We start from the raw sequence: 72089 nt of genomic DNA on the forward strand, positions 1-72089 counted from the left end.
AAGTAGCTGAACCAATACCGCAACATGACCTCCCAACTCCGTTACACAATTAACTGAGCAATAAAGACAAAAATGACAAACGCTTTCTTCACTATCCTATCGAAATGTTAGTCTACATTCAACGATCTATGAAGCTGCACTCCAGGTCTATTTGTTCAGCAACATCCCTAGTACCTTGTCCATTCAGTGTAAATGTCCTGCTCTCTTTTGCCTTTCCAAAATGCAGCACCTCACATTTATCTAAATTAATCTCCATCTGCCACTCCTCAGCCCATTGGCCCATCTGATCAAGATCCTGTTGCACTCTGAGGTAACCATCTTCACTATCCTCCACACCTCCAATTTTACTGTCATTTGCAAACTTACTATCCATTCGTCCTATGGACACATCTAAATCATTTATATAAATGACAAAACAACAGTGGACCCAGCACCGATCCTTGTGGCACACCGCTGGTCACAGGCCTCCAGTCTGAAAAGCAACCCTCCCCCACCACCCTCTGCCTTCTACCTTTGAGCCAGTTCTCTACCCAAAGGGTAATTCTACTGCCCCAACATACAACTTTAAAATTATGACACCAGTTTCAAAAGTACAACAAGAACCTATTCCTGATTGGGGAATCGGGGCCAGGGAATCAATAAAAAGAAATGTTGCAAGGGTCGGTAAATTAGAGATTCAGTTCAGTGCATCACTAAATGAAAACAATTCACCAGGTCAGCCGTACGTGGAAGAAGTGATTCAGGGAACAATTCAATGGAAGGAATTGAGGCAGGGCAACAGGAATTGGAGATTTTATGCAGCGGCCTTTAAATTGGGCAGGATAACACTCAAAGGGAGAGTTGGTGCAGTTTCAGGATTTGTGCAGGATTGGTAAATGGGAGAAATGGTGCAGAGCAGCTGAGTCATAAACAGAGTCATACAATCATAGAGATGTACAACATGGAAACAGACACTTCAGTCCAACTTGTCTATGACACAATTTTAGAATTCTGGCAGTGCTTCACAAAATTGGAGAATCATTCCAAAGAACTACTAAATGGAAGGATTGGGCAAGGGCTTATCGAAATCAGAGAATTTGGAACGGGGCATCTGATATTGTCAAATTAGTGCAGTTAGAACCAAATGGGAGAGTTTCAGTTTTGCAGTAAATGGGACAATTGGGACATGACAAGACTTGATGCGGGAATGAGAGTAGGGCACCCCTAAATTGGGCGAGGGCATCAGGAAGTATGAGGATTGGCGTAAGGCAAAACTGAATGGAGATCTTGTTCAGGACGTCAGTAATTGAGGGAAATGGTGCTCAGCAACAAAGAATTGGAGAATTGATGCGGGACATCAGTAAATGAGAGACCTGGTGCACAGTGGAGCTAAATTAGAGAATTGGTGCATTGCAACAGTAAATGGGAGAATTAGTGTAGCGCACTCTTAAATGGTAGAATCGGGCTCAGGCATCAGTAAATGGAAGGATTAGTCCAGCGATATGAGTAAATGGGAGATTTGGTGGGAAACAATAAATGGGAGATTGGTGCACAGTGCCGTTGCATTAGAAAATTGATGGGAGTGCCAATATATTGGAAAATTGGAGCAGAAAATGTCTAAATTGGGGAATAGGGGTCAGGGAATCAATAATAAGAAGAAATGTTGCAAGCATCGGGAAATTGGAGATTCAGTTCAGTGCATCACTAAATGAAAAAAAAGCAAGACATCCGTACGTGGAAGATGTGTATCAGGAAACAACTAAATGGAAGGAATTGATACAGGGCAACATTGTTTGGAGAATTCATGCAGGGGTGCCATTAAATTCGAAGTGTGAGTACTGGGGCAGGATAACCCCAATGGGTGAGTTGGTGAAATTCCCAAATTAGTGCAGGATTGGTAAATGGGAGAATTGGTGCAGGGAAGCGGAGCACTAATTACAGCCTTAGAGATGTACAGCACGGAAACAGACCCTTCGATCCAACTTCTCCACGCCCAAATGTAAGAATTCTCGCAGCCCTCCACGAAATTGGAGAATCATTGCAAGAAACTACTGAATGGAAAAGTTGGGAAAGAGCTTATCGAAATGTGAGAATTTTCAAACAGGGCGTCAGATAATGGGTGAATAAGTGCAGTTCACCACTAAATGGGTACGTTGTGCTGTGTTGCACTAAATGGGAGAATTTAGAGTAGCGCACCCCTAAATTGGGCGAGAGCATCAGTCAGTATGAGGATTGGGGTAAGGCAAAACTGAATGAAGAACTTGTTCAGGACATCAGTAATTGGGGGCAATGGTGTTAAGCAACACTGAATTGGAGAATTGGTGTGGGGTATCAGTAAATGAGAGACCTGGTCAGGGTGCTGATAACTTTGAGAATTGGAGCAAATGGGAGACCCCGGGCAGCGAATTAGAAAATAGGACAAATGTTGCAAAGGGTCAGTGGTCCAGATTCAATACAGTGCACCACGATATGGGGGAGTTGGTGCAGTTCAGCACGAAAGGGGGGATATTTGCAGTTTGTGGAATTTGGAGGTATGATGCAGGGATTGCCAAGATTAGAGAATTCTGTCAGCGGTCGACTAAATGGGAGAATTGTTGCAGGGAAATACTGAATGGAAGACCTGGTGCACAGTGGAGCTCAATTAGCGAATGGGTGTATGGCACCAGGAAATGGGAGAATTAGGGTAGCGCACCCTTAAATGGTAGAATCGGGCTCGGGCATCAGTAAGGAGAAGCGGTCGGACAGGAGTATGAGTCAATTCGAGATTTGGTGGGTTTCAATAAATGGGAGATCTGGTGCACAGTGCCATTACATTGGAAAATTGGTGGGAGTGTCTGTATATCAGAAAATTGGAGCGGAGCATGTCTAAATTGGGGAATAGGGGCCAGGGAATCAATCAAAAGAAATGTTGCAAGCATCGAGTAAATTGGAGAGTCAGGTCAGTGCATCACAAAATGAACAAATATAATCAGCAGGGAATCCGGACGTTGAAAATGTGTATCAAGGAACAACTAAATGGAAGAAATTGATGCAGAGCAACAATAATTGGGGAATTCATGCAGGTGCCGTTAAATTCGAAGTGTGAGGACTGGGGCAGGGTAACCTCAGTGGGTGAGTTGGTGAAATTCCCGAATTAGTGCAGGATTGGTAAATGGGAGAATTGGTGCAGGGAAGCGGAGCACTCATTACAGCCGAAGAGATGTACAGCACGGAAACAGATCCCTCCGTCCAACCTGTCCACGTTCAAATGTAAGGATTCTCTAAGCTCTACACTAAATTGGAGAATCATTGCAATAAAATACTAAATGGATCAATTTCGAAAGTGGTTATCGAAATGTGAGAATTTTCAACAGGATATCAAGTAATGGGTGAATTAGTGAGTTCAGTGCTAATTGGGTGAGTTATGCTGTGTTGCAACTACATGGGAGAATTGGGGCAGGACAATACCTTTTGGGAGATTTAGAGTAGCGCACCCCTAAATTGGGCGAGGGCATCAGTCAGTATGTGTATTGGTTTAAGGCAACACTGAGTGGAGAACTTATTCAGGACTTCAGTAATTGGGGGAAATGGTGCTAAGCAACACTAAATTGGACAATTGGTGTGGGGTATCAGTAAATGAAAGACATGGTGCAGGATGCGAATAACTTTGAGAATTGGAGAAACTGGGAGACCCCGGGCAGTGAATCAGTAAATAGGACAAATGTTGCAAAGGACGAGTGGTCCACATTCAATAGAGTGCACTACGAAATGGGTTCACCACGAAAGGGAAGATATGTGTAGGATCGGTAATTTAGAGATTTGATGCAGGGATCTCCAAGATTAGAGAATTTTGGCAGGAGACTACAAAATGGGAGAATTGTGGCAGGATAATGCTGAATGGAAGACCTGGTGCACAGTGGAGCTCAATGAGAGAATGGGTGCTTGGCACCAGGAAATGGGAGAATTAGAGTAGGGCACATTTAAATGGGAGAATCAGGTTCGGGCATCAGGAAATGGAGGAATTAATACAGGGATATGAGTAAAAGGGAGATTTGACAGAAACACTAAATGGGAGAATCAGTGCAGATTGCCATTCCATCACAACATTGGAGAGAGTGCCAACATATTTTCTATAATGGAGGTGGAAGTACAGACGCTGCTCCAGCTCCTTTATTTTCTATAATACAGGAGTAAGCAGTGACGCTACTCCAGCTCCTTTATTTTCTATAATACAGGAGGAAGCAGTGACGCTGCGCCAGCTCCTTTATTTTCTATAATACAGGAGGAAGCAGTGACGCTGCTCCAGCTCCTTTATTTTCTATAATACAGGAGGAAGCAGTGAAGCTGCTCCAGCTCCATTATTTTCTGTAACACAGGAGGAAGCAGTGACTGCTCCAGCTCCTTTATTTTCTATAATACATGAGGAAGCAGTGAAGCTGCTCCAGCTCCTTTATTTTCTATAATACATGAGGAAGCAGTGAAGCTGCTCCAGCTCCTTTATTTTCTATAATACAGGAGGAAGCAGTGACGCTGCTCCGGCTCCTTTATTTTCTATAATACAGGAGGAACCAGTGACGCTGCTCCAGCTCCTTTATTTTCTATAATACAGGAGGAAGCAGAGACGCTGCTCCAGCTCATTTATTTTCTATAATACAGGAGGAAGCAGAGACACTGCTCCAGCTCCTTTATTTTCTATAATACAGGAGGACGTCGTGACGCTGCTCCAGCTCCTTTATTTTCTATAATACAGGAGGAAGCAGAGACACTGCTCCAGCTCCTTTATTTTCTATAATACAGGAGGAAGTCGTGACGCTGCTCCAGCTCCTTTATTTTCTAAAAAGCAGGACGAAGCAGTGACGCTGCTCCAGCTCCTTTATTTTCAATATTGCAGGAGGAAGCAGTGACGCTGCTCCAGCTCCTTTATTTTCTATAATACAGGAGGAAGCAGAGACACTGCTCTTGCTCCTTTATTTTCTATACTACAGGAGGAAGCAGAGACGCTGCTCCAGCTCCTTTATTTTCTATAATACAGGAGGAAGCAGTGACGCTGCTCCAGCTCCTTTATTTTCTTTAATACAGGAGGAAGCAGTGACGCTGATCCAGCTCCTTTATCTTCTATAACACCAGAGGAAGCCGTGACGCTGCTCCAGCTCCTTTACTTTCTATAATACACGAGGAAGCAGTGACGCTGCTCCAGCTCCTTTATTTTCTATAATACAGGAGGAAGCCTTGACGCTGCTCCAGCTCCTTTATTTTCTATAATACTGGAGGAAGCCTTGACGCTGCTCCAGCTCCTTTATTTTCTATAATACAGGAGGAAGCAGAGACGCTGCTCCAGCTCCTTTATTTTCTTTAATACAGGAGGAAGCAGTGACGCTGATCCAGCTCCTTTATCTTCTATAACACCAGAGGAAGCCGTGACGCTGCTCCAGCTCCTTTACTTTCTATAATACACGAGGAAGCAGTGACGCTGCTCCAGCTCCTTTATTTTCTATAATACAGGAGGAAGCCTTGACGCTGCTCCAGCTCCTTTATTTTCTATAATACTGGAGGAAGCCTTGACGCTGCTCCAGCTCCTTTATTTTCTATAATACAGGAGGAAGCAGAGACGCTGCTCCAGCTCCTTTATTTTCTATAATACAGGAGGAAGCAGTGACGCTGCTCCAGCTCCTTTATTTTCTATAATACAGGAGGAAGCAGTGATGCTGCTCCAACTCCTTAACTTTCTATAATACGGGAGGAAGCAGTGACGCTGCTCCAGCTCCTTTATTTTCTATAATACAGGAGGAAGTCGTGACGCTGCTCCAGCTCCTTTATTTTCTATAATACAGGAGGAAGCAATAGACAATAGACAATAGACAATAGATGCAGGAGTAGGCCATTCTGCCCTTCGAGCCTGCACCGCCATTCAATATGATCATGGCTGATCATTCCTAATCAGTATCCTGTTCCAGCCTTATCTCCATTCCCCTTGACTCCACTATCTTTAAGAGCTCTATCCAATTCTTTCTTAAAAGAATCCAGAGACTGGGCCTCCACTGCCCTCTGGGGCAGAGCATTCCACACAGCCACCACTCTCTGGGTGAAGTAGTTTCTCCTCATCTCTGTCCTAAATGGTCTACCCCGTATTTTTAAGTTGTGTCCTCTGGTTCGGCACTCCCCCATCAACGGAAATATGTTCCCTCCTGCCAGAGTGTCCAGTCCTTTCATAAGCCTATACGTTTCAATCAGATCCCCTCTCAGTCTTCTAAACTCAAGGGTATACAAGCCCAGTCGCTTCAGTCTTTCCGTGTAAGGCAATCCTGCCATTCCAGGAATTGACCTCGTGAACCTACGCTGCACTCCCTCAATAGCCAGAATGTCTTTCCTCAAATTTGGAGACCAGAACTGTACACAGTACTCCAGGTGTGGTCTCACCAGGGCCCTGTACAGCTGCAGAAGCACCTCTTTGCTTCTATACTCAATCCCTCTTGTTATGAAGGCCAGCATGCTATTAGCCTTCTTCACGACCTGCTGTACCTGCATGCTTGCCTTCATTGACTGGTGGACAAGAACACCCAGATCTCTCTGAACAGCCCCTTTACCTAATTTGATACCATTGAGGTAGTAATCTGCCTTCCTGTTCTTGCCACCAAAGTGGATAACCAGACATTTATCCACATTAAACTGCATCTGCCATGCATCTGCCCACTCACCTAACTTGTCCAGGTCACCCTGTAATCCCCTAACATCCTCATCACATTTCACCCTACCACCTAGCTTTGTGTCATCAGCAAATTTGCTAATGTTATTGCTGATACCATCTTCTATATCATTTACATATATTGTAAAAAGCTGCGGTCCCAGCACGGATCCCTGCGGTACCCCACTGGTCACTGCCTGCCATTTCGAAATGGAGCCGTTAATCACTACCCTTTGTTTCCTATTAGCCAACCAATTCTCTATCCAATCTAGTACTTTGCCCCCAATCCCGTGCGCCCTAATTTTACTCACTAACCTCTTGTGTGGGACTTTATCAAAAGCTTTCTGAAAGTCCAGGTACACTACATCCACTGGATCTCCCTCGTCCATCTTCCGAGTTACATCCTCAAAAAATTCAAGAAGATTAGTCAAGCATGATTTCCCCTTCATAAATCCATGCTGACTCTGTCCTATCCTGTTACTATTATCCAGATGTGCCGTAATTTCATCCTTTATAATAGACTCCAGCATCTTTCCCACCACTGAGGTCAGACTAACTGGTCTATAATTTCCTGCTTTCTCCCGCCCACCCTTCTTAAAAAGTGGCACAACATTAGCCGCCCTCCAATCCTCAGGAACCAATCCCGATTCTATTGAACTCTGGAAAATAATCACCAGCGCATCCACGATTTCCCGAGCCACCTCCTTCAGTACCCTGGGATGCAGGCCATCAGGTCCCGGAGACTTATCAACCTTCAGACCTAACAGTCTCTCCAACACCAAATCCTGGCAAATAGAAATTCCCTTAAGTTCAGGTCCTTCAGCCACTGTTACCTCAGGGAGATTGCTTGTGTCTTCCCCAGTGAACACAGATCTGAAGTACCCATTTAATTCCTCTGCCATTTCTTCGTTCCCAGTAATATATTCCCCTGCTTCTGTCTTCAAGGGCCCAATTTTTGTCCTAACCATTTTTTTGCCTTGGACATACCTAAAAAAGCTTTTACTATCCTCCTTTATATTCTTGGCCAGTTTACCTTCGTACCTCATTTTTTCTCTGCGTATTTCCTTCTTACTAATCCTCTGTTGTTCTTTAAAAGCTTCCCAGTCCTCCGTTTTCCCGCTTATCTTCGCTAAGTTATACTTTTTCTCTTTTAACCTTATATGTTTCTTTACTTCCCTTGTCAGCCACGGCCGCCCATGTCTCCTCCTGGGATCTTTCTTCCTTTTCGGAATGAACTGATCCTGCATCTTCTGCATTATACACAGAAATATCCGCCATTGTTCCTCCACGGTCTTCCCTGTTAAGGTATTAAACCATTGAACTTTGGCCAGTTGCTCCCTCATAGCTCCATATTTCCCTTTATTCAACTGAAATATTGTCACTTCAGATTGTACCCACTCCCTCTCAAATTGCAGATTGAAGCTTATTGTATTATGGTCACTACTTCCCAATGGCTCCTTCACTTCGAGGTCACTGACCAATTCTGGTTCGTTACACAATACCAGATCCAGAATTGCCTTATCCCAGGTCGGCTCCAGCACCAGCTGCTCTAAAAATCCATCTCTGAGGCACTCCACAAAGTCTCTTTCTTGAGGCCCGATACCATCCTGATTCACCCAGTCTACCTGCATGTTAAAATCCCCCATAACAACTGTAGTAACATCTTTGCGACAAGCCAATTTCAGCTCCTGATTCAACTTACCTCCAACATCCAGACTACTGTTTGGGGGCCTGTAGATGACTCCCATGAGGGTCTTTTTACCCTTAGTGTTTCGAAGCTCTATCCACACTGACTCTACATCCCCTGACTCTAGGTCCGCCCGCGCAAGGGACTGAATATCCTCCCTTACCAACAAGGCCACCCCACCCCCTCTGCCCGTCAGTCTATCCTTACGATAACACGTGTAGCCATGAATATTCATTTCCCAGGCCCTGTCCCCATGAAGCCACGTGTCAGTTATCCCCACAATATCGTATCTGCCAATTTCCAAAAGAGCCTCAAGCTCATCCACCTTGTGTCTAATGCTTCGTGCATTCATATATAGAATTTTTAATTTGTTACTGCTCTCACCCTTCCCCTCAACCCTTATTTCACTCAACTTTACAGCATGATGCCTTTTCCAGTTTTCTGCCTCCTTGATACAGTTGTCTTTCTTGACTTCTCTTGTTCTAACTACCCCTTCAATTTCCTTTTTAAACATCCAGCTTGTCCCCTCCCCCCCGCTACTTAGTTTAAATGTAGCGGTGTTGCAGCAGAAAACCTGCCTGCCAGAATGCCGATCCCTGTTGTATTAAGGTGCAAGCCGTCTCTCTTGTAGAATTTATGGTTACCATAAAATATACCCCAGTGATCCAAGAACTTGAAACCTTGCTTCCTGCACCAGTTCCCCAACCACACGTTCAAGTCCATTATCTCCCGGTTTCTGGCCACACTAGCCCGAGGAACTGGAAGCAAACTGGAGATAACCACCTTGGACGTCCTGCTTTTTAGCCTTCTTCCTAGTTCTGCGAAGTCTCGCTGTAGTATGTTCCTCCTCTTCTTCCCGACATCATTTGTGCCGACGTGTACCACCACCTCGGGCTCTTCACCCTCGTCCTTGAGGATGTCCTGCACTCTGTCCGCGATGTCTTTCACTCTAGCACCAGGAAAGCAACACACCATCCTTAAATCCCGTCTGCTGCCACAAAAACCCCGGTCAGTTCCTCTCACGATGGAGTCCCCTATTACCACGGCTCGATGTGATGTCCGACTCTTCCGCTCTGCTTCTGCGGCAAGTTTTGATTGACAAACATGGCCGCCTTGCGAACTGGTAGTGTCATCAGACTCTACTGTTTCCAAAAGCTTCAACTTGTTCCTGACAGGTACTTCTCCCGTGACGCTGCTGCAGCTCCTTTATTTTCTATAATACAGGAGGAAGTCGTGACGCTGCTCCAGCTCCTTTATTTTCTAAAAAGCAGGACGAAGCAGTGACGCTGCTCCAGCTCCTTTATTTTCAATATTGCAGGAGGAAGCAGTGACGCTGCTCCAGCTCCTTTTTTTTCTATAATACAGGAGGAAGCAGAGACACTGCTCTAGCTCCTTTATTTTCTATAATACAGGAGGATGCAGTGACGCTGCTGCAGCTCCATTATTTTCTATAATACAGGAGGAAGCAGAGACGCTGCTCCAGCTCCTTTATTTTCAATATTGCAGGAGGAAGCAGTGACGCTGCTCCAGCTCCTTTTTTTTCTATAATACAGGAGGAAGCAGAGACACTGCTCTAGCTCCTTTATTTTCTATAATACAGGAGGATGCAGTGACGCTGCTGCAGCTCCATTATTTTCTATAATACAGGAGGAAGCAGAGACGCTGCTCCAGCTCCTTTATTTTCTATAATACAGGAGGAAGCAGTGACGCTGCTCCAGCTCCTTTATTTTCTTTAATACAGGAGGAAGCAGTGACGCTGATCCAGCTCCTTTATCTTCTATAATACAAGAGGAAGCAGAGACGCTGCTCCAGCTCCTTTATTTTCTATAATACTGGAGGAAGCCTTGACGCTGCTCCAGCTGCTTTACTTTCTATAATACAGGAGGAAGCAGAGACGCTGCTCCAGCTCCTTTATTTTCTATAATACAGGAGGAAGCAGTGACGCTGCTCCAGCTCCTTTATTTTCTATAATACAGGAGGAAGCAGTGACTCTGCTCCAGCTCCTTTATTTTCTATAATACAGGAGGAAGCAGAGACGCTGCTCCAGCTCCTTTATTTTCTATAATACAGGAGGAAGCAGTGACGCTGCTCCAGCTCCTTTATTTTCTATAATACAGGAGGAAGCAGTGACGCTGCTCCAACTCCTTAACTTGCTATAATACGGGAGGAAGCAGTGACGCTGCTCCAGCTGCTTTATTTTCTATAATGCGGGAGGAAGCAGTGTCGCTGCTCCAACTCCTTAACTTTCTATAATACGGGAGGAAGCAGAGACGCTGCTCCAGCTCCTTTAAATACGATAGTACAAGTGGCAGCAGTGACGCTGCTCCAGCTCCTTTATTTTCTATAATACAGGAGGAAGCAGAGACGCTGCTCCAGCTCCTTTAAATTCTATAATACAGGAGGAAGCAGTGACGCTGCTCCAGCTCCTTTATTTTCTATAATACAGGAGGAAGCAGAGACGCTGCTCCAGCTCCTTTATTTTCTATAATACCTGAGGAAGCAGTGACGCTGCTCCAGCTCCTTTATTTTCTATAATACAGGAGGAAGCAGAGACGCTGCTCCAGCTCCTTTATTTTCTATAATACCTGAGGAAGCAGTGACGCTGCTCCAGCTCCTTTATTTTCTATAATACAGGAGGAAGCAGAGACGCTGCTCCAGCTCCTTTATTTTCCTTAATACAGGAGGAAGCACGCTGCTCCAGCTCCTTTATTTTCTATAATACAGGAGGAAGCGCTGACGCTGCTCCAGCTCCTTTATTTTCTATAATACAGGATGAAGCAGTGACGCTGCTCCAGCTCCTCTATTTTCTCTAATACAGGAGGATGCAGTGACGCTGATCCAGCTCCTTTATTTTCTATAATACAAGAGGAAGCAGAGACGCTGCTCCAGCTCCTTTATTTTCTATAATACACGAGGAAGCAGTGACGCTGCTCCAGATCCTTCATTTTCCATAATACAGGAGGATGCAGTGACGCTGCTCCAGCTCCTTTATTTTCGATAAGACAGGAGGAAGCCTTGACGCTGCTCCAGCTCCTTAATTTTCTATAATACAGGAGGAAGCAGAGACGCTGCTCCAGCTCCTTTATTTTCTATAACACCAGAGGAAGCCGTGACGCTGCTCCAGCTCCTTTATTTTCTATAATACACGAGGAAGCAGTGACGCTGCTCCAGCTCCTTTATTTTCTATAATACAGGAGGAAGCCTTGACGCTGCTCCAGCTCATTTATTTTCTATAATACAGGAGGATGCAGTGACGCTGCTCCAGCTCCTTTATTTTCTATAATACAGGAGGAAGCAGTGACGCTGCTCCAGCTCCTTTATTTTCGAAAATACAGGAGGAAGCAGAGACGCTACTCCAGCTCCTTTATTTTCTATAATACAGGAGGAAGCGGTGATGCTGCGCCAGCTCCTTTATTTTCTAAAATACTGGAGTAAGCAGTGACACTGCTCCAGCTCCTTTATTTTCTATAATACAGGAGGAAGTAGAGACACTGCTCCAGCTCCTTTATTTTCTATAATACAGGAGGAAGTAGAGACGCTGCTCCAGCTCCTTTATTTTCTATAATACAGGAGGAAGCAGTGACGCTGCTCCAGCTCCTTTACTTTCGATAATACCTGAGGAAGCAGTGACGCTGCTCCAGCTCCTTTATTTTCGATAATACCTGAGGAAGCAGTGACGCTGCTCCAGCTCCTTTATTTTCTATAATACAGGAGGAAGCAGTGACGCTGCTCCAGCTCCTTTATTTTCTATAATACAGGAGGAAGCGCTGACGCTGCTCCAGCTCCTTTATTTTCTATAATACAGGATGAAGCAGTGACGCTGCTCCAGCTCTCTATTGTCTCTAATACAGGAGGATGCAGTGACGCTGATCCAGCTCCTTTATTTTCTATAATACAAGAGGAAGCAGAGACGCTGCTCCAGCTCCTTTATTTTCCTTAATACAGGAGGAAGCAGTGACGCTGCTCCAGCTCCTTTATTTTCTATAATACAGGAGGAAGCGCTGACGCTGCTCCAGCTCCTTTATTTTCTATAATACAGGATGAAGCAGTGACGCTGCTCCAGCTCTCTATTGTCTCTAATACAGGAGGATGCAGTGACGCTGATCCAGCTCCTTTATTTTCTATAATACAAGAGGAAGCAGAGACGCTGCTCCAGCTCCTTTATTTTCTATAATACAGGAGGAAGCAGTGACGCTGCTCCAGCTCCTTTATTTTCCATAATACAGGAGGATGCCGTGACGCTGCTCCAGCTCCTTTATTTTCTATAATACAGGAGGAAGCAGTGACGCTGCTCCAGCTCCTTTATTTTCTATAATACAGGAGGAAGCAGTGACGCTGCTCCAGCTCCTTTATTTTCCATAATACAGGAGGATGCCGTGACGCTGCTCCAGCTCCTTTATTTTCTATAATACAGGAGGAAGCAGTTACGCTGCTCCAGCTCCTTTATTTTCTATAATACAGGAGGAAGCAGTGACGCTGCTCCAGCTCCTTTATTTTCTATAATACAGGAGGAAGCAGTGACGCTGCTCCAGCTCCTTTATTTTCTATAATACAGTAGGAAGCGGTGACGCTGCTCCAGCTCCTTTATTTTCTATAATACAGGAGGAAGCAGTGACGCTGCTCCAGCTCCTTTATTTTCTATAATTCAGGAGGAAGCGGTGACGCTGCTCCAGCTCCTTTATTTTCTCTAATACAGGAGGAGGCAGTGACGCTGCTCCAACTCCTTAATTTTCTATAATACAGGATGAAGCAGTGACGCTGCTCCATCTCCTCTATTTTCTCTAATACAGGAGGATGCAGTGACGCTGATCCAGCTCCTTTATTTTCTGTAATACAAGAGGAAGCAGAGACGCTGCTCCAGCTCCTTTATTTTCTATAATACACGAGGAAGCAGTGACGCTGCTCCAGCTCCTTCATTTTCCATAATACAGCAGGATGCAGTGACGCTGCTCCAGCTCCTTTATTTTCGATAGTACAAGAGGAAACAGAGACGCTGCTCCAGCTCCTTTACTTTCGATAAGACAGGAGGAAGCCTTGACGCTGCTCCAGCTCCTTAATTTTCTATAATATAGGAGGAAGCAGAGACGCTGCTCCAGCTCCTTTATTTTCTATAACACCAGAGGAAGCCGTGACGCTGCTCCAGCTCCTTTATTTTCTATGATACACGAGGAAGCAGTGACGCTGCTCCAGCTCCTTTATTTTCTATAATACAGGAGGAAGCCTTGACGCTGCTCCAGCACATTTATTTTCTATAATACAGGAGGATGCAGTGACGCTGCTCCAGCTCCTTTATTTTCTATAATACAGGAGGAAGCAGTGACGCTGCTCCAGCTCCTTTATTTTCGAAAATACAGGAGGAAGCAGAGACGCTACTCCAGCTCCTTTATTTTCTATAATACAGGAGGAAGCGGTGATGCTGCGCCAGCTCCTTTATTTTCTAAAATACTGGAGTAAGCAGTGACACTGCTCCAGCTCCTTTATTTTCTATAATACAGGAGGAAGTAGAGACGCTGCTCCAGCTCCTTTATTTTCTATAATACTGGTGGAAGCGCTGACGCTGCTCCAGCTCCTTTATTTTCGATAATACCTGAGGAAGCAGTGACGCTGCTCCAGCTCCTTTACTTTCGATAATACCTGAGGAAGCAGTGACGCTGCTCCAGCTCCTTTATTTTCCTTAATACAGGAGGAAGCAGTGACGCTGCTCCAGCTCCTTTATTTTCCTTAATACAGGAGGAAGCAGTGACGCTGCTCCAGCTCCTTTATTTTCTATAATACAGGAGGAAGCGCTGACGCTGCTCCAGCTCCTTTATTTTCTATAATACAGGATGAAGCAGTGACGCTGCTCCAGCTCTCTATTGTCTCTAATACAGGAGGATGCAGTGACGCTGATCCAGCTCCTTTATTTTCCTTAATACAGGAGGAAGCAGAGACGCTGCTCCAGCTCCTTTATTTTCCTTAATACAGGAGGAAGCAGTGACGCTGCTCCAGCTCCTTTATTTTCTATAATACAGGAGGAAGCGCTGACGCTGCTCCAGCTCCTTTATTTTCTATAATACAGGATGAAGCAGTGACGCTGCTCCAGCTCTCTATTGTCTCTAATACAGGAGGATGCAGTGACGCTGATCCAGCTCCTTTATTTTCCTTAATACAGGAGGAAGCAGTGACGCTGCTCCAGCTCCTTTATTTTCTATAATACAGGAGGAAGCAGTGACGCTGCTCCAGCTCCTTTATTTTCTATAATACAGGAGGAAGCAGTGACGCTGCTCCAGCTCCTTTATTTTCTATAATACACTAGGAAGCGGTGACGCTGCTCCAGCTCCTTTATTTTCTATAATACAGGAGGAAGCGGTGACGCTGCTCCAGCTCCTTTATTTTCTATAATACAGGAGGGAGCAGTGACGCTGCTCCAGCTCCTTTATTTTCTCTAATACAGGAGGAGGCAGTGACGCTGCTCCAACTCCTTAATTTTCTATAATACAGGAGGAAGCAGTGACGCTGCTCCAGCTCTTTTATTTTCCTTAATACAGGAGGAAGCAGTGACGCTGCTCCAGCTCCTTTATTTTCTATAATTCAGGAGGAAGCGGTGACGCTGCTCCAGCTCCTTTATTTTCTATAATACAGGAGGGAGCAGTGACGCTGCTCCAGCTCCTTTATTTTCTCTAATACAGGAGGAGGCAGTGACGCTGCTCCAACTCCTTAATTTTCTATAATACAGGAGGAAGCAGTGACGCTGCTCCAGCTCTTTTATTTTCCTTAATACAGGAGGAAGCAGTGACGCTGGTCCAGCTCCGTTATTTTCTATAATACGGGAGGAAGCAGAGGCGCTGCTCCAGCTCCTTTATTTTCGATAGTACAAGAGGAAACAGAGACGCTGTTCCAGCTCCTTTATTTTCTATAATGCAGGAGGAAGCAGTGACGCTGCTCCAGCTCCTTTATTTTCTATAATACAGGAGGAAGCAGTGACTCTGCTCCAGCTCCTTTATTTTCTATAATGCAGGAGGAAGCAGTGACGCTGCTCCAGCTCTTTAATTTTTTATAATACAGGAGGAAGCAGTGACGCTGCTCCAGCTCCTTTATTTTCTATAATACAGGAGGAAGCAGAGACGCTGCTCCAGCTCCTTTATTTTCCTTAATACAGGAGGAAGCACGCTGCTCCAGCTCCTTTATTTTCTATAATACAGGAGGAAGCGCTGACGCTGCTCCAGCTCCTTTATTTTCTATAATACAGGATGAAGCAGTGACGCTGCTCCATCTCCTCTATTTTCTCTAATACAGGAGGATGCAGTGACGCTGATCCAGCTCCTTTATTTTCTATAATACAAGAGGAAGCAGAGACGCTGCTCCAGCTCCTTTATTTTCTATAATACACGAGGAAGCAGTGACGCTGCTCCAGCTCCTTCATTTTCCAAAATACAGGAGGATGCAGTGACGCTGCTCCAGCTCCTTTATTTTCGATAGTACAAGAGGAAACAGAGACGCTGCTCCAGCTCCTTTACTTTCGATAAGACAGGAGGAAGCCTTGACGCTGCTCCAGCTCCTTAATTTTCTATAATATAGGAGGAAGCAGAGACGCTGCTCCAGCTCCTTTATTTTCTATAACACCAGAGGAAGCCGTGACGCTGCTCCAGCTCCTTTATTTTCTATAATACACGAGGAAGCAGTGACGCTGCTCCAGCTCCTTTATTTTCTATAATACAGGAGGAAGCCTTGACGCTGCTCCAGCTCATTTATTTTCTATAATACAGGAGGATGCAGTGACGCTGCTCCAGCTCCTTTATTTTCTATAATACAGGAGGAAGCAGTGACGCTGCTCCAGCTCCTTTATTTTCGAAAATACAGGAGGAAGCAGAGACGCTACTCCAGCTCCTTTATTTTCTATAATACAGGAGGAAGCGGTGATGCTGCGCCAGCTCCTTTATTTTCTAAAATACTGGAGTAAGCAGTGACACTGCTCCAGCTCCTTTATTTTCTATAATACAGGAGGAAGTAGAGACGCTGCTCCAGCTCCTTTATTTTCTATAATACTGGAGGAAACGCTGACGCTGCTCCAGCTCCTTTATTTTCGAGAATACAGGAGGAAGCAGTGACTCTGCTCCAGCTCCTTTACTTTCGATAATACCTGAGGAAGCAGTGACGCTGCTCCAGCTCCTTTATTTTCCTTAATACAGGAGGAAGCAGTGACGCTGCTCCAGCTCCTTTATTTTCCTTAATACAGGAGGAAGCAGTGACGCTGCTCCAGCTCCTTTATTTTCTATAATACAGGAGGAAGCGCTGACGCTGCTCCAGCTCCTTTATTTTCTATAATACAGGATGAAGCAGTGACGCTGCTCCAGCTCTCTATTGTCTCTAATACAGGAGGATGCAGTGACGCTGATCCAGCTCCTTTATTTTCCTTAATACAGGAGGAAGCAGAGACGCTGCTCCAGCTCCTTTATTTTCCTTAATACAGGAGGAAGCAGTGACGCTGCTCCAGCTCCTTTATTTTCTATAATACAGGAGGAAGCGCTGACGCTGCTCCAGCTCCTTTATTTTCTATAATACAGGATGAAGCAGTGACGCTGCTCCAGCTCTCTATTGTCTCTAATACAGGAGGATGCAGTGACGCTGATCCAGCTCCTTTATTTTCTATAATACAAGAGGAAGCAGAGACGCTGCTCCAGCTCCTTTATTTTCCATAATACAGGAGGAAGCAGTGACGCTGCTCCAGCTCCTTTATTTTCCATAATACAGGAGGATGCCGTGACGCTGCTCCAGCTCCTTTATTTTCTATAATTCAGGAGGAAGCAGTTACGCTGCTCCAGCTCCTGTATTTTCTATAATACAGGAGGAAGCGGTGACGCTGCTCCAGCTCCTTTATTTTCTATAATACAGGAGGAAGCAGTGACGCTGCTCCAGCTCCTTTATTTTCTATAATACAGGAGGAAGCGGTGACGCTGCTCCAGCTCCTTTATTTTCTATAATACAGCAGGAAGCAGTGACGCTGCTCCAGCTCCTTTATTTTCTCTAATACAGGAGGAGGCAGTGACGCTGCTCCAACTCCTTAATTTTCTATAATACAGGAGGAAGCAGTGACGCTGCTCCAGCTCTTTTATTTTCCTTAATACAGGAGGAAGCAGTGACGCTGGTCCAGCTCCGTTATTTTCTATAATACGGGAGGAAGCAGAGGCGCTGCTCCAGCTCCTTTATTTTCGATAGTACAAGAGGAAACAGAGACGCTGTTCCAGCTCCTTTATTTTCTATAATGCAGGAGGAAGCAGTGACTCTGCTCCAGCTCCTTTATTTTCTATAATACAGGAGGAAGCAGTGACTCTGCTCCAGCTCCTTTATTTTCTATAATGCAGGAGGAAGCAGTGACGCTGCTCCAGCTCTTTAATTTTTTATAATACAGGAGGAAGCAGTGACGCTGCTCCAGCTCCTTTATTTTCTATAACACCAGAGGAAGCCGTGACCCAGCTCCTTTATTTTCTATAATACAGGAGGAAGCAGTGACCCTGCTCCAGCTCCTTTATTTTCCTTAATACAGGAGGAAGCACGCTGCTCCAGCTCCTTTATTTTCTATAATACAGGAGGAAGCGCTGACGCTGCTCCAGCTCCTTTATTTTCTATAATACAGGAGGATGCAGTGACGCTGCTCCAGCTCCTTTATTTTCTATAATACAGGATGAAGCAGTGACGCTGCTCCAGCTCCTTTATTTTCTCTAATACAGGAGGAGGCAGTGACGCTGCTCCAACTCCTTAATTTTCTATAATACAGGAGGAAGCAGTGACGCTGCTCCAGCTCGTTTATTTTCTATAATGCAGGAGGAAGCAGTGACGCTGCTCCAGCTCCTTTATTTTCTATAATACAGGAGGAAGCAGTGCCGCTGCTCCAGCTCCTTTATTTTCGAAAATACAGGAGGAAGCAGTGACGCTGCTCCAATTCCTTTATTTTTGAAAATACAGGAGGAAGCAGTGACGCTGCTCCAGCTCCTTTATTTTCCAAAATACAGGAGGAAGCAGTGACGCTGCTCCAGCTCCTTTATTTTCTATAATGCAGGAGGAAGCAGAGACGCTGCTGCAGCTCCTTTATTTTCGAAAATACAGGAGGAAGCAGTGACGCTACTCCAGCTCCTTTTTTTTCTCTAATACAGGAGGAAGCAGAGATGCTTCTCCAGCTCCTTTATTTTCTATAACACCAGAGGAAGCAGTGACGCTGCTCCAGCTCCTTTATTTTCTATAATACAGGAGGAAGCCTTGACGCTGCTCCAGCTCCTTTATTTTCTATAATACAGGAGGAAGCAGAGACGCTGCTCCAACTCCATTATTCTCCTGAATACCGGAGGAGCAGTGACACTTCTCCAGCTCCTTTATTTTCTATAATACAGGAGGAAGCAGTGACTCTGCTCCAGCTCCTTTATTTTCCTGAATACAGGAGGAAGCAGTGACACTTCTCCAGCTCCTTTATTTTCTATAATACAGGATGAAGCAGTGACGCTGCTCCAGGTCCTTTATTTTCGAGAATACAGGAGGAAGCAGTGACGCTGCTCCAACTCCTTTATTTTCTATAATACAGGAGGAAGCGGTGACGCTGCTCCAGCTCCAATATTTTCCTTAATACAGGAGGAAGCGGTGACGCTGCTCCAACTCCTTTATTTTCTGTAATACAGGAGGAAGAATTGACGCTGCTCCAGCTCCTTTATTTTCTTTCATACAGGAGGAATCAGAGACGCTGCTCCAGCTCCTTTATTTTCTATAATACAGGATGAATCAGTGACGCTGCTCCAGGTCCGTTATTTTCGATAATACAGGAGGAAGCAGTGACGCTGCTCCAACTCCTTTATTTTCTATAATGCAGGAGGAAGCAGTGACGCTGCTCCAGCTCCTTTATTTTCTATAATACAGGAGGAAGTAGTGACTCTGCTCCAGCTCCTTTATTTTCTATAATACAGGAGGAAGCAGTGACGATGCTCCAGCTCCTTTATTTTCGAAAATACAGTAGGAAGCAGTGACGCTGCTCCAGCTCCTTTATTTTCGAAAATACAGGAGGAAGCAGGGACGCTGCTCCAGCTCCTTTATTTTCGAAAATACAGGAGGAAGCAGAGACGCTGCTCCAGCTCCTTTATTTTCTATAATACAGGAGGAAGCAGTGACGCTGCTCCAGCTCCTTTATTTTCTATAATACAGGAGGAAGCAGGGACGATGCTCCAGCTCCTTTATTTTCTATAATACAGGAGGAAGCAGTGACTCTGCTCCAGCTCCTTTATTTTCTATAACACAGGAGGAAGCAGAGACGCTGATCCAGCTCCTTTATTTTATTAAATACAGGAGGAAACAGTGACACTGCTCCAGCTCCTTTATTTTCTATATTAGAGGAGGAAGCAGAGACGCTGATCCAGCTCCTTTATTTTATTAAATACAGGAGGAAACAGTGACACTGCTCCAGCTCCTTTATTTTCTATAATACAGGAGGAAGCAGTGACGCTTCTCCAGCTCCTTTATTTTATTAAATACAGGAGGAAGCAGTGACGCTGCTCCAGCTCCTTTATTTTATTAAATACAGGGGGAAGCAGTGAAGCTGCTCCAGGTCCTTTATTTTCTATAATACAGCAGGAAGCAGTGACGATGCTCCAGCTCGTTTATTTTCTATATTAGAGGAGGAAGCAGAGACGCTGCTCCAGCTCCTTTATTTTCTATAATACAGGAGGAAGCAGTGACGCTGCTCCAGCTCCTTTATTTTCTATAATACAGGAGGAAGCAGAGACGCTGCACCAGCTCCTTTATTTTCTATAATACAGGAGGAAGCAGTGACGCTGCTCCAGCTCCTTTATTTTCTATAATACAGGAGGAAGCGGTGACGCTGCTCCAGCTCCTTTATTATCTATAATACAGGAGGAAGCAGTGACGCTGCTCCAACTCCTTAATTTTCTATAATACAGGAGGAAGCAGTGACGCTGCTCCAGCTCTTTTATTTTCCTTAATACAGGAGGAAGCAGTGACGCTGGTCCAAGTCCTTTATTTTCGAGAATACAGGAGGAGGCAGTGACGCTGCTCCAACTCCTTACTTTTGTATAATACAGGAGGAAGCAGTGACACTGCTCCAGCTCCGTTATTTTCTATAATACGGGAGGAAGCAGAGGCGCTGCTCCAGCTCCTTTATTTTCGATAGTACAAGAGGAAACAGAGACGCTGTTCCAGCTCCTTTATTTTCTATAATGCAGGAGGAAGCAGTGACTCTGCTCCAGCTCCTTTATTTTCTATAATACAGGAGGAAGCAGTGACTCTGCTCCAGCTCCTTTATTTTCTATAATGCAGGAGGAAGCAGTGACGCTGCTCCAGCTCCTTTATTTTCTATAATACAGGAGGAAGCAGTGCCGCTGCTCCAGCTCCTTTATTTTCGAAGATACAGGAGGAAGCAGTGACGCTGCTCCAACTCCTTTATTTTTGAAAATACAGGAGGAAGCAGTGACGCTGCTCCAGCTCCTTTATTTTCCAAAATACAGGAGGAAGCATTGACGCTGCTCCAGCTCCTTTATTTTCGAAAATACAGGAGGAAGCAGTGACGCTGCTCCAGCTCCTTTATTTTCTATAATGCAGGAGGAAGCAGAGACGCTGCTACAGCTCCTTTATTTTCTATAATACAGGAGGAAGCAGTGACGCTACTCCAGCTCCTTTTTTTTCTCTAATACAGGAGGAAGCAGAGATGCTTCTCCAGCTCCTTTATTTTCTATAACACCAGAGGAAGCAGTGACGCTGCTCCAGCTCCTTTATTTTCTATAATACAGGAGGAAGCCTTGACGCTGCTCCAGCTCCTTTATTTTCTATAATACAGGAGGAAGCAGAGACGCTGCTCCAACTCCTTTATTCTCCTGAATACAGGAGGAAGCAGTGACACTTCTCCAGCTCCTTTATTTTCTATAATACAGGAGGAAGCAGTGACTCTGCTCCAGCTCCTTTATTTTCCTGAATACAGGAGGAAGCAGTGACACTTCTCCAGCTCCTTTATTTTCTATAATACAGGATGAAGCAGTGACGCTGCTCCAGGTCCTTTATTTTCGAGAATACAGGAGGAAGCAGTGACGCTGCTCCAACTCCTTTATTTTCTATAATACGTGAGGAAGCAGTGACGCTGCTCCAGCTCCTTTATTTTCTATAATACAGGAGGAAGCCTTGACGCTGCTCCAGCTCCTTTATTTTCTATAATACAGGATGAAGCAGTGACGCTGATCCAGCTCCTTTATTTTCTATAATACAAGAGGAAGCAGAGACGCTGCTCCAGCTCCTTTATTTTCTATAATACACGAGGAAGCAGTGACGCTGCTCCAGCTCCTTCATTTTCCATAATACAGGAGGATGCAGTGACGCTGCTCCAGCTCCTTGATTTTCCATAATACAGGAGGATGCAGTGACGCTGCTCCAGCTCCTTTATTTTCTCTAATACAGGAGGAGTCAGTGACGCTGCTCCAACTCCTTAATTTTCTATAATACAGGAGGAAGCAGTGACGCTGCTCCAGCTCTTTTATTTTCCTTAATACAGGAGGAAGCAGTGACGCTGGTCCAGGTCCTTTATTTTCGAGAATACAGGAGGAAGCAGTGACTCTGCTCCAGCTCCTTTATTTTCTATAATACAGGAGGAAGCAGTGACTCTGCTCCAGCTCCTTTATTTTCTATAATGCAGGAGGAAGCAGTGACGCTGCTCCAGCTCCTTTATTTTCTATAATACAGGAGGAAGCAGTGCCGCTGCTCCAGCTCCTTTATTTTTGAAAATACAGGAGGAAGCAGTGACGCTGGTCCAGGTCCTTTATTTTCGAGAATACAGGAGGAAGCAGTGACTCTGCTCCAGCTCCTTTATTTTCTATAATGCAGGAGGAAGCAGTGACGCTGCTCCAGCTCCTTTATTTTCTATAATACAGGAGGAAGCAGTGACGCTGCTCCAGCTCCTTTATTTTCTATAATACAGGAGGAAGCAGTGCCGCTGCTCCAGCTCCTTTATTTTTGAAAATACAGGAGGAAGCAGTAACGCTGCTCCAGCTCCTTTATTTTCCAAAATACAGGAGGAAGCAGTGACGCTGCTCCAGCTCCTTTATTTTCTATAATCCAGGAGGAAGCAGAGACGCTGCTGCAGCTCCTTTATTTTCTATAATACTGGAGGAAGCCTTGACGCTGCTCCAGCTCCTTTATTTTCTATAATACAGGAGGAAGCAGAGACGCTGCTCCAACTCCATTATTCTCCTGAATACCGGAGGAAGCAGTGACACTTCTCCAGCTCCTTTATTTTCTATAATACAGGAGGAAGCAGTGACTCTGCTCCAGCTACTTTATTTTCCTGAATACAGGAGGAAGCAGTGACACTTCTCCAGCTCCTTTATTTTCTATAATACAGGATGAAGCAGTGACGCTGCTCCAGCTCCTTTATTTTCGAGAATACAGGAGGAAGCAGTGACGCTGCTCCAACTCCTTTATTTTCTATAATACAGGAGGAAGCGGTGACGCTGCTCCAGCTCCTTTATTTTCTGTAATACAGGAGGAAGAATTGACGCTGCTCCAGCTCCTTTATTTTCTTTCATACAGGAGGAAGCAGAGACGCTGCTCCAGCTCCTTTATTTTCTATAATACAGGATGAATCAGTGACGCTGCTCCAGGTCCGTTATTTTCGATAATACAGGAGGAAGCAGTGACGCTGCTCCAACTCCTTTATTTTCCTTAATACGGGAGGAAGCAGAGATGCTTCTCCAGCTCCTTTATTTTCTATAATACAGGAGGAAACAGTGACTCTGCTCCAGCTCCTTTATTTTCTATAATACAGGAGGAAGCAGTGACGCTGCTCCAGCTCCTTTATTTTCTATAATACAGGAGGAAGTAGTGACTCTGCTCCAGCTCCTTTATTTTCTATAATACAGGAGGAAGCAGTGACGCTGCTCCAGCTCCTTTATTTTGGAAAATACAGGAGGAAGCAGTGACGCTGCTCCAGCTCCTTTATTTTCGAAAATACAGGAGGAAGCAGTGACAATGCTCCAGATCCTTTATTTTCTATAATACAGGAGGAAGCAGTGACTCTGCTCCAGCTCCTTTATTTTCTATAACACAGGAGGAAGCAGAGACGCTGATCCAGCTCCTTTATTTTATTAAATACAGGAGGAAACAGTGACACTGCTCCAGCTCCTTTATTTTCTATAATACAGGAGGAAGCAGAGACGCTGATCCAGCTCCTTTATTTTATTAAATACAGGAGGAATCAGTGACACTGCTCCAGCTCCTTTATTTTCTATATTAGAGGAGGAAGCAGAGACGCTGATCCAGCTCCTTTATTTTATTAAATACAGGAGGAAACAGTGACACTGCTCCAGCTCCTTTATTTTCTATAATACAGGAGGAGGCAGTGACGCTTCTCCAGCTCCTTTATTTTCGATAATACAGGAGGAAGCAGTGACGCTTCTCCAGCTCCTTTATTTTCGATAATACAGGAGGAAACAGTGACACTGCTCCAGCTCCTTTATTTTCTATAATACAGGAGGAAACAGTGACACTGCTCCAGCTCCTTTATTTTCTATAATACAGGAGGAAGCAGTGACGCTTCTCCAGCTCCTTTATTTTCGATAATACAGGAGGAAACAGTGACACTGCTCCAGCTCCTTTATTTTCTATAATACAGGAGGAAGCAGTGACACTGCTCCAGCTCCTTTATTTTATTAAATACAGGAGGAAGCAGTGACGCTGCTCCAGCTCCTTTATTTTCTATAATACTGGAGGAAGCAGTGACGCTGCTCCAGCTCCTTTATTTTATTAAATACAGGAGGAAGCAGTGACGCTGCTCCAGCTCCTTTATTTTATTAAATACAGGGGGAAGCAGTGAAGCTGCTCCAGGTCCTTTATTTTCTATAATACAGCAGGAAGCAGTGACGATGCTCCAGCTCGTTTATTTTCTATATTAGAGGAGGAAGCAGAGACGCTGCTCCAGCTCCTTTATTTTCCTTAATACGGGAGGAAGCAGAGATGCTTCTCCAGCTCCTTTATTTTCTATAATACAGGAGGAAACAGTGACGCTGCTCCAGCTCCTTTATTTTCTATAATACAGGAGGAAACAGTGACGCTGCTCCAGCTCCTTTATTTTCTATAATACAGCAGGAAGCAGTGACGATGCTCCAGCTCCTTTATTTTCGATAATACAGGAGGAAGCAGAGACGCTGCTCCAACTCCTTTATTTTCCTTAATACAGGAGGAAGCAGTGACGCTGCTCCAGGTCCTTTATTTTCGAGAATACAGGAGGAAGCAGTGACGCTGCTCCAGGTCCTTTATTTTGAAGAATACAGGAGGAAGCAGTGACGCTGCTCCAGCTCCTTTATTTTCGATAGTACAAGAGGAAGCAGAGACGCTGCTCCAGCTCCTTTATTTTCCTTAATACAGGAGGAAGCAGTGACGCTGCTCCAGCTCCTTTATTTTCTATAATACGGGAGGAAGCAGAGACGCTGCTCCAGCTCCTTTATTTTCCTTAATACAGGAGGAAGCAGTGACGCTGCTCCAGCTCCTTTATTTTCTATAATACAGGAGGAAGCAGTGACGCTGCTCCAGCTCCTTTATTTTCGATAGTACAAGAGGAAACAGAGACGCTGCTCCAGCTCCTTTATTTTCTATAATACAGGAGGAAGCAGTGACGCTGCTCCAGCTCCTTTATTTTCGATAGTACAAGAGGAAACAGAGACGCTGCTCCAGCTCCTTTATTTTCTATAATACTGGAGGAAGCAGTGACGCTGCTCCAGCTCCTTTATTTTCTATAATACAGGAGGAAGCAGTGACGCTGCTCCAGCTCCTTTATTTTCTATAATACAGGAGGAAGCAGTGACGCTGCTCCAGCTCCTTTATTTTCGAGAATACAGGAGGAAGCAGTGACGCTGCTCCAGCTCCTTTATTTTCTATAATACAGGAGGAAGCAGTGACGCTGCTCCAGCTCCTTTATTTTCTATAATACAGGAGGAAGCAGTGACGCTGCTGCAGCCCCTTTATTTTCGATAGTACAAGAGGAAACAGAGACGCTGTTCCAGCTCCTTTATTTTCTATAATGCAGGAGGAAGCAGTGACTCTGCTCCAGCTCCTTTATTTTCTATAATGTAGGAGGAAGCAGTGATGCTTCTCCAACTCCTTTATTTTCTATAATGCAGGAGGAAGCAGTAACTCTGCTCCAGCTCCTTTATTTTCCATTATACAGGAGGAAGCAGTGACGCTGCTCCAGCTCCTTTATTTTCTCTAATACAGGAGGAAGCAGTGACGCTGCTCCAGCTCCTTTATTTTCTATAATACAGGAGGAAGCAGTGACACTGCTCCAGCTCCTTTTTTTTCGATACGACAGTTGGAAGCAGTGACGCTGATCCAGCTCCTTAATTTTCTATAATACTGGAGGAAGCGGAGACGCTGCTCCAGCTCCTTTATTTTCTATAATACAGGAGGAAGCAGTGACGCTGCTCCAGCTCCTTTATTTCCTATAATACAGGAGGAAGCAGTGACGCTGCTCCATCTCCTTTATTTTCAATAATACAGGAGGAAGCAGTGACGCTGCTCCAGCTCCTTTTTTTTCTATAATACAGGAGGAAGCAGTGACGCTGCTCTATCTCCTTTATTTTATATAATACAGGGGGAAGCAGTGACGCTGCTCCAGCTCCTTTATTTTCTAGAATACAGGAGGAAGCAGTGACGATGCTCCAGCTCCTTTATTTTCTATAATACAGGACGATGCAGTGACGCTGCTCCAGCTCCTTTATTTTCTCTAATACGGGAGGAAGCAGTGACGCTGCTCCAGCTCCTTTATTTTCTAAAATACAGGAGGAAGCAGTGACACTGCTCCAGCTCCTTTATTTTCTATAATACAGGACGATGCAGAGACGCTGCTCCAGCTCCTTTATTTTCTAAAATACAGGAGGAAGCAGTGACACTGCTCCAGCTCCTTTATTTTCTATAATACCGGAGGAAGCAGTGACGCTGCTCGAGCTCCTTTATTTTCTATAATACAGGAGGATGCAGTGACGCTGCTCTATCTCCTTTATTTTATATAATACAGGGGGAAGCAGTGACGCTGCTCCAGCTCCTTTATTTTCTATAATACAGGAGGAAGCAGTGACGATGCTCCAGCTCCTTTATTTTCTATAATACAGGACGATGCAGAGACGCTGCTCCAGCTCCTTTATTTTCTATAATACCGGAGGAAGCAGTGACGCTGCTCGAGCTCCTTTATTTTCTATAATACAGGAGGAAGCAGAGACGCTGCTCCAGCTCCTTTATTTTCTGTAATACAGGAGGATGCAGTGACGCTGCTCCAGCTCCTTTATTTTCTATTATACGGGAGGAAACAGTGACTCTGTTCCAGCTCCTTTATTTTCTAAATTACAGGTGGAAGTAGAGACGTTGCTCCAGCTCCTTTATTTTCTATAATACCGGAGGAAACAGTGACTCTGCTCCAGCTCCTTTATTTTCTATAATACGGGAGGAAGCAGTGACGCTGCTCCAGCTCCTTTATTTTCTATAATACCGGAGGAAGCAGTGGCGCTGCTCCAGCTCCTTTATTTTCTAAAACACAGGAGGAAGCAGTGAAGATGCTCCAGCCTCTTTATTTTATGAGTTTTGCGATGAAAACATCAGAACACACAAGGTATTCGGTCAAAGCTGGACACTGGATCGAAAACAATGTCTACCTGATGAGCCATACTGCACCATGGGCCGAATGGTATTTTCGTATTGTGTTAAAAAAAGCCTCGAAGACAACGAGAAACTAATGTGCAGCGAAAATGATCCAAAATGAAATGTATAAGTGGTTTCATTGAGAATAAATGTGACAGCTTCTGTCACCTTCCCTTTTAATCTCACGGTGAGGAGTTGGTGCACTCTCTGAGGGGGAAAGGGTGATTCCTGGTCAGGGAATGGGCGATGTGTTCTGCAAAGATATCTTGCTAACAGTATTTCTGACCGAGTTTCTGAAGCCGTCAGGTCATTGGTTTTGTCTCAAACGTTGTTAAGAATAACATGAAACAAAGAACTGCAGATGTTTGAAATCTGAACCAAAACCAAGATTTGATAGAAAAACTCAGTAGGACATTGGAGAGAAACAGAGTTAATGCTTCATATCGGCAGAGCGAGGTCACTTCGACATTTCTGTATTATAGTTTTGGTAAAATGATCAGTTTTCCCTGTCAGGATATTTCCCAAAATCTTTCATTAGCTTATAACCGTCAATGTTGAAAATTCAAAATGACTTTGTTGTCTGTAAGAATCATTCCGTTACCCGGAGCTGGTGAAAGGCTGTGCTTAATAGTTCCTTTTTTATTCCTATTTGTGTCTGTCAGTCAGCAGCCATGTCGATTGGAGAATTGGTTCTTTCAGTATCTCTCTCAATATGCGTCTCCATATTGCTTTGTTTCTCTGTGAATGCACCTGACCCTCTGTCACATTCTCGGACTCTCGGTCTGCCTATATTCCTCATTTCCCATTTCTGCTCTTTGAAAAGCCTGACATTCGGAGACAAATGGAGAGTGGACCAGCTAACAGGCTTTCTGCCCCCGCCTGTATTATAGAAAATAAAGGAGCTGGAGCAGCGTCACTGCTTCCTCCTGTGTTATAGAAAATAAAGGAGCTGGAGCAGCGTCACTGTTTCCTCCTGTATTATAGAAAATAAAGGAGCTGGAGCAGCGTCTCTACTTCCTCCTGTATTATAGAAAATAAAGGAGCTGGAGCATCGTCACTGCTTCCTCCTGTATTATAGAAAATAAAGGAGCTGGAGCAGCGTCACTGTTTCCTCCTGTATTATAGAAAATAAAGGAGCTGGAGCAGCGTCACTGCTTCCTCCTGTATTAAGGAAAATAAAGGAGCTGGAGCAGCGTCACTGCTTCCTCCTGTATTACAGAAAATAAAGGAGCTGGAGCAGCGTCACTGCTTCCTCCTGTGTTATAGAAAATATGTTGGCACTCTCACCAATGTTCTGATGGAATGGCACTCTGCACTGATTCTCCCATTTAGTATTTCCACCAAATCTCCCTTTTAAACATATCCCTGTATTACTTCCCCCATTTACTGATGTCCGACCCCGATTCGACTATTTAAGGATGCGCTACTCTAATTCTCCCATTTCCTGGTGCCGTACACCCATTCTCTAATTTAGCTCCACTGTGCACCAGGTCTTCCATTCAGTATTTCCCTGCAACAATTCTCCCATTTATTAGTCTGCTGACAGAATTCTCTCATCTTGGAGATCAGATTGCAACATTTGTCCTATTTACTGATTCACTGCCCGGGGTCTCCCATTTGCTCCAATTCTCAAAGTTATTAGCACCCCGCACCAGATCTTTCATTTACTGATACCGCACACCAATTCTCCAATTCAGTGTTGCTCAGCACCATTTCTCCCAATTACTGATGTCCTGAACAAGGTTGCCTCAGTGTTGCCTTAAACCAATCCTCACACTGACTGATGCTCTCGCCCAATTTAGAGGTGCCCTACTCTAAACGTCCCAAAAGGTATTGTCCTGCCCCAATTTTCCCCAGTAGTTGGAACACAGCATAACTCACCCATTTAGCACTGAACTGCACTAATTCACCCATTACTTAATGTCCTGTTGAAAATTCTCACATTTCGATAAGCCCTTGCGAAATTTACCCACTTAGCATTTTATTGCAATGTTTCTCCAATTTCGTGTAGAGCTTACTGAATTCTTAAATTTGAACGTGGACAGGTTGGACGGAGGGATCTGTTTCCGTGCTGTACATCTCTGAGGCTGTAATGAGTGCTCCGCTTCCCTACACCAATTCTCCCATTTACCAATCCTGCACTAATTCGGGAATTTCACCAACTCACCCACTGAGGTTATCCTGCCCCAGTCCTCACACTTAGAATTGAACGGCACCTGCATGAATTCCCCAATTATTGTTGCTCTGCATCAATTTCTTCCATTTAGTTGCTCCCTGATACACATTTCCAACGTCCGGATTCCCTGCTGATTGTATTTGTTCATTTAGTGATGCACTGACCTGACTCTCCAATTTACTCGATGCTTCCAACATTTCTTTTTATTGATTCCCTCGTCCCCATTCCCCAATCGAGACATGCTCCGCTCCAATTTTCTAATATATCGACACTCCCACCAATTTTCCAATGTAAGGGCACTGTGCTCCGAATCTCCCATTTATTGAAACCCACCAAATCTCGAATTGTCTCATACTCCTGTCCGACCTCTTCTCCTTCCTGATGCCCGAGCCCGATTCTACCATTTAAGGGTGCGCTACCCTAATTCTCCCATTTCCTGTTGCCATACACCCATTCTGTAATTGAGCTCCACTGTGCACCAGGTCTTCCATTCAGTATTTCCCTGCAACAATTCCCCCATTTAGTAGAATGCTGACAGAATTCTCTAATCTTGGCAATCCCTGCATCATATCTCCAAATTCCCCAAACTGCAAATATCCCCCCTTTCGTGGTGAACTGCACCAACTCCTCATTTCGTGGTGCACTGTATTGAATCTGGACCACTAACCCTTTGCAACATTTGTCCTATTTACTGATTCACTGCCCGTGTTCTCCCATTTGCTCCAAGTTTCGTGCTCGAAGTTATCAGCACCCTGCACCAGGTCTTTCATTTACTGATACCCCACAACTCTCCAATTCAGTGTTGCTGAACACCATTTTGCCCAATTACTGATGTCCTGAACAAGTTCTCCATTCAGTTTTGCCTTACACCACTCCTCAAGCTGACTGATGCTCTCGCCCAATTTAGGGGTGCGCTACTCTAAATCTCCCTGCCCCAATTCTCCCATTTCGTGCAACACAGCATAACGTACCCATTTAGTGGTGAACTGCACTAATTCACCCATTATCTGATGCCCTGTTGCAAATTCTCACATTTCGATCGTTTCTTCCCCACCTTTTCCATTCAGTAGTTTCTTGCAATGATTCTCCAGTTTAGATTAGATTAGACTTACAGTGTGGAAACAGGCCCTTCGGCCCAACAAGTCCACACCGACCCGCCGAAGCGCAGCCCACCCATTCCCCTACATTTACTCCTTACCTAACACTACGGGCAATTCAGCATGACCAATTCACCTGACCCTGCACATCTTTTGGACTGTGGGAGGAAACCGGAGCACCCGGAGCAAACTCCACACAGTCAGTCGCCTGAGGCGGGAACTGAACCCGGGTATCTGACGCTGTGAGGCAGCAGTGCTAACCACTGTGCAACCGTGCCGCCCCAATTTAGCGGAGGGCTGCCAGAATTCTTAAATTGAGGTGTGGGCAAGTTGAATCGAAGGGTCCGTGCTGTGCATCTCTGAGGCTGTAATTAGTGCTCCGCTTCCTTGCATCAATTCTCCCATTTCCCAATCCTGCACTAATTCGGGGATTTCACCAACTCACCCATTGGGGTTATCCTGCCCCAGTCCTCCCACTTAGAATTTAATGGCACCCCTGCATGAATTCTCCAAACAATGTTGCCCTGCATCAATTCCTTCCATTTAGTTGTTTCCTGATACACATCTTCCACGTACGGATGTCTTGCTTTTTTTTCATTTAGTGATGCACTGAACCGAATCTCCAATTTACCAAAGCTTGCAACGTTTCTTCTTTTTATTGAATCCCTGGCCCCTATTCCCCAATTTAGACATGCTCTGCTCCAATTTTCCAATATATTGGCACTCCCACCAATTTTCTAATGTAATGGCACTGTGCACCAGATCTCCCATTTATTGTTTCCAACCAAATCTCCCATTTACTCATATCGCTGGACTAATCCTTCCATTTACTGATGCCTGAGCCCGATTCTACCATTTAAGGGTGCGCTACTCTAATTCTCCCATTTACTGTTGCAATGCACCAATACTCTAATTTAGCTCCACTGTGCACCAGGTCTCTCATTTACTGATGTCCCGCATCAATTTTTCAATTCTTTGTTGCCTAGCACCATTTCCCTCAATTGCTGATGTCCTGAACAAGTTCTCCATTCAGTTTTGCCTTTCACCAATCCTCATACTGACTGATGCCCTCGTCCAATTTCGGGGTGCCCGACTCTCATTCCCATATCAAGTACTGTCATGTCCCATTTAGTGCTGCACTGCATTAATTCTCCCATTCACTGCGAAACTGAAACTCTCCCATTCGGTTCTAACTGCACTAATTTGACAAATTCCCTTATTTCGAAAAGCCCTTGCCCAATCCATCCATTTAGTATTTCCTTGGAATGATCCTCCAATTTTGTGGAGTGCTGCCAGAATTCTAAGACTGAGTTATAGACAAGTTGGACTGAAGTGTCTGTTTCCATGTTGTACATCTCTCTGATTGTATGACCCTATTTATGATTCCGCTCTGCACCATTTCTCCCATTTACCAATCCTGCACCAATCCTGAAACTGCACCAATTCTCCCTTTGAGTGTTATCCTGTCCAATATAAAGGCACCAGCATAAATTCTCCAATTATTGTTGCCCTGCCTCAATTCCTTCCATTTAATTGTTCCCTGAAACACTTCTTCCACGTACGGGTGCCCTGCTGAATTGTTTTCATTTAGTGATGCCCTGAACTGAATCTCCAATTTACCGAACCTTGCACATTTCTTTTTATTGATTCCCTGGCCCGATTCCCCAATCAGGAATAGGCTCTTGTTGTACTTTTGCAAATGGTGTCATAATTTTAAACTTGTATGTTGGGTCAGTAGAATTACCCTTTGGATAGAGAACTGGCTCGAAGGTAGAAGACAGAGGGTGGTGGGGGAGGGTTGCTTTTCAGACTGGAGGCCTGTGACCAGCGGTGTGCCACAAGGATCGGTGCTGGGTCCACTGTTGTTTTGTCATTTATATAAATGATTTGGATGTTGCCACAGGACGAATGGATAGTAAGTTTGCAAATGACAGTAAAATTGGAAGTGTCAAGGATAGTGAAGATGGTTACCTCAGAAGACAACGGGATCTTGATCAGATGGGCCAATGGCGCAAGGAGTGGCAGATGGAGATTAATTTAGATAAATGTGAGGTGTTACATTTTGGAGAAGCAAAAGAGAGCAGGACTTATTCATTTATTCACTTACTTATTCACAAGGTACTGGGCTGTTGCTAAACAAATAGACCTGGAGTGCAGCTTCATAGATCGTTGAAGGTGGACTAACATTTCGATAGGATAGTGAAGCTTTTGTCATTTTTGTCTTTATTGCTCAGTTAATTGTGTAAAAGAGTTGGGAGGCCATGTTGCAGTATTGGTTCGGCCACTTTTGGTTTCTAATGTGCAATTCTGGACACCCTCCTATAAGAAGGGGGTTGTGAAACTTGAAAGGGTTCAGAAAAGCTTTACAAGGATGTTGCCAAGGTTGGTGCGTTTGTGCTGGAGGTGAAGACTGTATCGGTTGAGGCTATTATCCCTGGAGCGTCAGTGGCTGAGGGGTAACCTTATAGAGGTTCACAAATTCATGAAGGTCCTCAATAGGGTAAAAAGGCAAGGTGATTTCCCTGTGGTGGGGGAGTCCAGAAGCAGATGGCATTTGTTAAAGTTGAGAGGGGAAACATAAAATGGACCTAAGGGGAACATTTTTCAAGCAGAGGGCACTGTGTGCATGAGCTGCCAGAGGAAGTAGTGGAGGCTGGTAAAATTACAACATTTAAAAGAAAAAGGGTTCAGTGGAACATGGGCCAAATTCTGACAAATGGGATGAGATTTACATCGGATATCAGTTCAGCATGGATGTGTTGGACTGAATGATTTGTTTCTGAGCTTATATTGCTTTGAGTGGATTGAGCTCCGGATTGCAGATTTATGAAGCAGAAAATAAAGTCTGGCATAGAGTTAGATCGAGAAATCCTGCTGATTTCATCAGATTTATCCTGCTTTCCTGATCCTTTTCCTTCAATCAATGCATTTTTCCGATCCTCATTCAGAATTCCTGGAGCTCTGTAACTGCCCTGGAACAATGTGTGGAAAGTCCTATTGCAGTCCACACGAGGTACCTTTCCCACTGCCCTGCTCCCACGGCCTGCAATGCTGCAGACTGAGCAGACAACCCGAAGCACAATGATGAGCTCCTTCCGGCCCACGGCCCTCCTTCTCATTGAATGAAGACAATCACCAGAAGAAGAATCCAGCTCTTGTTGGAGCCTTGAATACCTGACTCTGTCTCACTGAGTGAAGATTGGACTCAGAAACAGAAATGAAATCAACTTCCTATCTGCATTGTGTCACTCTTTAAGATCTCTGTGTGTCTGAGTTCAGGTCATTTGATTGGAGACTGCGGATAGTGGGTCCCCAGTGAAATGGAAAGAATGGTGGAGGAGCTAACTGAGGGACATCTCTCAAAGTGAGAGTCAGAAAGATGCTATTCCCCATTGGAAGGGTTTAAGGGGAATTGATGGCTCAGAAAAATGCTATGCGGAAACTTAGGAACTCTAACTGTTTTGAGGCTGGAGTTTATTTTATCCTTGTGTAGATTTGACACATTAACCCTCCATCCCCACCACTACAGAAGCTGTTGGAACTGTTCAGTGTTTCCAGCAGCTTCTGTAATTATTTCAGGTTCCTGACAGGAGCAGTCTCTCACTTTTCGAACAAAACAAATCCATCCTTGTGCTGCAACCAATATTTCAATAAGAAATGGGAAGCAGCAGAGGAGAAAGCTTCCGAGATGCCGAGCAATGCTGCCTGGTTCCACACTACAATTCACAGGAACCATCGCCAGGGAAAGCAAGGAGCAATCTGACAGATCCGGTTATATCCCGGTACCTTTCCTTTAAAGGGTTGTTTATAAACCACAACACTGCGATGGCCAGCAACCGAACCCTCGTCAACTGCTTGGAAGGCAGCTATGCGCTTCACTATCCCACCATCACCCTGCTAGCAGCGCCCTCCCCATTCCCAAACACACTTAACAAGGCCGTGATCATCACCAACTGGATTGGGGCTGAAATCCAAACAGGAAATTGCTGGGGAATCTCAGCAGGTCTGACAGAGCCTTAGAGTGAAGCGCTGTCTCCTCATCTCAGTCCCAAATAACCTGCCCCTTACCCTGAGAGGGTGGCAATCAAACCCGAATGAACTGCGGATGCTGTAACATTAACGCTGATTTCTCTGTACAGATACTGCATGACCTGCTGAGCTTTTGCAGCAACTCTTGAGACTGTGTTATTGTGTTTCAGATTCCCAGACCCACAGGATTAATTTCTCAGCATCTCCCCTCTCAAGCCTCTTCACAATCTGAGACATTCCAGTTAAACCACCTTTTAATTTTCGCGAATATCGACCCAATTTATTCAGATACTCAGCACTGGAGCACACGGGTCCCAAATACTGAGCTTTATTTTGTGATTCATTCATGTGTTTGGGTCATTGCCGCTGGGTCCCCACGGATTGCTCAGATATAATTGCTCTGGTGAAGGTGACGGTGAGTTATTGCCTTGAACTGCTGCCATTTATTTGGGGTAGATAAACCCACAATGATGTAAGGGAGGGAGTTCCAGGATTTCCAACCAATGGCACTTGTGGGACTGAGATGTATTTCCAAGCCAGGGTGGGGAGTGGCTTGATGTGGAATTGTCAACTGGTGGTGTTCCCCTGTATCTGCTGTGTTCAGCATTCCACATGATAGTGCCGTGGGTCTGGAAGCTGCTCTGGAAGGAACCTTGGGGAATTTCTACAGAGCATCTTGTCTCAGCTGAACTATCCCAGTCAGGCACATGAGCACTAATCCTGTAATCCAGCTCGGAGAATGTAATAGCAGGTGAGACCCACCCTATCCCCATCATGTGGCCATGTTTGGGAAACCTCGGAGAGTCCAATCTCATCCATTCCATCTCGGCGTTTTTCCCCGTTTAAGATTGCTTTCAAAGTGCAACAGTGCACTGGCAGGGGTTCGAGCCCGGGTTAACTGCTGGGAAGGAGACATGTCCAACCCTTTCCCAGTAATTGGAAAGCTATTCCCAATGCCATGATCAGGACCAATTGGATTGGGACTGAAATACAAACAGAAACTGTTGGGGGAGCTCAGCAGGTCTGACAGCATCAGCATCAGATCCCTTCAGTTCTGAAGGACAATCCCTCGACTCTAGAGGTTCACTCGGATTTCTCCCACAAATGATACCCCGTCCTCCTAAATGTCGCCAGTAATTTCTGTGTTATCTGTTAGCGCTCCAGGATCTGCAGTTCCTTGTTTTAAATACAGTAGATGTTGACCAACCAAAGGGGTCATTGAGTCAGGTGACGGTCTACCTCATTCATTGGGGCAGATGTCAAGGAGCATCTTAAACCGGAGAGGGATCTTGGGGAATTGGAGCCGTTTACAGAGAGAGTACAGAAGGTAAGACAGCTCAGCTCAAAGCACGGCACTTAATGCTGCCCTGATTAAAATATTGAAGATGGCAGAGGGGCAGATGAGCTGAGACAGGGTGGGAGCTGGGCGATATTGATGATGTGGAAGGACAGTGTGTGTATCTGATCACATTCTATCAGTCTGACTAATAGCAGTCATTCCTAGCACTGGATTCACTGAGCGGTGAAGGGTCAGTGAACAGAGCGGACTGTCCCAGTTATTCTGTTCCTGACTCTCCAGCTCCCGCTCTGTTAGTGACCTCTCAGTCTCCCGGGAAATGGGCTGTTTCCCAATTGTGCTGGATTCCTGGCCTTTATCCTTGGCCGAGCTGAGAGTTGATGGTCTGAGGAATATCATTCCCAAATGACTCCTGTCCAAGATAATACCGATTAATGTGTCTGTATCCTCCATTAATCTGTAAACATCATTGCTCAGGGCTGGAGGGACATGGATTGATGACATTGAGGATGTTATGAACCAGACCAAACTCCTATGCCTTAAGAAAATGATCTAGACCCCTTTTCCTGATTTCCTAAAGTGTAAGGCGTTACAATGTGATTGGTCAAACTGCCAGGCTTGAGGCAAAACACACTTTACTCCACACTATCGTTGTAACACAAGCAAAAGAAAGAAAGATTGGACAAACCAAACTCTCCTGGAAAACTTAACTAAATGAAACGTTATTTAACTACTCAACAGCAACTGCTCATATATATTCACATTCCACAAACAACACAATCTTGCTACCAGAAGAATGCTGTGAAAATTGAAAAGGTTCAGAAAAGATTTACAAGGATGTTTGTAAAGTCAGGGTTTCTGATTGCTTTGAGGCTGGAGTTTAGAGTCACAGAGTCATAGAGATGTACAGCATGGAAACAGACCCTTCAGTCCAACCCATCCATGCCGACCAGATATTCCAATCTAATCTAGTCCCACCTGCCAGCACCCGGCCCATATCCCTCCAAACCCTTCCTATTCATATACCAATCCAAATGCCTTTTAAATGTTGCAATTGTACCAGCCTCCACCACTTCCTCTGGCAGCTCATTCCATACACGTACCACCATCTGCGTGAAAACATTGCCCCGTTGGTCTCTTTTATATCTTTCCCCTCTCACCCTAAACCTATGCCCTCTAGGTCTGGACTCCCCGACCCCAGGGAAAAGACTTTGCCTATATCTCCTATCCATGCCCCTCATAATTTTGTAAACCTTTATAAGGTCACCCCTCAGCCTCCGACGCTCCAGGGAAAACAGCCCCAGCCTGTTCAGCCTCTCCCTGTCACTCAGATCCTCCAACCCTGGCAACATCCTTGTAAATCTTTTCTGAAACCATTCAAGTTTCACAACATCTTTCTGATAGGAAGGAGACCAGAAATGCATGCGATATTCCAACAGTGGCCTAACCAATGTCCTGTACAGCCGCAACATGACCTCCCAACGCCTGTACTCAATACGCTGACCAATAAAGGAAAGCATACCAAACACCTTCTTCACTATCCTATCTACCTGCAGCTTCACTTTCAAGGAGCTATGAACCTGCACTCCAAGGTCGCTTTGTTCAGCAACACTCCCTAGGACCTTACCATTAAGTGTATAAGTCCTGCTAAGATTTGCTTTCCCAAAATGTAGCACCTTGCATTTATCTGAATTAAACTCCATCTGTCACTTCTCAGCCCATTGGCCCATCTGGTCTAGATTCTGTTGCAATCTGAGATAACCCTCTTCGCTGTCCACTACACCTCCAATTTTGGTGCCATCTGCAAACTTACTAACTGTACCTCTTATGCTCACATCCAAATCATTTATGTAAATGACTAAAAGTAGTGGACCCAGAACCGATCCTGTGATACTCCACTGGTCACAGGCCTCCAGTCTGAAAAGCAACCCTCCACCACCACCCTCTGTCTTCGACCTTTGAGCCAGGTCTGTATAAAACTGACTAATTCCTCCTGTATTCCATGAGATCTAGCTTTGCTAATCAGTCTCCCATAGGGAACCGTGTCGAACGCTTTATTGAAGTCCATGTAATCCATAACTACCACTCTGCCCTCATCAATCCTCTTTGTTACTTCTTCAAAAAACTCAATCAAGTTTGTGAGACATGATTTCCCACACACAAAGCCATGCGGACTATCCATAATCAGTCCTTGCCTTTCCAAATACATGTACATCCTGTCCCTCAGGATTCCCTCCAACAACTTGCCCACCACTGACGTCAGGATCACTGGTCTATAGTTCCCTGGCTTGTCCTTACCACCCTTCTTAAACAGTGGCACCACGTTCAACAACCTCTAGCCTTCCGGCACCTCACCTGTGACTAGCGATGATACAAATATCGCAGTAAGAGGTCCAGCAATCACTTCCCTCGCTTCCCACAGAGTTCTCCCATTTAGTACTGTGCCACGCTAATTTTTCCATTTAGTGCTACACTGCACCACATGAGATAACTTCAGCAAATAGAGTTAAGGAGAATCCAAAGTGCTTTTTATGAATACATTAAGGACAAAATGGGAAGTTGGGGGTGGAGCGAAATAAGGCCTGTCAGAGATCACCAAGGCCTCCTATGTGTGGAGACACCGGAGATGGGGGAGATAGTAAACAGGTATTTCCCATCAGTTTGCACTGTGGAGAAGGACATGGAAGATATTGAATGTGGGAAATAGAGGGTGACATCTTGAAAAATGTCCATATTACAGAGGAGGAGGTGTTGGAGTCTTGAAATGCATAAAAGTGGATAAATCCCCAGGACCTGATCAGGTGTACTCTCGAACTCTGTGGGAAGCTAGAGAAGCGATTGCTGGAGGACTTACTGAGATACTTGTATCATCAATAGTCACAGGTGAGGCGCCAGAAGTCTGTAGATTGGCTAATGTGGTGCCACTATTAAGGAAGGGTGGTAAGGACAAGGCAGGGAACTATAGACCGGTGAGTCTGACCTCAGTGGTGGGCAAGTTGTTGGAGGGAATACTGAGAGACAGGATGTACGTGTATTTGGAAAGGCAAGGACTGATGAGGGATAGTTAGCCTGGCTTTGTGTGTGGGAAATCATGGCTCAGGAAATTGATTGAGGTTTTTGAAGAAGGAACAAAGTGGATTTTTGAGGGACTTCGATTTGGCATTCTACAACGTTCCTCATGGGAGACTGGTTATCATGGTTAGATCTCATGAATTACAGAGAGAATTAACCATTTTGATACAAGACTGGCTTAAAGGTTGAAGACAGAGGGTGGTGATGAAGAGTTGTTTTTTCGGGCTGGCGGCCTGTGACCAGTGGAGTGTTACAGGATTGGTACTGAGTCCTCTACTTTTTGTCATTTATATAAATGATTTGATTGTGAACAAAGGAGGTGTAGTTTGCAAGTTTGCAAATGACACCAAAATTGGAGGTGTAGTGGACAGCAAAGAAGGTTACCTCAGATTACAACAGGAACTTGATCAGATGGGCTAATAGGCTGAGGAGTGGCAGATGGAGTTTAATTTAGATAAATGTGAGGTGCTGCATTTTGGGAAAACAATTCAGAGCAAGACTTATACACTTAATAGTAAGGACCTCGGGAGTGTTGCGGAACAAAGAGACCTTGGAGTACAGGTTCATAGCTTGAAAGTGGACTCGCAGGTAGATAAGATAGTGAAGAAGGTTTTTGGTATGCTTTCCTTTATTGGTCAGAGTACTGAGTACAGGAGTGGGGACGTCTGTACAGGACGTTGGTTAGAGCACCTTTGCAATATTGTGTACAGTTCTCGTCTCCATCCTGTTGGAAGAATTGTATGAAACTTGGGTTCAGAAAAGTTTAAAAAGGATATTGCGGGATTGGAGGATTTGAGCTATAAGGAGAGGCTGAACAGGCTGGGGCAGTTTTCCCTGGAACGTCGGAGGCTGTGGAGCGACCTTATAACGGTTTATAAAATCACAAGGGGCATGGATAGGGTAAATAGATCAAGTCTTTTCCTTGAGGTGTGGGAGTCCAGAACGAGAGGGCATAGGTTTAGGGTGAGAGGGGAAAGATACAAAAGTGACCTAAGGGCAACTTTTTCACGCAGAGGGCAGTACTTGTATGGAATGAGCTGCTAGAGGAAGTGCTGGAGGGTTGTACAATTGTAAATTTCAAAGACATCTGGATGGGTATATGAACAGGAAGGGTTTGGAGGGATATGAGCCAAGTACTGACAAATGGAATTTGATTAGTGAAGGATATCTGGTTGGCATAGATGAGTTGGACCAAAGGGTCTGTTCAAGTGCTGTTCATCCCTATGACTCTATTTGTCTCTATGGATGAAGGAGACGATCACCTGACCCAATATCCACTTCGGTGCCTCAACGTTTGCTTTGTTTCCAACAAAGAACTGCAGATGCTGCAGATCTGAGAGACAGCACAGAAATTGCTGGAGAAACTCAGCAGGTCTGGCAGCATCTGTGGGGAGTGAACCTTTCAGATCCAGGGATTGGTCTTCAGAACTGAAGGCTTCAGATTCTGGTGGTGTCAGACCTGCTGAGCTTCCCCAGCAATTTCTTGTTTGGATTTCAGCCCCAATCCAGTTGGTGATGGTCACGGCCTTGTTCAGTGTGTTTGGGAATGGGGAGGGAGCTGCTAGCAGGGTGATGGTGGGATAGTGGGGAGCATAGCTGCCTTCCAAACAATTGTTTCAGTTTCGATTTGTGGCCAGTGCGGTTATTCAACCGTCTTCTAGTTATCTCCTAGTGATCTATATTTAACCAACCAGCACGGAGTCAGTGCCCTGAGTTGAGGAGAGTGTAAATCTCCTGGTTATATATATTTAACCAGATAGCACAGAGTCAGTGCCCTAAACTGAGGAGAGTCTAAATCTCCTGGTTAAATATAATTAACCAGCCAGCACCGAGTCAGTGCCCTAAACTGAGGAGAGTGCAAATCTCCTGGTTATAAATATTTAACCAGCCAGCACACACTCAATGCCCTAAACTGAGGAGAGTCTAAATCTCCTGGTTATATATATTTATCCAACCAGCGCAGAATTAATGCCCTAAACTGAGGAGAGTGTAAATCTCCTGGTTATATATATTTAACCAGCCAGCACAGAGTCAGTGCCCTAAACTGAGGAGAGTCTAAATCTCCTGGTTATATATATTTAACCAGCCAGCATAGACTCAGTGCCCTAAACTGAGGCGAGTGTAAATCTCCTGGTTATATATATTTAACCAGCCAGCACCGAGTCAGAGCCCTAAACTGAGGAGAGTGTAAATCTACTGGTTATATGTTTAAAACCAGCCAGCATAGTCAGTGCCCTAAACTGAGGAAAGTGTAAATCACCAGGATATATATTTTTTCCCAGCCAGCACAGAGTCAGTGCCCGAAACCGAGGAGAGTGTAAATCTCCTGGTTATATATATTTAACCAGACAGCACAGATTCAGTGCCCTAAACTGAGGAGAGTGTAAATCTCCTGGTTATATATATTTATTACGAGACAGCACAGAGTCAGTGCCTGAAATTGAGGACAATGTGTATCTCCTGGTTATATATATTTAACCAGCCAGCGCAGACTCAGTGCCCTAAACTGAGGAGAGTGAAAATCTGCTGGTTGTACATATTTAACCAACCAGCACGGAGTCAGTGCCCTGAGTTGAGGAGAGTGTAAAACTCCTGGTTATAGATATTTAACCAGACAGCACAGAGGCAGTGCCCTGAACTGAGGAGAGTGCAAAACACCTGGTTATATATAATTAATCAGCCAGCGCAGAGTCAGTGCCCTGAACTGAGGAGAGTGTAAATTTCCTGGAATATATATTGAACCAGTCAGCACCGAGTCAATGCCCTAAACTGAGGACAGTGTAAATCTCCTGGTTCTATATATTTAATCAGCCAGCACAGAGTCAGTGCCCAAAACTGAGGAGAATGTAAATCTCCTGGTTATATATATTGAACCAGCCAGCACAGTGGCAGTACCCTCAACTGAGGAAAGTATCAAACTCCCGGTTACATATATTTAATCAACCAGCACAGTGTCAGTGCCCTTAGGTGAGGAGAGTGTAAATCTCTTGTTTATATATACTTCACCAGACAGCACAGAGACAGTGAACTAAACTGAGGACAGTGTAAATCTCCTGGTTATATTTATTGAACCAGACAGCACAGAGTCAGTGCTCTAAACTGAGGAGAGTGTAAATCTCCTGGTTATATATAATTAACCAGCCAGAGTAGAGTCAGTGCCCTAAACTGAGGAGAGTGTAAATCTCCTGGTGACATATAATTAAGGAGCCAGCACAGAGTCAGTGAACTAAACTGAGGAGAGTGTAAATCTCATGGTTATGTACATTTAACCAGCCAGCACAGAGTCAGTGCCCGAAACTGAGAAGAGTGTTAATCTCCTGGTCATATATGTTGAACCAGCCAATGCAGAGTCAGTGCCCTTAGTTGAGGAGAGTATAAATCTCCTGGATATATATATATTTAATCAGCCAGCACAGAGTCAGTGCCCGAACCTGAATCGAGTGTAAAACTCTTGGTTATATATATTTAACCAATCAGCAGAGTCAGTGCTCTAATCTGAGGAGAGCGTAAAACATCTGGTTATAAATATTTAACCAGCCAGTACAGAGTCAGTGCCCTAAACTGAGAAGAGTGTTAATCTCCTGGTTATATATATTGAACCAGCCAACGCGGAGTTAGTGAACTTAGTTGAGGAGAGTGTAAATCTCCTGGATATATATATTTAATCAGCCAGCACAGAGTCAGTGCCCTAAACTGAGGAGAGTGTAAATATCCTGGTTTTATATATAGTCAACAAGCCAGCACAAACTCAGTGCACTAAACTGAATAGAGTGCAAAAGTCCTGGTTATATATATTTAACCCTCCAGCACATAGTCAGTCCCCTAAACTGAGGAGAGTGTAAACCTCCTGGTTCTATATATTTAACCAACCAGCACGGAGTCAGTGCCCTGAGTTGAGGAGAGTGTAAATCTCCTGGTTATATATATTGAACCAGCCAGTACAGAGTCAGTTCCCTAAACTGAGGAGAGTGTAAAACAACTGGTTATATATATTTAACCAGCCAGCACAGAGTCAGAGCCCGAAACAGAATATAGTATAAAACTCCTGGTTATATATTTTTAACCAGCCAGCAGAGAGTCAGTGCCCTAAACTGAGGACAGTGTAAATCTTCTGGTATTATATATTTAACCAGGCAGCACAGACTCAGTGCCCTAAACTGAGGAGAGTGTAAATCTCCTGGTTATATATATTTAACTACCAACACAGAGTCAGTGCCCTAAACTGAGGACAGTGTAAATCTTCTGGTATTATATATTTAACCAGCCAGCACAGACTCAGTGCCCTAAACTGAATAGAGTGTAAAACTCCTGGTTATATATATTTACACATTGGCACCAACGACATAGGTAGGAAGAGGGGCGGGGAGGTCATTCAAGAGCTCAAGGAGTTAGGCTGGAAGCTAAAAGCTAGGACAGACAGAGTCGTCATCTCTGGGTTGTTGCCGGTGCCACGTGACAGAGAGGCAAAGAATAGGGAGAGAGTGCAGTTGAACACGTGGCTGCAAGGATGGTGTAGGAGGGAGGGCTTCAGATATTTGGACAATTGGACTGCATTCTGGGGAAGGTGGGACCTGTATAAACAGGACGGGTTGCACCTGAACCAGAAGGGCACCAATATCCTGGGGGGTAGGTTTGCTAGCACTCTTCGGGGGGGTTTAAACTAATTTGGCAGGGGGATGGGATCCGGACTTGTAGTCCAGCAAGTAAGCTAGCTGTGTGTCAGGAAGTCCAAGACTGTAGGGAGGCTGTGGAGAAGGTAGCACTGACCGGGACTACTTACGGACACAGAGATGGGCTCAAGTGCGTATACTTCAATGCAAGGAGTATCAGAAATAAGGTGGGTGAACTTAAGGCATGGATCGGTACCTGGGACTACGATGTTGTAGCCATCACGGAAACATGGATAGATGAGGGACAGGAATGGCTGTTGGAGGTTCCTGGGTACAGATGTTTCAGTAAGATTAGGGAGGGTGGTAAAAAAGGAGGGGGGGTGGCATTGCTAATTAGAAATGGTATAACGGCTGCAGAAAGGAAGTTTGAGGGAGATCTGCCTCTGGAGGTAGTATGGGCTGAAGTCAGAAATAGGAAAGGTGCAGTCACCTTGTTGGGTGTTTATTATAGGCCCCCCAATAGCAGCAGAGATGTGGAGAAACAGATTGGGAAACAGATTTTGGAAAGGTGCAGAAGCCACAGGGTCGTAGTCATGGGCGACTTCAACTTCCCAAATATTGATTGGAAGCTCTTTAGATCAAGTAGATTGGATGGGGCGGTGTTTGTGCAGTGTGTCCAGGAAGCTTTTCTAACGCAGTATGTAGATTGTCCAACCAGAGGGGAGGCCATATTGGATTTGGTACTCGGTAACGAACCGGGACAAGTGGTGGGCTTGTTAGTGGGTGAACATTTTGGTGATGGCGACCACAATTCTGTGACTTTCACCTTGGTTATGGAGAGAGATAGGTGCACACAACAAGGAAGTTTTTACAATTGGGGGAAGGGAAATTACGATGCTGTAAGACAGGATTTGAGGAGCATACGTTGGGAGCATAGGCTGTCAGGGAAGGATGTGGTGGAAATGTGGGACTTTTTCAAGGAGCAGATACGACGTGTCCTTGATATGTATGTACCGATCAGGCAGGAAAGAAATGGTCGTGTGAGGGAGCCTTGGTTGACGAGGGAGGTTGAATGTCTAGTAAAGAGGAAGAAGGAGGCTTACATAAGGTTGAGGAAACAAGGTTCAGACAGAGCAGTGGAGGGATACAGGATAGCCAGAAGGGACCTGAAGAAAGGGATTAGGAGAGCTAAGAGAGGGCATGAAAAATCCCTGGCGGATAGGATCAAGGATAACCCCAAGGCATTCTATGCGTATGTGAGAAACCTGAGAATGACGAGAACGAGGGTAGGTCCGATCAAGGACAGTGGTGGGAGACTGTGTATTGAGTCGGAAGAGATAGGAGAGGTCTTGAACAAGTACTTCTCTTCAGTATTTACGAACGAGAGGGACTGTATTGTTGAAGAGGAGAGTGTGAAACGGACTGATAAGCTAGAAGAGATATCTGTTAGGAAGGAAGATGTGTTGGACATTTTGAACAACTTGAGGATAGACAAGTCCCCCGGGCCTGACGGGATATATCCTAGGATTATGTGGGAAGCAAGAGAGGAAATTGCAGTACCGTTGGCAATGATCTTCTCGTCTTCACTGGCAACGGGGGTGGTACCAGGGGACTGGAGAGTAGCGAATGTTGTGCCCCTGTTCAAAAAAGGGAATAGGGATAACCCCGGGAATTACAGGCCAGTTAGTCTTACTTCTGTGGTAGGCAAAGTAATGGAAAGGGTACTGAGGGATAGGATTTACGAGTATCTGGAACGGCACTGCTTGATTAGGGACAGCCAGCACGGATTTGTGAAGGGTAGGTCTTGCCTTACAAGTCTTATTGAATTCTTCGAGGAGGTGACCAAGCATGTGGATGAGGGTAGAGCAGTGGATGTAGTGTACATGGATTTTAGTAAGGCATTTGATAAGGTTCCCCATGGTAGGCTTATGCGGAAAGTCAGGAGGCATGGGATAGAGGGAAATTTGGCCAATTGGATAGAAAACTGGCTAACCGGTCGAAGTCAGAGAGTGGTAGTAGATGGTAAATATTCAGCATGGAGTCCAGTTACAAGTGGAGTTCCGCAGGGATCAGTTCTGGGTCCTCTGCTGTTTGTAATTTTTATTAATGACTTAGATGAGGGAGTCGAAGGGTGGGTCAGTAAATTTGCAGATGATACGAAGATAGGTGGAGTTGTGGACAGTGAGGAGGGCTGTTGTCGGCTGCAGAGGGACTTAGATATGATGCAGAGCTGGGCTGAGGAGTGGCAGATGGAGTTCAACCCTGCCAAGTGTGAAGTTGTCCATTTTGGAAGAACAAATAAGAATGCGGAATACAGGGTTAATGGTAGGGTTCTTGGTCAGGTGGAGGAACAGAGGGATCTTGGGGTCTATGTACATAGATCTTTGAAGGTTGCCACTCAGGTGGATAGAGTTTGTAAGAAGGCCTATGGAGTATTATCGTTCATTAGCAGAGGGATTGAATTCAAGAGTCGTGAGGTGATGTTGCAGCTGTACAGGACTTTGGTTAGGCCACATTTGGAGTACTGTGTGCAGTTCTGGTCGCCTCACTTTAGGAAAGATGTGGAAGCTTTGGAGAGGGTGCAGAGAAGATTTACCAGAATGTTGCCTGGAATGGAGTGTAGGTCGTACGAGGATAGGTTGAGAGTTCTCAGCCTTTTCTCGTTGGAACGGCGAAGGATGAGGGGTGACTTGATAGAGGTTTATAAGATGATCAGAGGAATAGATAGAGTAGACAGTCAGAAACTTTTTCCCCGGGTACAACAGAGTGTTACAAGGGGACATAAATTTAAGGTGAAGGGTGGAAGGTATAGGGGAGATGTCAGGGGTGGGTTCTTCACCCAGAGAGTGGTGGGGGCATGGAATGCGCTGCCCGTGGGAGTGGTAGAGTCAGATTCATTGGCGACCTTTAAGCGGCATTTGGATAGGTACATGGATGGGTGCTTAATCTAGGATAGAAGTTCGGCACAACATCGTGGGCCGAAGGGCCTGTTCTGTGCTGTATTGTTCTATGTTCTATGTTCTATGTAACCAGCCAGCACAGACTCAGTGCCCTAAACTGAGGACAGTGTAAATCTCCTAGTTATATATATTTAACCAGACAGCACAGATTCAGTGCCCTAAACTGAGGAAAGTGTAATTCTTCTGGTATTATATATTTAACCAGCCAGCACAGACTCAGTGCCCTAAACTGAGGAGAGTGGAAATCTCCTGGTTATATATATTTATCCAGCCAGCACAGAGTCAGTGCCCTAAACTGAGGAGAGTGTAAAACAACTGGTCATATATATTTAACGAGCCAGCACAGACTCAGTGCCCTAAACTGAGGAGAGTGGAAATCTCCTGGTTATATATATTGAACCAGCCAGTACAGAGTCAGTTCCCTAAACTGAGGAGAGTGTAAAACAACTGGTTATATATATTTAACCAGCCAGCACAGAGTCAGAGCCCGAAACAGAATATAGTATAAAACTCCTGGTTATATATTTTTAACCAGCCAGCAGAGAGTCAGTGCCCTAAACTGAGGACTGTATAAATCTTCTGGTTTTATATATTTAACCAGCCAGCACAGACTCAGTGCCCTAAACTGAGCAGAGTGTAAAACAACTGGTTATATATATTTAATCAGCCAGCACAGAGTCAGACCCCTAAACTGAGGACAGTGTAAATCTTCTGGTTATATATATTTAACCAGCCAGCGCAGAGTCAGTGCCCTCAACTGGGAAGAGTTAATATCTGCTGGTTATATATATTTAAACAGCCAGCACAGAGTCAGTGCCCTAAAGTGATGAGAGTGTAAATCTTCTGGTAATATATATTGAACCAGCCAGCACAGAGTCAGAGCCCTAAACTGAATAGAGTGTAAAACCCCTGGTTCTCTATATTTAACCAGCCAGCACAGAGTCAGTGCCCTAAACTGAATAGAGTGTAAAACCCCTGGTTATATATATTTAACCAGCCAGCACAGAGTCAGTGCATAAAATTGAATAGAGTGAAATAGTCCTGGTTATATATATTTAACCAGACAGCAGAGAGGCAGTGCCCTAAACTGAGGACAGTGTAAATCTTCTGGTTATATATATTTGAGCAGCTAGTACACACTCAGTACCCTAAACTGAGAAGAGTGTAAATTTACTGGTTATATATATTTAACCAGCCAGCACAGAGTCAGTGCATAAAATTGAATAGAGTGAAAAAGTCCTGGTTATATATATTTAACCAGACAGCACAGAGTCAGTGCCCTAAACTGAGGACAGTGTAAATCTTCTGGTTATATATATTTGAGCAGCTAGTACACACTCAGTACCCTAAACTGAGAAGAGTGTAAATTTACTGGTTATATATATTTAACCAGCCAGCACAGAGTCAGTGCATAAAATTGAATAGAGTGAAAAGGTCCTGGTTATATATATTTAACCAGACAGCACAGAGTCAGTGCCCTAAACTGAGGAAAGCGTAAATCTTCTGGTATTATATATTTAACCAGCCAGCACAGACACAGTGCCCTAAAATGAGGAGAGTGGAAATCTCCTGGTTATATATATTTAACCAGCCAGCGCAGAGTCAGTGCCCTAAACTGAGGAGAGTGTAAAACAATTGGTTATATATATTTAATCAGCCAGCACAGAGTCAGACCCGTAAACTGAGGACAGTGTAAATCTTCTGGTTATATATATTTAACCAGCCAGCGCAGAGTCAGTGCCCTCAACTGGGAAGAGTCGATATCTGCTGGTTATATATATTTAAACAGCCAGCACAGAGTCAGTTCCCAAAACTCTGAACTGTGGAAATCTCGCATTGATATACATTGAACCAGCCAGCACAGAGTCAGAGCCCTAAACTTAATAGAGTGTAAAACCCCTGGTTATATATATTTAACCAGCCAGCACAGAGTCAGTGCCCAAAACTGAATAGAGTGTAAAACCCCTGGTTATATATATTTAACCAGCCAGCACAGAGTCAGTGCCCAAAACTGAATAGAGTGTAAAACTCCTGGTTATATATATTTAACCAGCCAGCAGAGAGTCAGTTCCCTAAACTGAGGAGAGTGTAAAACAACTGGTTATATATATTTAACCAGCCAGCACAGAGTCAGAGCACTAAATTGCATAGAGTGTAAAACTCCTGGTTATATATATTGAACCATCCAGCACAGAGTCAGTGCCCTAAACTGAGGACAGTGTAAATCTTCTGGTTATATATATTGAACCAGCCAGCACAGACTTAATGCCCTAAACTGAGCAGAGTGTAAAACAACTGGTTATATATATTTAACCTGCCAGCACAGACGCAGTGCCGTAAACTGAATAGAGTGGAAATCTCCTGGTTATATATATTTAACCAGACAGCAGAGAGACAGTGCACTCAACTGAGGAGAGTGTAAATCCCCTGGTCATATATATTGAACCAGCCAGCACAGAGTCAGAGCCCTAAACTGAATAGAGTGTAAAACCCCTGGTTATATATATATTTAACCAGCCAGCACAGAGTCAGTGCCCTAAACTGAATCGAGTGTAAAACCCCTGGTTATATATATTTAACCAGCCAGCATAGAGTCAGTGCATAAAATTGAATAGAGTGAAAAAGTCCTGGTTATATATATTTAACGAGCCAGCACAGTCAGAGCTCTAGACTGAATAGAGTGTAAATCTCCTGGTTATATATATTTAACCAGCCAGCACAGACTCAGAGCCCTAAACTGCGGAGAGTGTAAATCTCCTGGTTATATATATTGATCCAGCCGGCACAGAGACAGTGCCCAAAACTGAATATAGTGCAAAACCACTGCTTATATATATTTAACCAGTCGGCACAGAGTCAGTGCCCTAAAGTGAGGACAGTGTAAATTTCCTGGTTCACTATTTAACCAGTCAGCACAGAGTTAGTGCCCTAAAATGAGGAGAGGGTAGTATCCTGGTTATATATATTTAACCAGCCAGCATGGAGTCAGGGCCCGAAACAGAGGAGAGTGGAAATCTCCTTGTTACGTATATTGAACCAGCCAGCACAGAGTCAGTTCCCTAAACCGTGGAGAGTGAAAAATGACTCTTTATATATATTTAATCAGCCAGCACAGAGTCAGGGTGCTGAACTGAGAAAGTGTAAATCGCCTTGTTATATATATTTAACCAGCCAGCAAACATTCAGTGCCCTAAACTGCGGAAAGTGTCAATTTCCTGGTAATATGCATTTTACCAGCGAGCACAGAGTCAGTGTCCTAATCTGAGGACAGTGTAAATCTCCTGGTTATATATATTGAACCAGCCAGCACAGAGTCAGTTCCCTAAACTGAGGAGAGTGTAAAACAACTGGTTATATATTTTTAACCAGCCAGCACGAAGTCAGAGCACTAAATTGCATTGAGTGTAAAACTTCTGGTTATATATACTTAACCAGCCAGCACAGAGTGAGTGCACTAAACTGGTGACAATGTAAATCTCCTGGTTATATATATTGAACCAGCCAGCACAGAGTCAGTGCCCTAAACTGAGGACAGTGTAAATCTTCTGGTTATATATATTGAACCAGCCAGCACAGACTCAATGCCCTAAACTGAGCAGAGTGTAAAACAACTGGTTATATATATTTAACCTGCCAGCACAGATTCACTGCCGTAAACTGAATAGAGTGGAAATCTCCTGGTTATATATATTTAACCAGACAGCAGAGAGACAGTGCCCTAAACTGAGGACAGTGTAAATCTTCTGATAATGTATATTGAACCAGCCAGCACAGACTCAGTGCCCTAAACTGAGGAGAGCGTAAATCTCCTGGTTATATATATTGAACCAGCCAGCACAGAGTCAGTTCCCTAAACTGAGGAGAGTGTAAAACTCCTGGTTATATATATTTAACCAGCCAGCACAGAGTCAGCGCCCAAAACTGAATCGAGTGTAAAACTCAAGGTTATATATATTTAACCAGCCAGCACAGACTCAGATCCCTAAACTGAGGAGAGAGTAAACTCCTGTTTAAATATATTGAACCAGCCTACACAGAGTCAGTGCCTGAAACTTTATCGAGTGTAAAACTCCAGGTTCTATATATTTACCCTGCTAGCACAGAGTCAGTGCCCTAAACTGAATAGTGTGTAAAACTCCTGGTTATATATATTTAAACAGCCAGCACAGACTCAGTGCCCGAAACTGAGCAGATTGTAAATCTACTGGTTATATGTATTTTCACAGCCAGCACAGACTCATTGCCCTAAACTGAGGAGAGTGTAAATCCCCTGGTTATATATATTGAACCAGCCAGCACAGAGTCAGTGCCCTAAACTGAGGACAGTGTAAAACAACTGGTTATAAATATTTAACCAGCCAGCACAGAGTCACCGCCCTAAACTGAGGAGAATGTAAATCTCCTGGTTATATATATTGAACCAGCCAGCACAGAGTTAGTGCCCAAAACTGAATATAGTGCAAAACTCCTGGTTATTTATATTTAACCAGCCAGCAAACAGTCAGTGCCCTAAACTGCGGAAAGTGTCAATCTCCTGGTTATATGTATTTAACCAGTAAGCACACAGTGTCCTAAACTGAGGAGAGTGTCAATCACCTGGTGATATATATTGAAACAGCCAGCAAAGAGTCAGTGTCCTAAACTGAGGACAGTGGAAATCTTCTGATAATATATATTTAACCAGACAGCACAGACTCAGTGCCCTACACTGAGGACAGTATAAATCTTCTGGTTATATATATTTAACCAGCCAGCACAGAGTCAGTGCCCTAAACTGGGAAGAGTCTATATCTGCTGGTTATATATATTTAAACAGCCAGCACAGTCAGTTCCCTCAACTCTGAACTGTGTAAATCTCACTTTTATATACATTGACCCAGCCAGCACAGAGTCAGTGCCCTAAACTGAGGACAGTATAAATCTTCCGGAAATATATATTTAACCAGACAGCACAGACTCAGTGCCCTAAAGTGATGAGAGTGTAAATCTCCTGGTCGTATATATTGAACCAGCCAGCACAGAGTCAGTTTCCTAAACTGAATCGAATGTAAAACCCCTGGTTATATATATTTAACCAGCCTACACAGAGTCAGTGCCTGAAACTTTATCGAGTGTAAAACTCCAGGTTCTATATATTTACCCTGCTAGCACAGAGTCAGTGCCCTAAACTGAATAGTGTGTAAAACTCCTGGTTATATATATTTAAACAGCCAGCACAGACTCAGTGCCCGAAACTGAGCAGATTGTAAATCTACTGGTTATATGTATTTTCACAGCCAGCACAGACTCATTGCCCTAAACTGAGGAGAGTGTAAATCCCCTGGTTATATATATTGAACCAGCCAGCACAGAGTCAGTGCCCTAAACTGAGGACAGTGTAAAACAACTGGTTATAAATATTTAACCAGCCAGCACAGAGTCACCGCCCTAAACTGAGGAGAATGTAAATCTCCTGGTTATATATATTGAACCAGCCAGCACAGAGTTAGTGCCCAAAACTGAATATAGTGCAAAACTCCTGGTTATTTATATTTAACCAGCCAGCAAACAGTCAGTGCCCTAAACTGCGGAAAGTGTCAATCTCCTGGTTATATGTATTTAACCAGTAAGCACACAGTGTCCTAAACTGAGGAGAGTGTCAATCACCTGGTGATATATATTGAAACAGCCAGCAAAGAGTCAGTGTCCTAAACTGAGGACAGTGGAAATCTTCTGATAATATATATTTAACCAGACAGCACAGACTCAGTGCCCTACACTGAGGACAGTATAAATCTTCTGGTTATATATATTTAACCAGCCAGCACAGAGTCAGTGCCCTAAACTGGGAAGAGTCTATATCTGCTGGTTATATATATTTAAACAGCCAGCACAGTCAGTTCCCTCAACTCTGAACTGTGTAAATCTCACTTTTATATACATTGACCCAGCCAGCACAGAGTCAGTGCCCTAAACTGAGGACAGTATAAATCTTCCGGAAATATATATTTAACCAGACAGCACAGACTCAGTGCCCTAAAGTGATGAGAGTGTAAATCTCCTGGTCGTATATATTGAACCAGCCAGCACAGAGTCAGTTTCCTAAACTGAATCGAATGTAAAACCCCTGGTTATATATATTTAACCAGCCAGCACAGAGTCAGTGCCCGAAACTGAATAGAGTGTAAAACCCCTGGTTATATATCTTTAACCAGCCAGCACAGAGTCAGTGCATAAAATTGAATAGAGTGAAAAAGTCCTGGTTCTATATATTTAACCAGCCAGCACAGACTCAGAGCCCTAAACTGCGGAGAGTGTAAATCTCCTGGTTATATGTATTTAACCAGCCAGCACAGAGTCAGTGCCCTAAACTGAGAATAGTGTAAATATCCTGTTTATATACATTGAACCAGCCAGCACAGACTCAGAGCCCTAAACTGCGGAGAGTGTAAATCTCCTGGTTATATATATTGAACCAGCCAGCACAGAGTCATTTCCCTAAACTGAATCAATTGTAAAACAACTAGTTATATATATTTAAATAGCCAGCACAGAGTCAGAGACCTAAACTGAATAGTGTAAAACTCCTGGTTTTATATATATTGAACCAGCCAGCACAGACCCATTGCCCTAAACTGAAGAGAGTGTAAACTCCTGGTTATATATATTTAACCAGCCAGCACAGAGTTAGTTTCCTAAACTGAATCAATTGTAAAACAACGAGTTATATATATTTAAATAGCCAGCACAGAGTCAGAGCCCTAAACTGAATAGTGTAAAACTCCTGGTTATATACATTTAACCAGCCAGCACAGACTCAGTGCCCTAAACTGAGGAGAGTGTAAAACCCCTGGTTATATATATTTAACCAGCCAGCACAGAGTCAGTGCATAAAATTGAATAGAGTGAAAAAGTCCTGGTTATATATATTTAACGAGCCAGCACACAGTCAGTGCCCTAAACTGCGGAAAGTGTAAATCTCCCAGTTATATATATTTAACCAGCCAGCACAGAGTCAGTGTCCTCAACTGAGGAGTGTGTTCATCTCCTGATTATATATATTTAACCAGCCAGAACAGAGTTAGTGTGCTAAACTGAGGAGAGTGTAAATCTCCTGCTGATATATATTTAACCAGCCAGCACAGACTCAGTGCCCTAAACTGCGGAGAGTGTGAATCTCCTGGTTATACATATTGAACCAGCCAGCACAGAGTCAGTTCCCTGAACTGAATCAATTGTAAAACAACTGGTTATATATATTTAACCAGCCAACACAGACTCAGTGCCCTAAACTGAATAGAGTGTAAAACGCCTGGTAATATATATTTAACCAGACAGCAGAGAGGCAGTGCCCGAAACTGAGGACAGTGGAAATCTTCTGATAATATATATTTAACCAGACAGCACAGACTCAGTGCCCTAAACTGAGGACAGTGTAAATCTTCTGGTTATATATATTTAACCAGCCAGCACAGAGTCAGTGCCCTAAACTGGGTAGAGTCTATATCTGCTGGTTATATATATTTAAACAGCCAGCACAGAGTCAGTTCCCTCAACTCTGAACTGTGTAAATCTCCCATTTATATACATTGACCCAGCTAGCACAAAGTCAGTGCCCGAAACTGAGGACAGTGTAAATCTTCTGGTAATATATATTTAACCAGACAGCACAGACTCAGTGCCCTACACTGAGGACAGTGTAAATCTTCTGATTATATATATTTAACCAACCAGCACAGAGTCAGTGTCCTAAACTGGGAAGAGTCTATATCTGCTGGTTAAAAATATTTAAACAGCCAGCACAGAGTCAGTTCCCTCAACTCTGAACTGTGTAAATCTCACTTTTATATACATTGACCCAGCCAGCACAGAGTCAGTGCCCTAAACTGAGGACAGTATAAATCTTCCGGAAATATATATTTAACCAGACAGCACAGACTCAGTGCCCTAAAGTGATGAGAGTGTAAATCTCCTGGTCATATATATTGAACCAGCCAGCACAGAGTTAGTTTCCTAAACTGAATCGAATGTAAAACCCCTGGTTATATATATTTAACCAGCCAGCACAGAATCAGTGCCCTAAACTGAATAGAGTGTAAAACCCCTGGTTATATATATTTAACCAGCCAACACAGAGTCAGTGCATAAAATTGAACAGAGTGAAAAAGTCCTGGTTCTATATATTTAACCAGCCAGCACAGACTCAGAGCCCTAAACTGCGGAGAGTGTAAATCTCCTGGTTATATATATTGAACCAGCTAGCACAGAGTCAGTGCCCGAAACTGAGGAGAGTGTAAAACCACTGGTTATATATATTTAAGCAGCCAGCACAGAGTCAGAGCCGAAAACTTCATAGAGTGTAAAACTCTTGTTGAGATATATTTAACCAGCCAGCACAGAGTCAGGGCCCTAAAGTGAGGACAGGGTAAATCTCCTGGTTATATGTATTTAACCTGTCAGCACAGAGTCAGTGCCCTAAACTGAGAATAGTGTAAATATCCTGTTTTTTACATTGAACCAGCCTGTACAGACTCAGTGCCCTCAACTGAGGAGAGTGTAAAACCCCTGGTTATCTATATTTAACCACCTAGCACAAGGTCAGTGCACTAAAATGATGAGAGTTGAAATCTCCTGTTTCTATATATTTCACCAGCCAGCACAGACTCAGTGCCCTAAACTTGGAGAGTGTAAATCTCCTGTTTATATATGTTGAACCAGCCAGCACAGAGTCAGTGCCCTAAACTGAGGAGAGTGCAAAACAACTGGTTATATATATTTAACCAGCCAGCACAGAGTCAGACCCCTAAACTGAGGAGAGTTTACATCTCCTGGTTATGTATATTTAACCAGTCAGCACAAAGCCACTGCCCTAAACTCAGGACATGTAAATCTGCTGGTTATACATTTGGAACCAGCCAGCATAGATTCAGTGCCCTAAACTGAGGAGAGTGTAAAACTCCTGGTTATATATATTGAATCAGCCAGCACAGAGTCAGTGCCCTAAACTGAATGAAGTGGAAAACTCCTGTTTATATATATTGAACCATCCAGCATAGAGTGAGGGCACTTCGGTGAGGAGAGTGTAAATCTCCTGGTTATATATATTTAACCAGACAGCACAGAGTCAGTGCCCTAAACTGAGCTCATTGTAAATCATCTGGTTATATATGTTGAACCAGCCAGCGCAGAGTCAGTGCCCTAAAGTGAGGAGAGTGTAAAACTCCTGGTTATATATATTTGACCAGCCAGCACAGAGTCAGTGCCCTAAACTGAGGAGAGTGTAAAACTCCTGGTTATAAATAGTTAACCAGCCAGCACAGAGTCAGTGCCCTAAACTGAGGAGTTTGTAAATCTCCTGGTTATATATATTTAACCAGACAGCACAGAGTCAGTGCCCTAAACTGAGCTCATTGTAAATCATCTGGTTATATATGTTGAACCAGCCAGCGCAGAGTCAGTGCCCTAAAGTGAGGAGAGTGTAAAACTCCTGGTTATAAATAGTTAACCAGCCAGCACAGAGTCAGTGCCCTAAACTGAGGAGTTTGTAAATCTCCACGTTATATATGTTTAACCAGCCAGCAGAGAGTCAATGCCCTAAACTGAGGAGAGTGTAAATCTCCTGGTTATATATATTTAACCAGACAGCACAGAGTCAGTGCCCTAAACTGAGCTCATTGTAAATCATCTGGTTATATATGTTGAACCAGCCAGCGCAGAGTCAGTGCCCTAAAGTGAGGAGAGTGTAAAACTCCTGGTTATATATATTTGACCAGCCAGCACAGAGTCAGTGCCCTAAACTGAGGAGAGTGTAAAACTCCTGGTTATAAATAGTTAACCAGCCAGCACAGAGTCAGTGCCCTAAACTGAGGAGTTTGTAAATCTCCACGTTATATATGTTTAACCAGCCAGCAGAGAGTCAATGCCCTAAACTGAGGAGAGTGTAAAACAACTGGTTATATATATTGAAGCAGCCAGCACAGAATCAGAGCCCTAAACAGAATATAGTGTAAAACTCCTGGTTATATCTATTTAACCAGGCAGCATAGAGTCATTGCCCTAAACTGAGGACAGTGTAAATTTCCTGGTTATAGATATTGAACCAGCCAGAACACAGTCAGAGCCATAAACTGAATAGAGTGTAAAACTCCTGGTTATATATTTTGACCCAGCCAGCACAGAGTCAATGCCCGAAACTAAATCGGGTGTAAAACACCTGGTTATATATATTTAAACAAACAGCACAGAGTCAGTGCCCTAATCTGAGGACATTGTAAATCTCCTGGTTATATATATTTACACAGACAGAACAGAGTCAGTGCCCTAAATTGAATAGAGTGTAAAGCTCCTGGTTATATATATTTAACCAGACAGCACAGAGTCAGTGCCCGAAACTGAGGACAGTGTAAATCTCCTGGTTATATATGTTGAAACAGCCAGCTCAGAGTCAGTGCCTTAAACTGAGGAGATTGTAAATCGCCTGGTTTTATGTAGATATTTAACCAGCCAGCACAGTGTCATTGCCCTAAACTGAGGACAGTGCAAATCTCCTGGTTATATATATTTAACCAGCCAGCACAGAGTCAGTGCACTTAGGTGAGGACAGTGTAAATGTCCTTGTTATATATATTTAACCAGACAGCACAGGGTCATTGCCCTAAACTGAGGACATTGTAAATCTCCTGGTTATACATATTTACCCAGACAGCACACAGTCAGTGCCCTAAATTGAATAGAGTGTAAAACTCCTGGTTATATATATTGAACAAGCCAGCAGAGTGTCAGTGCCCTAAACTGAGGAGAGTGTAAAACAACTGGTTACATATATTTAACCAGCCAGCACAGAGACAGAGCACTAAAGTGAATTGAGTGTAAAACTCCTGGTTATATATATTTAAACAGCCAGCACAGTGTCAGTGCCCAAACTGAGGACAGTGTAAATCTTCTGGTTATATACATTGAACAAACCAGCACAGAGTCATTGTCCTAAACTGAGGAGAGTGTAAAACTCCTTTATATATCTATATATTTAACCAGCCAGCTCAGAGTCAGTGCCCTAAACTGAGGAGATTGTAAATCGCCTGGTTTTATGTAGATATTTAACCAGCCAGCACAGTGTCATTGCCCTAAACTGAGGAGAGTGTAAATCTCCTGGTTACATATATTTAACCAGCCAGCACAGTGTCATTGCACTTAGGTGAGGAGAGTGTAAAACTCCTGGTTATATATATTGAACCAGCCAGCACAAAGTCAGTGCACTTAGGTGAGGAGAGTGTAAATGTACTAGTTATATATATTTAACCAGACAGCACAGGGTCATTGACCTAAACTGAGGACATTGTAAATCTCCTGGTTATACATATTTACCCAGACAGCACACAGTCAGTGCCCTAAATTGAATAGAGTGTAAAACTCCTGGTTATATATATTTAACCAGCCAGCACAGAGTCAGTGCCCTAAACTGAGGACAGTGTAAATCTCCTGGTTATATATATTGAACTATCCAGCAGAGTCAGTGCCCTTAACTGAGAAGAGTGTAAATCTCCTGGTTATATACATTGAACCAGACAGCACACAGTCATTGCCCTAAACTGAGGACAGTCAAAATATCCTTGTTTTATATATTGAACCAGCCAGCACAGAGTCAGAGCCCTAAACTGAATAGAGTGTAAAACTCCTGGTTATATATATTGAACAAGCCAGCAGAGTGTCAGTGCCCTAAACTGAGGAGAGTGTAAAACAACTGGTTATATATATTTAACCAGCCAGCACAGAGACAGAGCACTAAACTGAATCGAGTGTGGAAATCTCCTCGTTCTTTATATTAAACCAGCCAGAACAGAGTCAGTGCCCTCAACTGAGGAGAGTGTAAAACAACTGGTTATATATATTAAACCAGCCAGCACAGACAAAGTGCCCTAAACTGAATGCAGTGTAAAACTCCTGGTTACATATATTTAAGAAGGCAGCACAGAGTCAATGTCCTAAACTGAATCGAGTCTAAAACCCCTGTTTATATATATTGAACCAGCCAGCACAAAGTCAGTGCCCTACACTGAGGAGAGTGTAAAACCCCTGTTTCTATATATTGAACCAGCCCGCACAGAGTCAGAGCCCTAAACTGAATAGAGTGTTAACATCCTGGTTATATATATTGAACAAGCCAGCAGAGTGTCAGTGCCCTAAACTGAGGAGAGTGTAAAACTCATGGTTATATATATTTAAACAGCCAGCACAGAGTCAGTGCCCAAACTGAGGACTATGTAAATCTTCTGGTCATATACATTGAACACACCAGCACAGAGTCAGTGCCCTAAACTGAGAAGAGTGTCTATATGCTGGTTATATATATTTAACCAGCCCAGCACAGACTCAGTGCCCGAAACTGAGGAGAGTGGAAATCTCCTGGTTATATATATTTAACCAGCCAGCACAGAGTCAGTGCCCTAAACTGAGGAGAGTGTAAAACAACTGGTTATATATATTTAACCAGCCAGCACAGACTCAGTGCCCTAAACTGAGGAGAGTGTAAAACCCCTGGTTATATATATTTAACCAGCCAGGACTGAATCAGTGCCCTTACCTGAGGACAGTGTAAATCATCTGGTAATAAATAATTAACCAGCCAGCCCAGACTCAGATCCCTAAACTGAGAAGAGAGTAATCTCCTGGTTATATATATTGAACCAGCCAACACAGAGTCAGTGCCCGAACCTGAATCGAGTGTAAAACTCTTGGTTATATATATTTAACCAGCCAGCACAGAGTCAGTGCCCAAAGCTGAGGAGAGTTAAATCTCCTGGTTATATATATTTAACCAGCCAGCAGAGAGTCAGTGCCCGAAACTGAGGAGTGTGGAAATCTCCTCGTTATATATATTAAACCAGCCAGAACAGAGTCAGTGTCCTCAACTGAGGAGAGTGTAAAACAACTGGTTATATATATTAAACCAGCCAGCACAGACAAAGTGCCCTAAACTGAATGCAGTGTAAAACTCCTGGTTACATATATTTAAGCAGCCAGCACAGAGTCAATGTCCTAAACTGAATCGAGTCTAAAACCCCTGTTTATATATATTGAACCAGCCAGCACAAAGTCAGTGCCCTACACTGAGGAGAGTGTAAAACCCCTGTTTCTATATATTGAACCAGCCAGCACAGAGTCAGTGCCCAAAGCTGAGGACAGTGTAAATCTCCAGTTTATATATATTGAACCAGCCAGCACAGAGTCAGTGCCGTAAACTGAGGAGTGTGTAAATCTCCTGGTTATTTATATTTAACCAACCAGCCCAAAGTCATTGCCCTAAAGTGAGGAGAGTATAAATCTCGTGTTTATATATATTGATCCAGCCAGCACAGAGTCAGTGCTCTAAACTGAGGAGAGCGTAAAACAACTGGTTATAAATATTTAACCACATAGCACAGAGTGAGTGCCCGAAACTGAATAGTGTAAAAGTCCTGGTTACATATATTTAACAAGCCAGCACAGAGTCAAAGACCTAAACTGAATAATGTAAAATAATGTAAAACTGAGGAAAGCGTAAATCTTCTGGTATTATATATTTAACCAGCCAGCACGGAGTCAGTGCCCTAAACTGAGGAGAGTTAAATCTCCTGGTTATATATATTTAACCAGCCAGCACAGATTCAGTGCCATAAACTGAGGAGAGTGTAAAACCCTGGTTATATATATTTAACCAGCCAGCACAGTGTCAGTGCCCTACTCTGAGTAGAGGTTAAAACTCCTGGTTATATACATTTTACCAGCCAACACAGAGTCAGTGCCCAAAGCTGAGGACAGTGTAAATCACCTGATGAAAATATTTTGAACCAGCCAGCACAGAGTCAGTGCCCAAAGCTGAGGACAGTTAAATCTCCTGGTTATATCTATTTAACCAGCCAGCAGAGAGTCAGTGCCCTAAACTGAGGAGAATGTAAAACTGCTGGTTATGTATATTAAACCAGCCAGCACAGACTCAGTGCCCTCAAGTGAGGAGAGTATAAATCTCATGTTTATATATATTTAACCAGCCAACACAGAGTCAGTGCCGTAAACTGAGGAGTATGTAAAACTCCTGGTTATTTATATTTAACCAGACAGCACACAGTCAGTGCCCTAAAATGAGGAGAGAATAAATCTCGTGTTTATATATATTGATCCAGCCGGCACAGAGTCAGTGCTATAAACTGAGGAGAGCGTAAAACAACTGGTAATAAATATTTATCCACACAGCACCGAGTGAGTGAGTGAGTGCCCTAAACTGAATAGTGTAAAACTCCTGGTGACATATATTTAACAAGCCAGCACAGAGTCAGTGCCCTACTCTGAGTCGAGGTTAAAACTCCTGGTTATATATATTTAGCCAGCCAGCACACAGTCAGTGCCCTAAACTGAGGACAGTGAAATTCTCCTGGTTTTATATATTGAACCAGCCAGCACAGAGTCAGTGCCCTAAACTGAGGAGGGTGTAAAACAGCTGTTTATATATATTTAACCAGCCAGCACAGACTCAGTGCCCTAAACTGAGGAGAGTGCAAAAAAACTGGTTATATATATTTAACCAGCCAGCGCAGACTCAGAGTCCTAAACTGAATAGAGTGTACATCTCCTGGTTATATATATTGAACTTGCCAGCACAGAGTCAGTGCCGTAAACTGAGGAGAGTGTAAAACAACTGGTTCTATATATTTAACGAGCCAGCACAGAGTCAGTGCCGTAAACTAAGGAGAGTGTAAAACAACTGGTTACACATATTTTACCAGCCAGCACAGAGTCAGTGCCCTAAGCTGAGGACAGTGCAAATCTCCTGTTTATATATATTGAACCAGCCAGCACAGAGTCCGTGCCCAAAACTGAGGAGAGTTAAATCTCCTGGTTCTATATATTTAACCAGCCAGCAGAGAGTCAGTGCCTTAAACTGAGGAGTGTCTAAAACTCCTGGCTATATATATTGAACCAGCCAGCACATAGTCAGTGACCTCAACTGAGGAGAATGTAAAACTACTGGTTAGAAATATTTAACCAGCCAGCACAGAGTCAGTGACCTCAACTGAGGCGTGTGTAAATCTCCTGGTTGTATATATTAAACCAGCCAGCACAGAGTCAGTGGCCTCAACATAGGACAGTGTAAATCTCTTGGTTATATATATTAAACGAGCCAGCACAGAGTCAGAGCCCTAATTTGAATAGCGTGAAAAATTCTGGTTATATATATTTAACGAGCGAGCACAGAGTCAGTGCCCTAAACTGAGGAGAGTATAAATCTCCTGGCTGCATATATTGAACCAGCCAGCATTGAGTCAGTGCCCTAAACTGAGGAGAGTGTAAAACAACTGGTTATATATATTCAACCATCCAGCACAGACTCACGCCCCTAAACTGAGGAGATTGGAAATGTCCTGGTTCTATATATGTAACTCGCCAGCACAGAGTCAGTACCCTATACTGAATAGAATGCAAAACTCCTGGTTATATATAGTTAAACAGCCAGCACAGAGTCAGTACCCTAAACTGAGGAGAGTGTAAATCTCCTGGTTATATACATTTAACTAGTCAGCACAGAGTCAGTGCCCTAAACTGATGAGAGTGTAAATCTCCTGGTTACATAGATTTAACCAGCCAGCACAGAGTCAGTGCCCTCTACTGATGAGAGTGTAAATATCCTGGTTATATACATTTAACCAGCCAGCACGGAGTTAGTTTCCTAAACTGAGGAGAGTGTAAAACTACTCCTTACATTTATTTAACCAGCAAGCACACAGTCAGTGCCCTAAATTGCGGAAAGTGTCAATCTCCTTGTTATATGTATTTAACCAGCTAGAACAGAGTCATTGTCCGACACTGAGGAGAGTGTAAAACAACTGGTTATATATATTTAACCAGCCAGCATAGAGTCAGAGCCCTAAACTGAATAGAGTGTAAAACTCCTGGTTATATATATTTAACCAGCCAGCATATCATTAGTGCCCTTATCTGAATAGAGTGTAAATCTTCCGGTTATATATATTTCACCAGCCAGCACAGATTCAGTGCCCTAAACTGAGGAGGGTGTAAATCCCCTGGTTATATATATTTAACCAGCCAGCACAGGCTCAGTGCCCTAAACTGAGGAGAGTGTAAAACTCCTGGTTATATATATTTAACCAGCCAGCACAGAGTCAGTGCCCTAAACTGAGGAGAGTGTAAAACAACTGGTTATACATATTTAACCAGCCAGCGCAGACTCAGTGCCCTAAACTGAGGAGAGTGTAAATCACCTGGTAACATATATTTAACGGGCCAGCACAGACTCAGATCCCTAAACTGAGGAGAAAGTAATCTCCTGGTTATATATATTGAACCAGCCAACACAGAGTCAGTGCCCGAAACTGAATCGAGAGTGAAACTCCTGGTTATACAAATTTAACCAGCCAGCACAGAGTCAGCGCCCTAAACTGAATCAAGTGCAAAACCCCTGGTTATATATATTGAACCTGCCGGCACCGAGTCAGTGCCGTCAACTGATGACAATGTAAAACTCCTGGTTATATATATTTAACCAGCCAGCACAGAGTCAGTGCCCTAAAGTGATGAGAGTGTAAATCTTCTGGTTATATGGATTGAACCAGCCAGCACAGAGTCAGAGCCCTAAGCTGAGGACAGTGTAAATCTACTGGTTATATATTTTTAACGATCCAGCACAGAGTCAGTGCCCTAAACAGAGGACAGAATAAATGTTTTGGTAATATATATTTAACCAGCCAAAACAGACTCAGTGCCCTAAACTGATGAGAGTGTAAATCTCCTGTTTATATATATTGAACCAGCCAGCACAAAGTCAGTGCCCTAAACTTAGGAGAGTGTAAAACAACTGGTTACATATATTTAACCAGCCAGCACAGACTCAGTGCCCTACACTGAATAGTGTAAAACTCCTGGTTATATATATTTAACCAGCCCGCACAGCGTCAGTGCCCTTAACTGAGGACAGTGTAAATCTCCTGGTTATATATATATTACCAGCCAGCACACAGTCAGTGCCCTAAACTGAGAACAGTGTAAATCTCGAGGTTATATATATTTCACCAGACAGCACAGAGTCAGTGCCCTAAACTGAGGACAGTGTAATTCTTCTGGTAATATATATTGAACCAGCAAGCACAGAGTCAGTGCCCTAAACTGAGGAGAGTGTAAAACAACTGGTTATATATATTTAACCAGCCAGCACAGACTCAGTGCCCTAAACTGAAGAGAGTGTAAAACTCCTGGTTACATATATTTTACCAGCCAGCACAGAGTCAGTGCCTTAAACTGATGAGAGTGTAAATCTCCTGGTTATATATAATTAACCAGCCAGCACAGAATCAGTGCCGTAAACTGAGGACTGTGTTAATAATCTGGTTACATATATTTAACCAGCAAGCCCAAACTCAGATCCCTAAACTGAGGCGAGATTAAACTCCTGGTTATATATATTGAACCAGCCAACACAGAGTCAGGGCCCTAAACTGAAGAGAGTGTAAAACGCCTGCTTATATATATTGAACCAGCCAGCACAGAGTCAGTGCCCAAAACTGAGGAGAGTGTAAAACAACTGGTTATATATTTTTAACCAGCCAGCACAGAGTCAGTGCACTAAACTGAGGAGAGTGTAAATCTCCTGGTTATTTATATTGAACCAGACAGCGCAGAGTCACTGTCTGAAACTGTGGAGAGTGTAAATCGCCTGGTAATATATATTTAACCAGCCAGCACAGAGTCAGTGCCCTAAACAGAGGACAGTGTAAATCTCCTGGTGATATTTATTTCACCAGCCAGCACATGCTCAGAGCCCGAAACTGAATAGAGTGTAAAACTCCTGGTTATATATATTTAACCAGCCAGCACAGAGTCAGTGCCCTAATCTCAGGACAGTGTAAATCTCCTGGTTATATATATTGAACCAGCCTGCACAGAGTCAGTGCCCCCAACTGAGGACAATGTAAAACAACTAGTTATATATATTTAACCAGCCATCACAGACTCAGTGCCCTAAACTGAGGAGAGTGTAAAACAACTGGTTATATATATTTAACCAGCCAGCACAGACTCAGTGCCCTAAAATGAATAGTGTAAAACTCCTGGTTATATATATATTTAACCAGCCAGCACAGAATCAGTGCCCTAAACTGAGGACAGTGTAAATCATCTGGTAATAAATATTTAACCGGCCAGCCCAGACTCAGATCCCTAAACTGAGAAGAGAGTAATCTCCTGGTTATATGTATTGAACCAGCCAACACAGAGTGAGTGCCCGAACCTGAATCGAGTGTAAAACCCCTGGTTATTTCTAATTAACCAGCCGGCACAGAGTCAGTGCCCTAAACTGAGGACAGTATAAAACAACTGGTTATATATATTTAACCAGCCAGCACAGAGTCAGTGCCCTAAACTGAATAGTGTAAAATTCCTGGTTATAAATATTGAATCATACAGCACACAGTCAGAGCCCTAAACTGAGGAGAGGATAAAACTGCACTTTATATATATTTAACCAGCCAACGCAGACTCAGTGCCCGGAACTGAGGAGAGTGTAAATCTTCTGGTAATATATATTTAACCAGCCAGCACAGACTCAGTGCCCTAAACTGAGTTGAGTGGACATCTTCTGGTAATATATATTTAACCAGCCAGCACAGACTCAGTGCCCTAAACTGAGGAGAGTGAAAATCTCGTGGTTATATCTATTGAACCAGCCAGCACAGAGTCAGTGCCCTACACTGAGGACAGTGTAAAACAACTGGTTACATATATTTAACCAGCCAGCACTGTGTCAGTGCCCTAAACTGAGGAGAGTGTAAAACAACTGATTATATATATTTAACGAGCCAGCACAGAGTCAGAGCCCTAAGCTGTGGAGAGTGTAAATCTCCTGGTTATATGTATTAAACCATCCAGCACAGAGTCAGTGCCCTAAACTGAGGACAGTGTAAATCTCCGGGTTAAATATATTAAACCAGCCAGCACAGAGTCAGTTTCCTAAACTGAATCGAGTGTAAAACTCCTGGTTACATATATTTAACCAGCCAGCACAGAGTCAGTGCCCTAAACTGAGGAGAGTGTCAATCTCTTGGTTATATATATTTAACAAGCCAGCACCGACTCAGTGCCCCAACTGAGGAGAGTGTAAAACAACTGGTTACATATATTTCACCAGCCAGCAGAGTCTCAGCACCCTAAACTGAATCGAGTGTAAAACTCGTGGTTATATATATTTAACCAGCCAGCACAGGGTCAGTGCCCTCAACTGAGGACAGTGTAAATCTCCTGGTTATATTTCTTTAACCAGCCAGCACAGAGTCAGAGACCTAAACTGAATAGATTGTAATAGCCTGGTTATAGATATTTAATCAGCCAGCAAAGACTCAGTGACCGAAACTGAGGAGAGTGTAAATCTCCTGGTTATATATATTGATCCAGCCGGCACAGAGTGAGTGCTGTAAACTGAGGAGAGTGTAAAACTCCTGGTTATATATATTGAACTAGCCAGCACAGAGTCAGTGCCCTAAACTGAGGAGAGTGTTAAACTCATGGTTATATACATTTAACCAGCCAGCACAGAGTCAGTGCCCTAATCTGAGGACAGTGTAAATCTTCTGGTAATACATTTTTAACTCGCCAGCACAGACTCAGTGCCCTAAACTGAGGAGAGTGAAAATCTCCTGGTTTTACACATTGAACCAGTCAGCACAGAGTCAGTGCCCTAAACTGAGGACAGTGTAAAACAACTGGTTATATATATTTAAACAGCCAGCACAGAGTCAGAGTCTGAAACTGAATAGTGTGTAAATCTCCTGGTTATATATTTTTAACGAGCCAGCACAGAGTTTTTGCCCCAAACAGAGGACAGAATAAATCTTCTGGTAGTATATATTTAACCAGCCAGAACAGAGTCAGTGCCCAAAACTGATGGGAGTGTAAATCTCCTGGTTATATATATATTTAACCAGCCAGCACAGAGTCAGAGCCCTAAACTGAGGAGAGTGTAAATCTCCTGGTTATATATATTTAACCAGCCAGCATAGACTCAGTGCCCGAAACTGAGGACAGTGTTAATCATCTGGTTATATATATTTAACCAGCCAGCACAGAGTCAGAGCCCTAAACTGAATCGAGTGTAAAACTCCTGGTTATATATATTTCACCAGCCAACACAGAGTCAGTGCCCTAAACGGAATCAAGTGAAAAACCCCTAGTTATATATATTGAACCAGCCGGCACAGAGTCAGTGCACGAAACTGAGGAGAGTGTAAAACATCTGGTTATATATATTTAACCAGCCAGCAGAGTCAGAGCCCTAAACTGAATAGTGTGTAAAACTCCTGGTGAAATATATTTAACGAACCAGGATAGAGTCACAACACTAAAATGAATAGAGTGTAAAGCTCCTGCTTATATATATTTAACCAGCCAGCACAGAGTCAGCGCACGAAACTGAGGAGAGTGTAAATCTCCTGGTTATTTATATTGAAACAGCCAGCACAGAGTCAGAGCCCTAAACTGAATAGTGTGTAAAACTCCTGGTTATATGTATTTAACGAAGCAGCACAGAGTCACAACACTAAACTGAATCGAGTGTAAAACTCCTGGTTATATATATTTAACCAACCAGCAGAGAGTGAGTGGCCTAAACTCAGGACAGTGTAAAACTCCTGGTTTTTCTATATTTAACCAGCCAGCACAGAGTCAGTGCCCTAAACTGAGGACAGTGTAAATCTCCTGGTTATATTTTTTATACCAGCCAGAACACAGGCAGTTCCCTAAACGGAGGAGAGTGTAATTCTCCTGGTTATATATATTTAACCAGCCAGCACAGAGTGAGTGCCCTAACTGAGGACAGTGTAAAACTCCTGATTATATATATTTAACCAGCCAGCACAGAGTTGGTGCCCAAAAGTGAGGACAGTGTAAAACTCCTGGTTTTATATATTGAACCAGCCAGCACAGAGTCAGTGGCCTAAACTGAGGACAGTGTAAATCTCGTGGTTATACATATTTAACCAGCCAGAACAGAGACAGTGCCCTAACTGAGGAGAGTGTAAATCTCCTGTTTAAATTTTTTAAACCAGCCAGCACAGGGTCAGTGCCCTAAACTGGGGACAGTGTGAATCTTGTGGTTATATATATTTAACCAGCCAGCACAGACTCAGTGCCCAAAACTGAGGAGAGTGTAAATCTCCGAGTTATATATATTTAACAAGCCAGCACCGACTCAGTGCCCCAACTGAGGAGAGTGTAAAACAACTGGTTACATATATTTCTCCAGCCAGCAGAGTCTCAGCACCCTAAACTGAATCGAGTGTAAAACTCGTGGTTATATATATTTAACCAGCCAGCACAGAGTCAGTGCCCTCAACTGAGGACAGTGTAAATCTCCTGGTAATATTTTTTATACCAGCCAGAACAGAGTCAGTTCCCTAAACGGAGGAGAGTGTAATTCTCCTGGTTATATATATTTAACCAGCCAGCACAGAGTCAGTGCCCTAAACTGAGGACAGTGTAAAACTCTTGGTTATATTTCTTAACCAGCCAGCACTGAGTCAGAGACCTAAACTGAAAAGAGTGTAAAAGCCTGGTTATAGATATTTAATCAGCCAGCAAAGACTCAGTGACCGAAACTGAGGAGAGTGTAAATCTCCTGGTTATATATATTGATCCAGCCGGCACAGAGTGAGTGCTGTAAACTGAGGAGAGTGTAAAACAACTGGTTATATGTATTTAACGAGCCAGCACAGAGTCAGAGCTCTAAACTGTACAGCGTGTAAAACTCCAGGTTATATATATTGAACTAGCCAGCACAGAGTCAGTGCCCTAAACTGAGGAGAGTGTTAAACTCATGGTTATATACATTTAACTAGACAGCACAGAGTCTGTGCCCTAATCTGAGGACAGTGTAAATCTTCTGGTAATACATATTTAACCAGCCAGCACAGACTCAGTGCCCTAAACTGAGGACAGTGTAAAACAACTGGTTATATACATTTAACCAGCCAGCACAGACTCAGTGCCCGAAACTGAAGAGAGTGTAAAACTCCTGGTTACATATATTTTACCAGCTAGCACAGAGTTTTTGCCCCAAACAGAGGACAGAATAAATCTTCTGGTAATATATATTTAACCAGCCAGAACAGAGTCAGTGCCCTAAACTGAGGACAGTGTAAAACAACTGGTTATATATATTGAACCAGCCAGCACAGACTCAGTGCCCTAAACTGAAGAGAGTGTAAAACTCCTGGTTACATATATTTTACCAGCCAGCACAGAGTTTTTGCCCCAAACAGAGGACAGAATAAATCTTCTGGTAATATATATTTAACCAGCCAGAACAGAGTCAGTGCCCTAAACTGATGGGAGTGTAAAACTCCTGGTTACATATATTTAACCAGCCAGCACACAGTCAGTGCCCTAAACTGAGGATGGTGTAAATTGCCTGGTTTTATATATTGAACCAGCCAGCACAGAGTCAGTGCCCTAAACTGAGGAGAGTGTAAATCTCCTGGTTATATATATTTAACCAGCCAGCACAGAATCAGTGCCCTAAACTGAGGACAGTGTTAATCATCTGGTTATATATATTTAACCAGCCAGCACAGAGTCAGTGCCCGAAACTGAATCAAGTGCAAAACTCCTGGTTATATATATTTCACCAGCCAACACAGAGTCAGTGCCCTAAACGGAATCAAGTGAAAAACCCCTAGTTCTATATATTGAACCAGCCAGCACAGAGTCAGAGCCCTAAACTGAATAGTGTGTAAAACTCCTGGTTATATATATTTAACGAAACAGCACAGAGTCACGACACTAAACTGAATAGAGTGTAAAACTCCTGGTTTTCTATATTTAACCAGCCAGCACAGAGTCAGCACACTAAACTGAGGAGAGTGTAAATCTCCTGGTTATTTATATTGAACCAGACAGCACAGAGTAAGTGCCCTAACTGAGGAGAGTGTAAATCTCCTGGTTAAATTTTTTAAACCAGCCAGCACAGATTCATGCCCTAAACTGAGGAGAGTGTAAATCTCCTTGTTATTTATATTTAACCTGCCAGCACAGACTCATTGCCCGAAACTGAGCAGAGTGTAAAACAACTGGTTATATATATTTAACCAGCCAGCACAGACTCAGTGCCCTAAACTGAATAGTGTATAAAACTCCTTGTTAAATATATATAACCAGACAGCAGAGAGGCAGTGCCCTAAACTGAGGACAATGGAAATCTTCTGATGTTATATATTTAACCAGACAGCACAGACTCATTGTCCTAAACTGAGGAGAGTGTAAATCTCCTGGTTATAGATATTTAACCAGCCAGCAAAGTCTCAGTGCCCTAAACTGAATAGAGTGTAAAACTCCTGGTTAAATATCTATAACCAGACTGCAGAGAGGCAGTGCCCTAAACTGAGGACAGTGGAAATCTTCTGATAATATATATTTAACAAGAAAGCACAGACTCAGTGCCCTAAACTGAGGACAGTGTAAATCTTCTGGTTACATATATTTAACCAGCCAGCACAGACTCAGATCCCGAAACTGAGGAGAGTGTAAAACAACTGGTTATATATACTTAACCAGCCAGCACAGACTCAGTGCCCTAAACTGAGCAGAGTGTAAATCTCCTGGTTATATTTATTGAACCAGCTAGCACAGAATCAGTGCCCTAAACTGAGCAGAGTGTTAATCAACTGATTATATATATTTAACCAGCCAACACAGACTCAGTGCCCTAAACTGAATAGAGTGCAAAACTCCTGGTTATATATATTTAACCAGACAGCAGAGAGGCAGTGCCCTAAACTGAGGACAGTGGAAATCTTCTGATAATATATATTCAACCAGACAGCACAGACTCATTGCCCTAAACTGAGGACAGTGTAAATCTTCTGGATATATATATTTAACCAGCCAGCACAGAGTCAGTGCCCTAAACTGGGAAGAGTCTATATCTGCTGGTTATATATATTTAAACAGCCAGCACAGAGTCAATTCCCTCAACTCTGAACTGTGTAAATCTCCCTTTTATATACATTGACCCAGCCAGCACAGAGTCAGTGCCCTAAACTGAGGACAGTGTAAATCTTCTGGTAATATATATTTAACCAGACAGCACAGACTCAGTGCCCTAAAGTGATGAGAGTGTAAATCTCCTGGTCATTTATATTGAACCAGCCAGCACAGAGTCAGTGCCCTAAACTGAGGACAGTGTAAATCTTCTGGTAATATATATTTAACCAGACAGCACAGACTCAGTGCCCTAAAGTGATGAGAGTGTAAATCTCCTGGTCATTTATATTGAACCAGCCAGCACAGAGTCAGTGCCCTAAACTGAATAGAGTGTAAAACCCCTGGTTATATATATTTAACCAGCCAGCACAGAGTCAGTGCATAAAATTGAATAGAGTGAAAAAGTCCTGGTTCTATATATTTAACGAGCCAGCACAGAGTCAGAGCTCTAGACTGAATAGAGTGTAAATCACCTGGTTATATATATTTCACCAGCCAGCACAGACTCAGAGCCCTAAACTGCGGAGAGTGTAAATCTCCTGGTTATATATATTGAACCAGCCAGCACAGACTCAGTGCCCTAAACTGAGGAGAGTGTAAATCCTCTGGTTATATATATTTAGCCAGCAAGCACAGAGTCAGTGCATAAAATTGAATAGAGTGAAAATGTCCTGGTTATATATATTTAACGAGCCAGCACAGAGTCAGAGCTCTAGACTGAATAGAGTGTAAATCTCCTGGCTATATATATTTACCCTGCCAGCACAGAGTCAGTGCCCTCAACTGAGTAGAGTGTAAATCTCGTTTTATATATATTTAACCATCCAGCACAGAGTCACTGCACTAAACTGAGGAGAGTGTAAAAGAACTGGTTATATACATATAACCAGCCAGCACAGAGTCAGTGCCCTAAACTGTGGAAAGTGTAAATCTCCCAGTTATATACATTTAACCAGCCAGCCCAGAGTCAGTGTCCTCAACTGAGGAGTGTGTTCATCTCCTGATTATATATATTTAACCAGACAGCACAGTGTCAGTGCCCTAAACTGTTGAGCATGTAAATCTGCTGGTTATATATATTTAACTGGCCAGTATTTATTCAGTGCCCAAAACTTAGTCGAGTGTAAATCTCCTGGTTATATATATTTAACCAGCCAGCACAGAGTCATTGCCTTAAACTGAGGAGAGTGTAAATCTCCTGGTTATATATATTTCACCAGCCAGTGCAGACTCAGTGGCCTAACCTGAAGAGAGTGTAAATCTCCTGGTTCTGTATTTATTTAACCAGCCAGCACAGAGTCAGTGCCCTAAACTGAGGAGAGTGTAAATCTTCTGGTTATATCTATTTTAACAGCCAGCACAGAATCAGTGCCCTAAACTTAGGAGAGTGCAAACCTCCAGTTAAATACATTTAAACAGCTAGCTTAGAGTCAGTGCCCTAAAATGAGGAGAGTGTAAGTCCCCCGGTGAGATTTATTCAACCAGCCAGGACAGAGTCAGTAGTAGAGTTAAACTTAGTAGAGTTTAAATCTCCTGGTTATATATATTTAACCAGACAGCACAGAGTCATTGCACTAAACTGAGGAGATTGTAAATCTCCTGGTTATATATATTTAACCAGCGAGTCAGTGCCCTAAAGTGAGGAGAGGGGAAATCTCCTGGTTGTATCTATCTTTAAACTGCCAGCACAGAGTCAGTGCCCTAAACTGATGAGAATGTAAATCTCCTGGTTATGTATATTTAACCAGCCAGCACAGATTCAGTGACCTAAACTGATGAGAGTGTAAATCTTCTGGTTATGTATATTCAACCAGCCAGAACAGACTCAGTGTCCTCAACTGGGGAGAGGGTAAGTCTCCTGGTTATATATATTTCACCGGCCAGT

Source organism: Chiloscyllium punctatum, chromosome 23 (assembly GCF_047496795.1).
Source record: "Chiloscyllium punctatum isolate Juve2018m chromosome 23, sChiPun1.3, whole genome shotgun sequence".
Classification (NCBI taxonomy): Eukaryota; Metazoa; Chordata; class Chondrichthyes; order Orectolobiformes; family Hemiscylliidae; genus Chiloscyllium; species Chiloscyllium punctatum.